This window comes from Panthera onca, chromosome B3 (assembly GCF_046562875.1).
Source record: "Panthera onca isolate mPanOnc1 chromosome B3, mPanOnc1 haplotype 2, whole genome shotgun sequence".
Taxonomy (NCBI): Eukaryota; Metazoa; Chordata; class Mammalia; order Carnivora; family Felidae; genus Panthera; species Panthera onca.
The window spans coordinates 22,586,063-22,658,151 of record NC_138344.1 but is presented as its reverse complement, the minus strand read 5'-3'; the positions used below and the strand labels follow the sequence as shown (position 1 = coordinate 22,658,151).

The window sequence follows — 72,089 nt, the reverse complement described above, 5'->3', positions numbered from 1 at the left end:
CATAGCAGGATGTCACAGCTGCTGTCAGCCTTAGTGCGATTCTGAAAGTAAGAAGCTCAGCCTTTTCCCAAGCCAGGTTTTCTTCTTATATAAGAGACAGGGAAGGCAGAGTGAGTTTTAAAGACAACTGAAATGATAAAAAGGCATGAAATAATACCAAAATTCTCAGAATTTCATGAAAAGTTTATCCCCACACTATTTCCATAATTATCCCCTGTACAAAGTCCACACTATGTCCACTCTGTCAGCAGTAAGAGGATAAAAATTAAATAATTACTTTTTCTTTTCCATAATTACTTTTCTGTTCCCAACTATCTTATTAACCTATATCTGTTTTGTTGATTAAGTCATATTTACTTTCTTACAAATTAGCACAATGATTTCCACAGGCATGATTTATTTAACAAAACATGTTAAAGCACCCTTGATCTTATATAATTTTTCTATTTAATCTCATAAAATAAAATAAGATACGTTATAACATATATCTTATGTTATAATGATATATTTTTTCCAGATCAAAATTACCCATTAAAACTCTTTGGTACTGTTTTTCTAAGAATAACCTAACATCACCACTCTCAGCCAACGGGACTTCCAACTAACAAATTCTAGGAATATTCCAGTCCAGTTGTAGATGGCTGTACAAAATGGACTTCTAACCTTACATCAAGAATGAAATGCATGATTTTAAGTAGATTTCTTATACAAAAATCAGTGGGGAAAAAGTGACTGTTTATGTATTGATCATCTCTCTCCTTGCACTAGAATGTTATCTTTATGAAAAGATTTTCTTTATTCACAGCTGAAACTCCTGTGCCATGCCTGGTGAAGGCTTTAAGTAAATACTTTTGGAATGAATTGATGTTACTTATTGCTGCATTAAAAAGTCACCCTAAAATTTAGTGACTTAAAATATTTTGTTATCACTTGTGGTTCTAAGAAGTTGGCTGGGCTATTGTAGAAGTGATTCTTACTCAAGGTCTGTCACATGTTTGCAGTGAGATGGTGGCTGCAGCTGAAGTCACCTTGAAGGCTTTCTCACTCATGTCTGGAAGTTGGTGTTGGCTGCCAGCAGAACAGTAGTGCTGTCATTCAAAACACTTGCATGAGGCCTGTCTGTGTGGCCTGCCCCACAGCATGGTGGCTAGATTCCAAGAGCTAACTTCTCCCAGAAAAAAAAGAGAAAGTATGTGCATTTTTTACATGTATTTATTTTGGAAAGAGTGCAAGTGGGAGAGGGACAGAGAGGAAGACAGAGGATCCAAAGCAGGCTCTGCACTGACAGGCTGATAGTACTGAGCCCCATGGAGGGCTCGAACTCACGAACTGCAAGATCATGACCTGAGCCAAAGTCAGACACTCAACGGACTGAGTCATCCAGGAACCCCCAAAGTATGTGTATTTTTATAAACTAGTTTTGGAAGTCACATAACATTGCTTCTATCATGTAGTTCCAAGCAGGTTAAAGGGGAGGGGTGATAGCTCCCATTGCTTGATGGAAGGTATGCTAATGCCATATTTTATGAGCATGGGGGATAAAATATATTGAGACAGCCATCTTTAGACAACTCAATCTTCCACAAAGGCTGATCAACAACAAACTATACTTGTTCATAAGCACATATGAGACATCCCCAGGTAGTATAAAAATAAGTTAGAAAAAAATAAGTTAGAGAAATTTTGAAGTCAGATGAAGATCCTCTAGTAGCACATAAGTTATGTGATTAAAATAGAAAACTATGTTATGGATGTTTTATACACCTTGTTATGGTTGTGCAGAGATACTGACTCTTTTAGTGCCTGGAGAGCTCATCCAGGGGGATGGGAGCAACCGGGATATGGAAAAAGCGAAGGTCTGCTTCTTCTCTTCTACTTCAATCAAAGCATCTCTATTTTAATTTGCTTTATGTAAACACAGAACTTTGGTTTTGTTTATTGATCAGTTGAAGAGAAATATCTTGCCAATGAAAAGTTTGGTAACCTGTAGAGATGTATAAAATTATAGACATGCAAATATGCTTGATTTCTGTTGATTCAGCTGCTGTCAATATTTCTTGTTTGTTTTTTGTCATTTTCAGAGATTTGATGGGAAATATTGAGAGAGAATTCAGAGGAAATGAATTGCAATTACATGGCATTCAAGCCGCCATTTACCCTTCCAGATATCAGATGTTGCTTAATCCCTCTAATTCTTCCTTCCGACATATCTTTCTAGCTGTCACTGTCAATTGGATTTAGTGCATTAAAAATAACTGCTTACATGGTTAAAAACTATCTTTGCTTATTAAAGTCTTTATCTTTCAGACAGACCACCATTCCTCCTTATCATCATGTGCCGTATTCCTGTTAGTTTCTCATTCATAAGAAGAAGAAGGCAAGATGAATTACATTTATTTTTCTTTTTGGAGACTCCTTTAGCAAAAGTTTATGGATATTTTCTTTACTATTTACCATAAAGGATTAATTAAAAAAAAAAGAGTTGTTACTAGCTAAAAGAAGAAACAATGTTGAATATGACCCTTGTATTAGTTAGGACAGACGCAATTTATGCCATGGTAATACAAAACTTATAAATATTAGTGATTTAGCACATAAATTATTTTTGCCCATGCAATGTTAGTGTATCTTGGACTAATCTCTACGTCTGTTATCTTCCACATGGTAACTCAACTGCACAGGCTTCTTTTATTTTGTGGCTCTACCATCTCAGTATACAGTCTCAATTAAGGAGGAAAGACACTAGAAGTTGAGTACGTTTTCACTGCCTTAGCCCAGAAGTGATTCTTCAGATCACTGTCCACTGGTTAGAACTAGTTCTGTGTCCCTGCTTAAGCATAAAGTGGCTGGGAATTGTGATCTTCCCTGTGACCAGGAAGGAGAGGAGAACCAAACACTGGAAGTGCCTGTCATGGTATCAAATGCTGTCAACATTTTTGCAATCATTTGGAAAGTACTGAGGATGCTCTTTGACCCAGTGATTCTACTCATGGAGAGTTGGAAAATTATTCTGAATAAACAATCTCTCCAAATGACAAAAAGTATCTCCTTTGATCTCTCATAACAACATGGACATTATCTACCATAGTTCACATTGCATTATTTTATCATTATGCATTTCTGTGCTTGATCTTCATGCTAGTCTGTTAAGATCTTTAAGGCATGGCCAAGATCTTATTTATTTTTGAATCCCAAGCCACAGAAATGCATAACGTTTACTAATAATGGAAGTTGTAGAATAAATGTCTACAGTGGGAATCATCTACAAGTACCAAAAACTCAGTCTGCACCTGCCATGCCTTAGCTATGTAAGCTGGTAGATGAGTCTCTGAAACATCATGTGAGAAGACATTTTATACTGGGATTTTATCTTCAACTGGGTTTGAAATATTAATAAAAGATATGGACTGAAAGGAAAGGTGATATTAGATGCCACCTCCACCTAGATCTTCTAATTCATAGCACTGACTGATTCAGTGAACCAACACTGATAGATATGTATCTGCAGATTCAGGTCCACCAGCAATGACGTCTAGAATTACTTTTTATCTTTGTCTGGTTTCTAGTGTATCCTTGATGAAATTGTATTGTTGTTCAAACAGGTATTAATGAATGGTATCTGTTATCCTTCCAACCACTCTCACCTTGGATTCTGATTTGCCTGTCAACTTACATACTCCATTTTGAACATACTCCCATCTTGGACTCATCAATCTGTGTCATCATTCTTGGTTCCCCATGGTTATGGTCTTGCCTTCCAACAGCCTGGATCTCATACTAACCCAGTTGGGCTACTGGGAATCAATGATGCCTCTTGTCTGATTCTAGGTTATATTATTTGCAGACACCTGCTCTTTTGCTGTTTCCTAGACAGTAGTGGATATTTCCTTTCATATAAACATTGATCTAGAATCATCCGGTGAGTCTGCAAGAACTAAATAGGCTTTAGGTTGTAAAAGACCAAGTGAGAAATTTGGCATGCAGATCAGAACCTGATTAAAATTCATTTTACAACCCCATTGGTCTGTATGCTCCAGCCCCTTTGGTCTAAATGTCCTCCTCTTCTGCACCAGTCTAGCACCAAGGTCCTAGCATGAGTCTAAAGGAACATACCTAAAATATAAGTATTATAATACCAAGTTGACAGATAATATGAGAGGGAACAAAGATGATAATGCATACAACATATATAGAAATGATAACTGAGTATAGAGAGTAAGGCAAATGGTTTCCACTGGAGATGGTCCAGGTTCAGGCTTAAAAGGAAGGTGGGATCTATGTCATATAACTCCTTTAATGCTAAGTTAATAGACTATGAATTTATTCTGTAGAGAAAAGTTCACTCTAGTGCAGTTTATAGAACCTGAGATGGTTATTAAACCAAAGCTGGGCCTTTTATTTATTTTTATTTATTTATTTATTTATTTATTTATTTATTTATTTATCTTTATTAGATGCCAATGCTTTATTTTTATATGAAATTTATTATCAAATTGGTTTCCATACAACACCCTGTGCTCATCCCAACAGGTGCCCTCCTCAATGCAAAGCTGGGCCTTTTAATCTCGTTATATTACTCATTTCCTATATGGTTAGACAAATGGTGCTAATTATATGAACTTAATTTCTACCTTCTGCAAATTAAGCATACCCGTTTTGCTGACTTGTGAACATTAGAATCAATAACTAAAACAATTAGCACAGTGCTGGCAGGAGCACATATTTATTTTTTTTATTTTTATTTTTTTTTCCAGGTTGTAAACAGTCATTTTATTTATTTATTTATTTTTTATTTTATTTTATTTTTTAATATATGAAATTTACTGTCAAATTGGTTTCCATACAACACCCAGTGCTCATCCCAAAAGGTGCCCTCCTCAATACCCATCACCCACCCTGCCCTCCCTCCCACCCTGTCCTCCCTCCCACCCCCCATCAACCCTCAGTTTGTTCTCAGTTTTTAACAGTCTCTTATGCTTTGGCTCTCTCCCACTCTAACCTCTTTTTTTTTTTTTTTTTTTTTTTTTTTTCCTTCCCCTCCCCCATGGGTTTCTGTTATGTTTCTCAGGATCCACATAAGAGTGAAACCATATGGTATCTGTCTTTCTCTGTATGGCTTATTTCACTTAGCATCACACTCTCCAGTTCCATCTTCCATCCATGTTGCTAGAAAAGGCCATATTTCATTTTTTCTCATTGCCACGTAGTATTCCATTGTGTATATAAACCACAATTTCTTTATCCATTCATCAGTTGATGGACATTTAGGCTCTTTCCATAATTTGGCTATTGTTGAGAGTGCCGCTATAAACATTGGGGTACAGGTGCCCCTATGCATCAGTACTCCTGTATCCCTTGGATAAATTCCTAGCAGTGCTATTGCTGGGTCATAGGGTAGGTCTATTTTTAATTTTCTGAGGAACCTCCACACTGCTTTCCAGAGCGGCTGCACCAATTTGCATTCCCACCAACAGTGCAAGAGGGTTCCTGTTTCTCCACATCCTCTCCAGCCTCTATAGTCTCCTGATTTCTTCATTTTGGCCACTCTGACTGGCGTGAGGTGGTATCTGAGTGTGGTTTTGATTTGTATTTCCCTGATAAGGAGCGACGTTGAACATCTTTTCATGTGCCTGTTGGCCATCCGGATGTCTTCTTTAGAGAAGTGTCTATTCATGTTTTCTGCCCATTTCTTCACTGGGTTATTTGTTTTTCGGGTGTGGAGTTTGATGAGCTCTTTATAGATTTTGGATACTAGCCCTTTGTCCGATGTGTCATTTGCAAATATCTTTTCCCATTCCGTTGGTTGCCTTTTAGTTTTGTTGGTTGTTTCCTTTGCTGAGGAGCACATATTTAAAATGGGCTGAATTATCAATGAAATTTGGGGAGAATGTATGTATAAGAGTGGTATTTTAGGAAGAATAACTTGACTGTTTACTGAATAGAATTGTAGCTGCAGCATGTTATGAAGGCAAGAAGAATCAACAAATGTATCTATATAATAATAAGGAACAAAGTTCTGTACTAAGACAAGATTTATTGGTAGAAAAAGAAAGAACAAAACAATGCTCTGTATATATGTCCCTCAAATATCAAGTAAGTAAGAAAATGTTGGGGCTGAGGAAAGAGGTTTATAGTGAATATGAGATTTGACTTTAAAAGTACTGATATTTACATCAAAGTGGCAAATCTACAAGTATATGTATGCTTGAGACATCACAAAATATTTGGATTTGGAAATGTTCTGCATATAAGTTGTATTGGGAAGGATGACAAGATTAAGACATGTTCCAAGCACAAAACAAACACTTTCTAAAGGTCAGGAGGAAAAAAAAAGAACCCAATGAATATATATATATATATATATATATACACATATATATATAATTATATATATATATCTACATATATATAATTATATCTAGATATATATATATAATTATATATATATCTACATATGTACATATGTATCTACATATGATATCTACATATCTTGAAGATGGAAAGTTGCTTCCTTGGCAACTGTGAACTCTTTGTTCCTGGATGCATACTTGTGGTTTTCTCATGTTACCACCAGGTGGAGCTCACACTTCACTATATCTAATGAACTAAGTTCAAGATACTTTGGGCCATTTACTGACTGCTTGACTGAAGATAATTTGCATGAGAATTTACATACAAAGGATTTGTAAAAAGATCTAAAAAAGGACTATAGGTCTCCCATATTTCCCTAGAACATGGGCCTGTTACCAGTTGTTAACAGCTATTTTGGAGTAATTAATTGGAAGAAATTAGTAACTAATTTCTGTTCTCTGAGGTCACTTTTATTTAGATGTGCTTCTTGTCCACAAACTCTTACTTTCTCCAAATCACACATTCATATATTAACTATTATTGTAATGCTGAACAGCATGAATCTCAGGAAAAATAGAATTTAGATATTTTTACAGCAAAATTAAATCATCCTCTACAAGCATTATTTTTTAAAGTTTTTATTTAAATTCCAGTTAGTACAGTGTACCATTAGTTTCAGGTGTACAATTTAGTGATTCAACACTTCCATACAACACCTGGTGCTTATCACAACAAGTGCACTCCTTAATCCCCATCACCTATTTAACCCATCCCCCAGCCACCTCCCCTCTGGTAACCATTAGTTTATTCTCTATAGTTAAGAGTCTTTCTTAATTTGCCTCTCTCTCTCTCTTTTGTTCCCTTAGGTCATTTGTTTTGCTTCGTAAATTCCACATATGAGTGAAATCATATGATATTTCTCTTTCACTCACTGACTTATTTTGCTTAGCGTAATACTCTTTAGTTCCCATTATGTCCTTGCAATTGCAAGAGTTCATTCTTTTTTTATGGCTAATATTCCACTGTAGGTATATAACACTTCTTTATCCACTCATCACTTGATGGACATTATTGTGGATAATGCTACTATAAACGTTAGATGCATATATCCCTTCAAATTTGTATTTTTGTAGCCTTTGGGTAAATACCTACTAGTGCAATTGCTGGATCATAGGGTACTTCTATTTTTCACTTTGTGAGGAACCTCCATACTATTTCCCACAGTCATTGCACCAATTTGCATTCCTACCAACAATACAGTTTTCCTCATTCCCCACAGCTTAGCTAACACTTGCTGTTTCCTGTGTTGTTGGTTTTAGCTATTCTGACAGGTATGAGGCAATACTGCATTGTAGTTTTGATTTTTATTTCCCTAATGATGTGTGATGTTGAGTGCCTTTTCATGGGTCTGTTGGTCATCTGTATGTCTTCCTTGGAAAAATGTCCAATCATGTCTTCTGCCCATTTTTTTCACTGGAGTTTTTTTTTTTAATTTATTTATTAAGTTTTTTTTAGGAAACGTTGAGTTTTATAAGTTCTTTATATATTTTAGATAACAACCCTTTATCAGATATGTCATTTGCAAATATCTTCTCCCATTCCATGGGTTGCCTTCTAGTTTTGTTGATTTCTTCCTTTGTTGAACAGAAGTTTTTATTTTGATGAAGTCCTAATAGTTTATTTTTGCTTTTGTTTTCCTTGCTTCAAGAGACCTATCTAATAAGAAGTGGCTATGTGGGGCACCTGGATGGTTCAGTTGGTTGAGCATCTGACTTCGGCTCAGGTCATGATCTCGCAGTTCATGGGTTTGAGGCCTGCGTCAGGCTCTGTGCTGACAGCTTAGCAGAGCCTGGAGCCTGCTTTGGATTCTGTGTCTCCCCTCTCTCTGCCCCTCCCCACTCACACTCTATCTCTCAAAAATAAATAAATGTTTAAAAAAATAAAAAAAAGAAGTTGCTACAGCCAATTTCAAAGAAATTACTAACTGTGTTCTCTGGGTTTTAAAAAAATGTTTATTTATTTATTTACTTGAGAGAGAGAAAGGGAGAGAGTGTGTGAGAGAGAGACACAAAGAGAGACACAGAGAAAGGGAGAGAGAGAATCTCCCACTGGCTCTGTGCACAGAGCCTGACATGGGGTTCAGTTTGATGAACTGTGAGATCATGACCTGAGCCCAAATCAAAAGTCAGACCCTTAAGTGACTGAGCCACCCAGGTGTTCCTCTCCTCCAGGATTTTAATGGTTTCCTGTCTCACATTTAGGTCTTTTATTCATTTATATTTATTTTTGTATATGGTGTAAGACAGTGGTCCAGTTTCATTCTTTTGCAGTTTGCTGTTCAGTTTTCCCAACACCATTTTTTGAAGAGACAAAAAGCTTACAATACCTAGGAATAAACCTTAACAAAGAGGGTAAAGACCTGTACTCTGAAAAGTATAAAACACTTATGAAAGAAATTGAAGAGAACATAAAGAAATGGAAAGACATTCTATGTTCATGGGTTGGGAGAACAAATATTGTTAAAATATCTACACTACCAAAGCAATCTACACATTTAATGTAATCCTTATCAAAATACCAATAGCATTTTCACAGATCTAGAACAAACAATTTTAAAATTTGTATGGAACTACAAAAGACCCTGAAAAGCCAAAGTAATGTTGAAAAAGAAAAGCAAAGCTGGAGGCATCACAATTCTAGATTTCAAATTATATTACAAACTGTAGTGATTGAAACAGTATGGTACTGGCACCAAAATAGACACTTAGATCAATAGAACAGAATGAAACACAGAAATAAAGCCACGACTATATGGTTGATTAATTTTTGCCAAAGCAGGAAAAGAATATCCAATGTGAAAAAGAAAGATTCACTTTGTCTTTTATTACAGTCTTTATTTTAAAGTCTATGTTGTCAGTTATGAATATAGCTATACTAGCTTTCTTTTTCTTTCTATATCAGCTTTTATTTTCTTTTTTATTTATTTATTTATTTATTTTTTTTATTTTTTTTTTTATTTTTTAATATATGAAATTTACTGTCAAATTGGTTTCCATACAACACCCAGTGCTCATCCCAAAAGGTGCCCTCCTCAATACCCATCACCCACCCTGCCCTCCCTCCCACCCTGCCCTCCCTCCCACCCTCCATCAACCCTCAGTTTGTTCTCAGTTTTTAACAGTCTCTTATGCTTTGGCTCTCTCCCACTCTAACCTCTTTTTTTTTTTTTTTTTTTCCTTCCCCTCCCCCATGGGTTTCTGTTATGTTTCTCAGGATCCACATAAGAGTGAAACCATATGGTATCTGTCTTTCTCTGTATGGCTTATTTCACTTAGCATCACACTCTCCAGTTCCATCTTCCATCCATGTTGCTAGAAAAGGCCATATTTCATTTTTTCTCATTGCCACGTAGTATTCCATTGTGTATATAAACCACAATTTCTTTATCCATTCATCAGTTGATGGACATTTAGGCTCTTTCCATAATTTGGCTATTGTTGAGAGTGCCGCTATAAACATTGGGGTACAGGTGCCCCTATGCATCAGTACTCCTGTATCCCTTGGATAAATTCCTAGCAGTACTATTGCTGGGTCATAGGGTAGGTCTATTTTTAATTTTCTGAGGAACCCCCACACTGCTTTCCAGAGCGGCTGCACCAATTTGCATTCCCACCAACAGTGCAAGAGGGTTCCTGTTTCTCCACATCCTCTCCAGCCTCTATAGTCTCCTGATTTCTTCATTTTGGCCACTCTGACTGGCGTGAGGTGGTATCTGAGTGTGGTTTTGATTTGTATTTCCCTGATAAGGAGCGACGTTGAACATCTTTTCATGTGCCTGTTGGCCATCCGGATGTCTTCTTTAGAGAAGTGTCTATTCATGTTTTCTGCCCATTTCTTCACTGGGTTATTTGTTTTTCGGGTGTGGAGTTTGATGAGCTCTTTATAGATTTTGGATACTAGCCCTTTGTCCGATGTGTCATTTACAAATATCTTTTCCCATTCCGTTGGTTGCCTGTTAGTTTTGTTGGTTGTTTCCTTTGCTGTGCAGAAGCTTTTTATCTTCATAAGGTCCCAGTAATTCACTTTTGCTTTTAATTCCCTTGCCTTTGGGGATGTGCCAAGTAAGAGATTGCTACGGCTGAGGTCAGAGAGGTCTTTTCCTGCTTTCTCCTCTAAGGTTTTGATGGTTTCCTGTCTCACATTCAGGTCCTTTATCCATTTTGAGTTTATTTTTGTGAATGGTGTGAGAAAGTGGTCTAGTTTCAACCTTCTGCATGTTGCTGTCCAGTTCTCCCAGCACCATTTGTTAAAGAGACTGTCTTTTTTCCATTGGATGTTCTTTCCTGCTTTGTCAAAGATGAGTTGGCCATACGTTTGTGGGTCTAGTTCTGGGGTTTCTATTCTATTCCATTGGTCTATGTGTCTGTTTTTATGCCAATACCATGCTGTCTTGATGATGACAGCTTTGTAGTAGAGGCTAAAGTCTGGGATTGTGATGCCTCCTGCTTTGGTCTTCTTCTTCAAAATTACTTTGGCTATTCGGGGCCTTTTGTGGTTCCATATGAATTTTAGGATTGCTTCTTCTAGTTTTGAGAAGAATGCTGGTGCAATTTTGATTGGGATTGCATTGAATGTGTAGATAGCTTTGGGTAGTATTGACATTTTGACAATATTTATTCTTCCAATCCATGAGCAGGGAATGTCTCTCCATTTCTTTATATCTTCTTCAATTACCTTCATAAGCTTTCTATAGTTTTCAGCATACAGATCTTTTACATCTTTGGTTAGATTTATTCCTAGGTATTTTATGCTTCTTGGTGCAATTGTGAATGGGATCAGTTTCTTCATTTGTCTTTCTGTTGCTTCATTGTTAGTGTATAAGAATGCAACTGATTTCTGCACATTGATTTTGTATCCTGCAACTTTGCTGAATTCATGTATCAGTTCTAGCAGACGTTTGGTGGAGTCTATCGGATTTTCCATGTATAATATCATGTCATCTCTAAAAGCGAAAGCTTGACTTCATCTTTGCCAATTTTGATGCCTTTGATTTCCTTTTGTTGTCTGATTGCTGATGCTAGAACTTCCAGCACTATATTAAACAACAGCGGTGACAGTGGGCATCCCTGTCGTGTTCCTGATCTCAGGGAAAAAACTCTCAGTTTTTCCCCGTTGAGGATGATGTTAGCTGTGGGCTTTTCATAAATGGCCTTTATGATCTTTAAGTATGTTCCTTCTATCCCGACTTTCTCAAGGGTTTTTATTAAGAAAGGGTGCTGGATTTTGTCAAAGGCCTTTTCTGCATCGATTGACAGGATCATATGGTTCTTCTCTTTTTTTTTGTTAATGTGATGTATCACGTTGATCGATTTGCGAATGTTGAACCAGCCCTGCATCCCAGGAATGAATCCCACTTGATCATGGTGAATAATTCTTTTTATATGCTGTTGAATTCGATTTGCTAGTATCTTATTAAGAATTTTTGCATCCATATTCATCAGGGATATTGGCCTGTAGTTCTCTTTTTTTACTGGGTCTCTGTCTGGTTTAGGAATCAAAGTAATACTGGCTTCATAGAATGAGTCTGGAAGTTTTCCTTCCCTTTCTATTTCTTGGAATAGCTTGAGAAGGATAGGTATTATCTCTGCTTTAAATGTCTGGTAGAACTCCCCTGGGAAGCCATCTGGTCCTGGACTCTTATTTGTTGGGAGATTTTTGATAACCGATTCAATTTCTTCCCTGGTTATGGGTCTGTTCAAGCTTTCTATTTCCTCCTGATTGAGTTTTGGAAGAGTGTGGGTGTTTAGAAATTTGTCCATTTCTTCCTGGTTGTCCAATTTGCTGGCATGTAATTTTTCATAGTATTCCCTGATAATTGTTTGTATCTCTGAGGGATTGGTTGTAATCATTCCATTTTCATTCATGATTTTATCTATTTGGGTCATCTCCCTTTTCTTTTTGAGAAGCCTGGCTAGAGGTTTGTCAATTTTGTTTATTTTTTCAAAAAACCAACTCTTGGTTTCATTGATCTGCTCTACAGTTTTTTTAGATTCTATATTGTTTATTTCTGCTCTGATCTTTATTATTTCTCTTCTTCTGCTGGGTTTAGGCTGCCTTTGCTGTTCTGCTTCGATTTCCTTTAGGTGTGCTGTTAGATTTTGTATTTGGGATTTTTCTTGTTTCTTGAGATAGGCCTGGATTGCAATGTATTTTCCTCTCAGGACTGCCTTCGCTGCATCCCAAAGCGTTTGGATTGTTGTATTTTCATTTTCGTTTGTTTCCATATATATTTTAATTTCTTCTCTAATTGCCTGGTTGACCCACTCATTCGTTAGTAGGGTGTTCTTTAACCTCCATGCTTTTGGAGGTTTTCCAGACTTTTTCCTGTGGTTGATTTCAAGCTTCATAGCATTGTGGTCTGAAAGTATGCATGGTATAATTTCAATTCTTGTAAACTTATGAAGGGCTGTTTTGTGACCCAGTATATGATCTATCTTGGAGAATGTTCCATGTGCACTCGAGAAGAAAGTATATTCTGTTGCTTTGGGATGCAGGGTTCTAAATATATCTGTCAAGTCCATCTGATCCAATGTATCATTCAGGGCCCTTGTTTCTTTATTGACTGTGTGTCTAGATGATCTATCCATTTCTGTAAGTGGGGTGTTAAAGTCCCCTGCAATGACCACATTCTTATCAATAAGGTTGCTTATGTTTATGAGTAATTGTTTTATATATCTGGGGGCTCGGGTATTTGGCGCATAGACATTTATAATAGTTAGCTCTTCCTGGTGGATAGACCCTGTGATTATTATATAATGCCCTTCTTCATCTCTTGTTACAGCCTTTAATTTAAAGTCTAGTTTGTCTGATATAAGTATGGCTACTCCAGCTTTCTTTTGGCTTCCAGGAGCATGATAAATAGTTCTCCATCCCCTCACTCTCAATCTAAAGGTGTCCTCAGATCTAAAATGAGTCTCTTGTAGACAGCAAATAGATGGGTCTTGTTTTTTTATCCATTCCGATACCCTATGTCTTTTAGTTGGCGCATTTAATCCATTTACATTCAGTGTTATTATAGAAAGATATGGGTTTAGAGTCATTGTGATATCTGTATGTTTTATGCTTGTAGTGATGTCTCTGGTACTTTGTCTCACAGGATCCCCCTTAGGATCTCTTGTAGGGCTGGTTTCGTGGTGACAAATTCCTTCAGTTTTTGTTTGTTTGGGAAGACCTTTATCTCTCCTTCTATTCTAAATGACAGACTTGCTGGATAAAGGATTCTCGGCTGCATATTTTTTCTGTTTAGCACACTGTAGATATCGTGCCAAGCCTTTCTGGCCTGCCAAGTTTCAAAGGAGAGATCAGTCACGAGTCTTATAGGTCTCCCTTTATATGTGAGGGCACGTTTATCCCTTGCTGCTTTCAGAATTTTCTCTTTATCCTTGTATTTTGCCAGTTTCACTATGATATGTCGTGCAGAAGATCGATTCAAGTTACGTCTGAAGGGAGTTCTCTGTGCCTCTTGGATTTCAATGCCTTTTTCCTTCCCCAGTTCAGGGAAGTTCTCAGCTATAATTTGTTCAAGTACCCCTTCAGCACCTTTCCCTCTCTCTTCCTCCTCTGGGATACCAATTATGCGTATATTATTTTTTTTTAGTGTATCACTTAGTTCTCTAATTTTCCCCTCATACTCCTGGATTTTTTTTATCTCTCTTTCTTTCAGCTTCCTCTTTCTCCATAACTTTATCTTCTAGTTCACCTATTCTCTCCTCTGCCTCTTCAAGCCGAGCCATCGTGGTTTCCATTTTGTTTTGCATTTCGTTTAAAGCGTTTTTCAACTCCTCGTGACTGTTCCTTAGTCCCTCGATCTTTGTGGCAAGAGATTCTCTGCTGTCCTGTATACTGTTTTCAAGCCCAGCGATTAATTTTATGACTATTATTCTAAATTCACTTTCTGTTATATTATTTAAATCCTTTTTGATCAGTTCATTAGCTGTTGTTATTTCCTGGAGATTCTTCTGAGGGGAATTCTTCCGTTTGGTCATTTTGGAGAGTCCCTTGCATGGTGAGGACCTGCAGTGCACTTCCCCTGTGCTGTGGTGTATAACTGGAGTTAGTGGGCGGGTCCGCAGTCCGACCCGATGTCTGCCCCCAGCCCACTGCTGGGGCCACAGTCAGACTGGTGTGTGCCTTCTCTTCCCCTCTCCTAGGGGCGGGATTCACTGTGGGGTGGCGTGTCCCGTCTGGGCTACTTGCACACTGCCAGGCTTGTGTTGCTGGGGATCTGGCGTATTAGCTGGGGTGGGTAGGCAAGGTGCACGGCGGGTGGAGGGGCAGGCTTAGCTCGCTTCTCCTTAGGTGATCCACTTCAGGAGGAGCCCTGTGGCAGCGGGAGGGAGTCAGATCCGCTGCCGGAGGTTTGGCTCCGCAGAAGCACAGAGTTGGGTGTTTGCGCGGAGGAGCGAGCAAGTTCCCTGGCAGGAACTGGTTCCCTTTGGGATTTTGGCTGGGGGATGGGCGGGGGAGATGGCGCTGGCGCCTTTGTTCCCCGCCAAGCTGAGCTCTGCCGTCCGGGGGCTCAGCAGCTCTCCCTCCCTTTGTCCTCCAGCCTTCCCGCTTTCTGAGCAGAGCTGTTAACTTATGACCTCCCAGACGCTAAGTCGCGCTTGCTGTCGGAACACAGTCTGTCCGGCCCCTCCGCTTTTGCCAGCCAGACTCGGGGGCTCTGCTTGGCCGGCGAGCCGCCTCTCCGCCCCGGCTCCCTCCCGCCAGTCCGTGGAGCACGCACCGCCTCGCCGCCCTTCCTACCCTCTTCCGTGGGCCTCTAGTCTGCGCTTGACTCCGGAGACTCCCTTCTGCTAATCCTCTGGCGGTTTTCTGGGTTCTTTAGGCAGGTGTAGGTGGAATCTAAGTGATCGGCAGGACGCGCTGTGAGCCCCGCATCCTCCTACGCCGCTATCTTCTGGAACCTTCTATTTTCTTTTTTAGATTCTTTAGAAAAAAAAGTATATATATATATATATATATATATAGATATATATACTTTTTATATATATATATATAAAAGTGTCATATATATATATATATATATATATATATATAATGGAATAGTACTCAGCCACAAAAATTAATGAAATTTTGCCATTTGCAATGATGTGAATAGAGCTGAAACAATGATGTGAATGTTTGCTTGGAATTACAGCAAAACAAGTAAGTCAGAGATGGTTATACTTTAAAAAATTAGTTAAGATATTTGTTTTCCTTTTCAAAAACTCTGAATGTCTTGCTTTATACTGTACACATCTGGAATCTATTATCTCCTTTTATATTGACTGTTGCATTATATACATTTTTTTTTTTAGTTTTGTAGTGTAATTTTTTAAAAATTTTATTTATTTTCAATTGGTTTCCATACAACACCCAGTGCTCATTCCAACAAGTGCCCTCCTCAATGCCCATCACCCACTTTCCCCTCTCCCCCACCACCCTCATCAACCCTCAGTTTGTTTTCAGTATTTAAGAGTCTCTTATGGTTTCCCTCCCTCCCTCTCTGTAACTTTTTTTCTCCCCCTTAGCCTCCCCCATAGTCTTCTGTTAAGTTTCTCAAGATCCACATATGAGTGAACACATATGGTATCTTTCTTTCTCTGACCTATTTCACTTAGCATGATACAATCCAGTTCCATCCACCTTGCTGCAAATAGATTTCATTCTTTCTCATTGCCAAGTAGTATTCCATGGTATATATAAATCACATCTTCTTTATCCATTCATCAGTCGATGGACATTTAGGCTCTTTTCATAATTTGGCTATTGTTGAAAGTGCTGCTATAAACATTGGGGTACACGTGCCCCTATGCATCAGCACTCCTGTATCCTTTGGGTAAGTTCCTAGCAGTGCTATTGCTGGGTTATAGGGCAGTTCTATTTTAAATTTTTTGAGGAACCTCCACACTGTTTTCCAGAGCGACTGCACCAGTTTCCATTACCATCAACAGTGCATGAGGGTTCCCGTTTCTCCACATCCTCGCCAGCATCTATAGTCTCCTGATTTGTTCATTTTAGCCACCCTGACTGGCGTGAGGTGGTATCTGAGTGTCGTTTTGATTTGTATTTCCCTGATGATGACTGATGTTGAGCATCTTTTCATGTGTCTGTTGGCCATCTGGATGTCTTCTTTGGAAAAGTGTCTATTCATGTCTTCTGCCCATTTCTTCACTGGATTATTATTTTTTTTTTTTGGGTGTGGAGTTTGGTGAGTTCTTTATAGATTTTAGATACTAACCCTTATCCGATATGCCATTGGAAAATATATTTTCCCATTTTTCATCGGTTGTTTTGTTGATTGTTTCCTTTGCCGTGCAGCAGGTTTTTATCTTGATGAGGCCCCAATAGTTCATTTTTGCTTTTAATTCCCTTTACTTTGGAGATATGCTGAGTAAGAAATTTCTGTGGCTGAGGTCAAAGAAGCTTTTTCCTGCTTTCTCCTCTAGGATATTTATGGTTTCCTGTCTCACATTCAGGTCCTCATTCATTTTTAGTTTATTTTTGTGTTTGGTGCAAGAAAGTGGTCTAGTTTCATTCTTCTTCATGTTGCTGTCCAGTTCTCCCAGCACCATTTGTAATTGCACCAAGAACCATAGAATACCTAGGAATAAACCTAACCAAAGATGTAAAAGATCTGTATGCTGAAAACTATAGAAAGCTTATGAAACAAATTGAAGAAGACACAAAGAAATGGAAAAACATTCCATGCTCATGGATTGGAAGAATAAATATTGTTAAAATGTCAATATTACCCAAAGCAATCTACACATTCAGTGAAATCCCAATCAAAATTTCACCAGAATTCTTCTCAAAGCTAGAACAAACAATCCTAAAATTTGTATGGAACCAAAAAAGACCCCGAATAGCCAAAGTAATATTGAAGAAGAAGACCAAAGTAGGAGGCATCACAGTCCCAGACTTTAGCCTCTACTACAAAGCTATAATCATCAAGACAGTATGGTATTGGCACAAAAACAGACATACAGACCAATAGAATAGAATAGAGACTCCAGAATTGGACCCACAGATGCATAACCAACTAATCTTTGACAAAGCAGCAGAGTATCCAATGGAAAAAAAGTTAGTCTCTTCACTGTTGCACTGTATTTTTTAATTGAGGTACATGAAGAAAACCTGGCCTTGTACAGACATATATTTGATAAAAGGAAATGTTTTATTGACCTTTATAGATTTTCTTCATATATTTCAGCCAAAACAACATAGTTCAACACACTGAATGTTGAAGTAGATATGTGAATATTTTTTGATAACCACTGTCTTAGTCCTTTTGGGCTGTTATAACAAAATGCCATAGACTAGGTAATAAACAACAGAAATTAGTTTCTCACAGTTTTGAAAGCTGGGAAGTCCAAGATCAAGGCACTGGCAAATTTGGTGTCTAATCAGACACCATTTCCTGCTTTATAAACAGTTATCTTTTCCTTGAGTCTTCTAATGGCATAAGGGACAAGAGGTCTTTCTGGGGTCTTTTTTATAAAGTTACAAATTTCATTCATGAGGGTTTTTTTCCTCATGAGTTGACAAACTCCCAGTGGCCCCACTTCCAAATATCACACATCAAAGATTAGGTTGAATATATAAATTTTGGGAGGACATAAACATTCAGCCTATGGCAATGATGAACACACTCAACAAGTGGTAGTTTGTTTGTTTTTTTTTAAATAAGCTGCACTATATCATCTGAAACCATGTCAGTGAGTCTTTTACGTTGGAATGCATTGTTTCATTTTGTATGAGATGAATGCATAGTTTCCTAATAGAACTTCCAACATAACTTTCTAAAATAATGAAAATGTTCTAATCTGTGCTATTCGTATGGTAGCCACTAGCCACATGTGGTTACTGAACTTATTGACTATGGGTAGTGAGACTGAAAAGCTAAATATTTATTATATTTTACCCCAATTAAAATTAAAATTTAAATAGCCACATGTGACTGGTGGCTCCCATATTGGACAGCATAGCTTTGTAATGTCATGTATTTGGAAAATAATTGTTCCCTGAGTCATACAGACGTTCCAAATGTAGATATACTTTATTATGAAATACATAAAAAAATATTTCATTAATTACCACGAATCTTATCAGAAAAGTCATTAAATGTTAAGAAAGCTGTCGGGGCGCCTGGGTGGCTCAGTCAGTTGGATGTCCGACTTCGGCTCAGGTCATGATCTCGTGGTCCGTGAATTTGAGCCCCGCGTCAGGCTCCGTGCTGACAGCTCAGAGCCTGGAGCCTTTTTTTTAGATTCTGTGTCTCCCTCTCTCTGACCCTCCCCCGTTCATGCTCTGTCTATCTCTGTCTCAAAAATAAATAAACGTTAAAAAAAATTAAAAAAAAAGAAAGCTGTCAAAAATTACTGTTTTTTTTCCTTGAAAGCTCACATTTTAGTTTTGGAAACTCATATTATTAGTTGTTTTGTTTGAAGTTACTTGCACTGTTTGTCATTTTGGAAAAAAAAAACTGACAAATATCTAAACATCTGACTAACTTCAGTTTATCTACCACTCAGTTTAAAATGATACTCTATGAACAAAAAGGCAGCTAGTTTAGCTTATAATTCAAATGATTACACAAGTGTTTTTCTACAAGTAAACCATCCCTTAAATTGCAATAGAAGTGTGCTTCATGTAGATTTCCAATATCTTCACACAAATTATTAAAAGGATGTGCATAGAATGGCTAACATTTAAAAATTAGAATTTTTTTATTGTTTTACCAATGGAATTATAAAGTGAGTTTCATTTTTTTTTTCTTGCAGAGCCATAATGGTGAAAAACACATTGCACTGCTACATTTTGACAACACAGTGTTAATTCATGCTAAGTCATCAGCAGCTTTACCATTGTTTCCCCCTATAATTACTAGTGTCAACAGTTAAAAGTAATATCTTAGCAATATTATGACATTATTTTGATCTCAGGATTCCTTAAAATATTGTCAAGGACCCCCAATAATCCATAGGAAAACTTATTATAAATGTTAATCTATAGTACTGTAGGATATCTCTTTGTGAGGTAAAGGACAAATGATTGAATGCATTAATGGTGCAATAGAAATCATATTATTAAGAATGAGATACAGCACTTGGTAGAGGACTTTAGATTTTGGAGATTTACACTTGGGAATACTGCTGTGACTTGTATGTTATGTACCTTGGAAGACTGAGAGTTTTAAGTGGGATTCATAGCAATAGAGGGCTTTGCAGAAGATCCAGACTGTGGTTCAAGTTACCCTGATGCATAGGCCATCAACTGACAAATTAAATGGTGCTAGATGTACTTATCGAAGATAGGATCTTTGTGTGGGTCCTTGGCACATTACATTAAGAGGGTCAGAGTGTAATCCCTTAGGGGTTTGGAGCATGGCTAGGTCTTTACACCATTTCATAAACGACTTCTAGACATTCTCTCCAAGAGAGAATGAACACTGACCTGAGGGTATTCTATCAGAACTGACTATAACACTAGGTATTATCATTTTTTTCCAAGTCATTAAGTGATGTAGACATATAGCAGACTAGGAGGGGTTCAATTATACCTAAAACTTTATCTGTTGCCTGGTCATGTTGGGGTCTTCATGGCAGAAGATAAACAAGGATGAGAGTAATTGCTATGATTATGATAACAAACTAGAGTTGCAGCTCCATACGGTGGGAAACTAGGGAGAGCTGAGAATTTTCTCTGGATCCTTTGAGATTTCATGCCTAGTGATAACAAATAAATAAGCAATTAAATTACCCAATATACCTAGGATAGAGTAAAACTTTTGGCAAGCCACATAGGAAGCTGAGGGGCAGGCCAGCGTGAAGGAATATAGGCCAGAAGTATTTATCTATAGTTCTCTTGACACCTTGAAGTGCCAGAGTATCAGAATGGATTTCCTACAGGTCTTTAATAAATCTGACAAGGACCCGGAGTGTATCAGACACTCTACTCCATCAGTCCTTGGCCCACTTGAGTTTGTTTACAGCTGCAATGGAAAATTATGGAACACAAGTACTAAATTCATTTTCAGCTTGAGGACTTTCTTTAGCACTGGTGAAGATTGATCAGCGTAGTCACTGGGCAGTTTAGATATGCCACAGTTTTAATATCTCCAGTATTCTGTGAAAAGGATATAAATTGATGGATAGTATCACAATTTATCAGTGTGATATCCTGAAATTCATTCTATATCGTTTCCTCCAATGAGTTTCTAGTGGAAATAAGCTTGTTTGCCCAGTTACCTGCTCATTAACACTTTTTTTCATTGCCTCCACCCCTTGTCCTATTTCTGGGTCTCTCACTTACACATCCTATGGTCATCTCCCAAATAAATTACCTGCAAGTAGGTCCTTGACACAATGTTTGCTTTTGTGAGAACTCAAAGCAACACAAGTGGTATCAGATAAATTAATGTTTGATAAATATATTTAATTTTAATGTTTGTTTTCTTTTCTGCTTCCCGAATATTAAGCAATGACTAGAACTTTCTTTTTGCCACTGCACTTTATTTAAAGCCATGAGGTCACTTTGTGGTTATTGCACTTTGCTGCTGCAAAGGCTTAACCTCAGTGGGAATATGGTCTAAGAATGAAGAATTACTGGTATGAGATTAAACATATTTTACCTCACAGATTACTAGTGTGTAACTTCAGGATAGGCAGCCTATCTATCTCTACTAATCAGTGATTCAAAATGTAGTCAAAATTTTGTTTGCAGACATCTGTTTTCTTGTGCAATTATTACTCCTGGGGAATACTTTATTCCTAACTAACATCAGCTGTTGTGAAAGAATGAGTGACTCAGGCTACCTCAAGACAAGAGGGAAATATATGGAAATATATGACCCATGGACAGTAAACAGGATGCTCCAATCTTCATGGAATGACAAGCTATTTCCATCTAAAAGCATCCTTTAGAATTACCTGTGTCTCATTCACCTTCTTTTTTAGAATATATGCTAATAATTTTGAGAAATTGACTTCCTCTGTTGCCTTATAATTTATTTTCTATCACTCCAGCTTACTTATGACTTTGGCTTCTATGGTATTACCCAGCCTCAACTCTATACGACTTTCAGATCAAGATACCCAGAGCTGATAAGTGTCTGGGTCTCAACCCTCAATTTTCAGTTGAGGTTTATGATTAACTACAATTGGGTCAGGTGTCCACCCCAGTCCATTTATTTGTGGCAGGAGGATGGTTGCACAGTACCTGGGTTTTCTCCTTTAGATCAGAAAAAGTTTTACATTCAGAATTTTATTCTTATGGTGGAAAATATTTTTCTAACAGAGAACAAGGGTATGCTGGACTGGGAAACTATACTAAATTATGCCCTGTGCTGATTTCCTTATCTTGCTACATTTCTCAGGGTCCTTGGAGTGAAGGAAACATTAGTAGACTTTAGTTTGACCTAATGACAGTTTTCAGCCTCCTTAGGGGCTGTAATAATTAATACATTCCTTTATATCAGACGTTTAACAATACTATCTATGAAAAATGGTGTTTGCTCATTATAGATCTATAAGGCATTGAGGACTGATAAAGATGCTCCCAAGTTAGCTTCATTCCTGAACTTTTAAATTCAATTATTTTTGGTTCTCATCATTTTGCCCCTGTCCCACCCCACAATACCAATAAGAAGGTGTCTATACCAAATGTATAGGCTGCTAGATTCTATAAAACCAAGATTTCTGGGAAATTAATAAATTGATTGTCAAAAATAAAGTGATTGTCAAAAATTCCAATTGAATTAACACAAAGTTAATAGACTACTCCATATGGCAGAATTCCAGAAGGAACTCAGGACACTCAGACATGAACAAAATCAAAACATAGAGAAAAAGTGACAACTGGTGGATAATCATCTAAAAAATTCCTTTGGTCATACCTGTTTAATCATTTATAAACTGCTTAGTTTGTAGAATTGGCATCATGTGGGAAAAGATTTCAATGAAGGACATAAAATAATCTTTAAACCTGAAATACTTATGTCTTAGGTGATAGCAAAGAAACATTATAATAATGAAGACAATATTCAGAAGAATTCCATAATAAAATGGAAATGGTTTATGCACTAATATGCTAAAAGGATAATTCAGAAAGGTACCTATCATATTCCCAGACAGGTAGACTTTGTTCCCCTAGGGCTAAGTTTGAAGCCACCTAAACAGCAGCCAGATTGTGGTGCCCTATAAGCTGCTCCTTATTGACCATAAAATAGATATTTAGTTTGTGGATAACAGTTCCAATATGGAGGGACAGTATCCTGTATGAAAGGCCACCACAAAATGACTCACTGACAGAAAAAGTCTGATTGAAGAAAGTAAGAAAAAAATCAGCCAAAGGATGAATTGCACACTATTTTCTTTACAGTGATGAAAGAATTGAGCCATTGTAAGCACCCTTATGTTTGGAGTTTTACAAACTCATGGGCAGTGGCCAATGGCCCGGCCAAATGGTCATTAGGGGCACTGGAAAACTGGACCATTAAAAAGATACCCACTTGGGTCATGTGAAGGAAAAAAAATGTTCAATGACATGTATTAGAGATGATACGGCATACTTTACTTAGAATCTTTGCAACAGGTATAGGGACCACTGCAATGGGATTCTACAGTAGGAGAGAGAGAGATTTGTCTCAACTTCAAATATGGCATGGCAAGTGGGATTTTATAGCCAAGTAGCAGGATGGGAGTTAGTGAATGGAAAATTACTAAGAGGAAACATTGGGGTAAGGGGAATTCTGGTTAAACCAACCTAATAGGATTCCTCGCTGAAAAAAGGCTAGCATTATCAGACATCACCCAGAGAGATGGTAGAGAATCAGAAACCCTATCAGATTTAAGAAGTGAGGGATTTGGGTTAACATGATTTAGCAGTGTTCTTGTTAAAACTAGATTTTAGAAGAAAGTGGATAAATGAGCCTGCAAAGAATTTCAGAGTCCTGTATATAGTTTGAATCTTTGTCATCCTACCTTTGTTCAAGGGAAGAAAAAACATTATTTTTCCTTTGTATGGTGTAAGTCCTTTTCTTATTTGTTCATCTTTTGTTTTTTAAGGACAAGCTGGATCATCTTTTGAGACTAGAGTGTAAAAAGTACATGCTAGCTATGATGCTGGCCATCAGTTTTTTAACTGGTGCTATTTCTATGAAAATAGAAGAAAAAACAAAGATTAGTAGTTGGAAGCCGGGTGAACTTTACAAGTGGCCCACACAGCAGCAGGTATGAAAGTTGCCCATATGTGATGTGCTGTGGTGATTTCTCCAAAGTTCGTAACAAGTCACCCATTTAACTTGCAAGGCTTCAGGAAAAAGGTCTGTTTTAGTTCTCAATGATTCCAAGTCAGAAGGGAGAAAACGGGAAACATTGGTTTGGGGAATTGTAACCAATACTGGAAGAAACAAGAATAATTCAGGATTTTGTCCAGTTACAAGTAGGTAACAAAACCTTAAATAAAATGAAAAAAAAAAACACTAGAAATTAATACCAACAAAAGTGTGCTATAGTTTTCCACTGAAATGTAATTTTTTCCTCTATAGTCACACCCATTTTTTCAATTAATTAATTAATTTTTAAATTTACATTCAATTTAGCATATAGTGCAACAATTATTTCAGGGGTAGATTACTTTTTTTTTTCAATATATGAAATTTATTGTCAAATTGGTTTCCATACAACACCCAGTGCTTATCCCAAAATGTGCCCTCCTCAATACCCATCACCCACCTTCCCCTCCCTGCCACCCCCATCAACCCTCAGTTTGTTCTCAGTTTTTAAGAGTCTCTTATGCTTTGGCTCTATCCCACTCTAACCTCTTTTTTTTTTTTCCCCTTCCCCTCCCCCATGGGTTTCTGTTAAGTTTCTCAGGATCCACATAAGAGTGAAACCATATGGTATCTGTCTTTCTCTGTATGGCTTATTTCACTTAGCATCACACTCTCCAGTTCCATCCACGTTGCTACAAAAGGCCATATTTCATTCTTTCTCATTGCCATGTAGTACTCAATTGTGTATATAAACCACAATTTCTTTATCCATTCGTCAGTTGATGGACATTTAGGCTCTTTCCATAATTTGGCTATTGTTGAAAGTGCTGCTATAAACATTGGGGTACAAGTGCCCCTATGTCTCAGTACTCCTGTATCCTTTGGGTAAATTCCTAGCAGTGTTATTGCTGGGTCATAGGGTAGGTCTATTTTTAATTTTCTGAGGAACCTCCACACTGTTTTCCAGAGTGGCTGCACCAATTTGCATTCCCATCAACAGTGCAAGAGGGTTCCCGTTTCTCCACATCCTCTCCAGCATCTATAGTCTCCTGATTGGTTCATTTTAGCCACTCTGACTGGCGTGAGGTGATATCTGAGTGTGGTTTTGATTTGTATTTCCCTGATGAGGAGCGACGTTGAGTATCTTTTCATGTGCCTGTTGGCCATCCGGATGTCTTCTTTAGAGAAGTGTCTATTCATGTTTTCTGCCCATTTCTTCACTGGGTTATTTGTTTTTCAAGTGTGGACTTTGGTGAGCTCTTTATAGATTTTGGATACTAGCCCTTTGTCTGATGTGTCATTTGCAAATATCTTTTCCCATTCCGTTGGTTGCCTGTTAGTTTTGTTGGTTGTTTCCTTTGCTGTGCAGAAGCTTTTTATCTTCATAAGGTCCCAGTAATTCATTTTTGCTTTTAATTCCCTTGCCTTTGGGGATGTGTCGAGTAAGAGATTGCTACAGCTGAGGTCAGAGAGGTCTTTTCCTGCTTTCTCCTCTAGGCTTTGGATGGTTTCCTGTCTCACATTCAGGTTCTTTATCCATTTTGAGTTTATTTTTGTGAATGGTGTGAGAAAGTGGTCTAGTTTCAACCTTCTGCATGTTGCTGTCCAGTTCTCCCAGCACCATTTGTTAAAGAGACTGTCTTTTTTCCATTGGATGTTCTTTCCTGCTTTGTCAAAGATGAGTTGGCCATACGTTTGTGGGTCTAGTTCTGGGGTTTCTATTCTATTCCATTGGTCTATGTGTCTGTTTTTATGCCAATACCATGCTGTGTTGATGATGACAGCTTTGTAGTAGAGGCTAAAGTCTGGGATTGTGATGCCTCCTGCTTTGGTCTTCTTCTTCAAAATTACTTTGGCTTTTCGGGGCCTTTTGTGGTTCCATATGAATTTTAGGATTGCTTGTTCTAGTTTCGAGAAGAATGCTGGTGCAATTTTGATTGGGATTGCATTGAATGTGTAGATAGCTTTGGGTAGGATTGACATTTAACAATATTTATTCTTCCAATCCATGAGCAGGGAATGTCTTTCCATTTCTTTATATCTTCTTCAATTACCTTCATAAGCTTTCTATAGTTTTCAGCATACAGTTCTTTTACATCTTTGGTTAGGTTTATTCCTAGGTATTTTATGCTTCTTGGTGCAATTATGAATGGGATCAGTTTCTTTATTTGTCTTTCTGTTGCTTCATTATTGGTGTATAAGAATGCAACTGATTCGTATACATTGATTTTGTATCTTGCAACTTTGCTAAATTCATATATCAGTTCTAGCAGACTTTTGGTGGAGTCTATCTGGTTTTCCATGTATAATATCATGTCATCTGCAAAAAGTGAAAGCTTGACTTCATCTTTGCCTATTTTGTGGCCTTTGATTTCCTTTTGTTGTCTGATTGCTGATGCTAGTACTTCCAACACTATGTTAAATAACAGCGGTGAGAGTGGGCATCCCTGTCCTGTTCCTGATCTCAGGGGAAAAGCTCTCAGTTTTTCCCCATTGAGGATGATGTTAGCTGTGGGCTTTTCATAAATGGCTTTTATGATGTTGAAGTATGTTCCTTCTATCCCGACTTTCTCAAGGGTTTTTATTAAGAAAGTGTGCTGAATTTTGTCAAAGACCTTTTCTGCATCGATTGACAGGATCATATGGTTCTTATCTTTTCTTTTATTCCTGTGATGTATCACGTTGATCGATTTGCGAATGTTGAACCAGCCCTGCATCCCAGGAATGAATCCCACTTGATCATGGTAAATAATTCTTTTTATATGCTGTTGAATTCGAATTGCTAGTATCTTATTGAGAATTTTTGCATCCATATTCATCAGAGATATTGGCCTGTAGTTCTCTTTTTTTACTGGGTCTCTGTCTGGTTTAGGAATCAAAGTAATACTGGCTTCATAGAATGAGTCTGGAAGTTTTCCTTCCCTTTCTATTTCTTGGAATAGCTTGAGAAGGATAGGTATTATTTCTGCTTTAAACGTCTGGTAGAACTCCCCTGGGAAGCCATCTGGTCCTGGACTCTTATTTGTTGGGAGATTTTTGATAACCGATTCAATTTCTTCGCTGGTTATGGGTCTGTTCAAGCTTTCTATTTCCTCCTGATTGAGTTTTGGAAGAGTGTGGGTGTTTAGGAATTTGTCCATTTCTTCCTGGTTGTCCAATTTGATGGCATATAATTTTTCATAGTATTCCCTGATAATTGTCTGTATCTCTGAGGAATTGGTTGTAATAATTCCATTTTCATTCATGATTTTATCTATTTGGGTCATCTCCCTTTTCTTTTTGAGAAGCCTGGCTAGAGGTTTGTCAATTTTGTTTATGTTTTCAAAAAACCAACTCTTGGTTTCGTTGATCTGCTCTACAGTGTTTTTAGATTCTATATTGTTTATTTCTGCTCTGATCTTTATTATTTCTCTTCTTCTGCTGGGTTTAGGCTGCCTTTGATGTTCTGCTTCTATTTCCTTTAGGTATGCTGTTAGATTTTGTATTTGGGAGTTTTCTTGTTTCTTGAGATAGGCCTGGATTGCAATATATTTTCCTCTCAGGACTGCCTTCGCTGCGTCCCAAAGCGTTTGGATTGCTGTATTTTCATTTTCATTTGTTTCCATATGTTTTTTTAATTTCTTCTCTAATTGCCTGGTTGACCCACTCATTCTTTGGTAGGGTGTTCTTTAACCTCCATGCTTTTGGAGGTTTTCCAGACTTTTTCCTGTAGTTGATGTCAAGCTCCACAGCATTGTGGTCTGAAAGTATGCATGGTATGATCTCAATTCTTGTATACTTATGAAGGGCTGTTTTGTGACCCAGTATGTGATCAATCTTGGAGAATGTTCCATGTGCACTCGAGAAGAAAGTATATTCTGTTGCTTTGGGATGCAGAGTTCTAAATATATCTGTCAAGTCCATCTGATCCAATGTATCATTCAGGGCCCTTGTTTCTTTATTGACCATGTGTCTAGATATCTATCCATTTCTGTAAATGGAGTGTTAAAGTCCCTGCAATTACCACATTCTTATCAATAAGGTTGCTTATGTTTATGAGTAATTGCTTTATATATTTGGGGGCTCCCATATTCGGCACATAGACAATTATAACTGTTAGCTCTTCCTGATGGATAGGCCCTGTAATTATTATATAATGCCATCTTCATCTCTTGTTACAGCCTTTAATTTAAAGTCTAGTTTGTCTGATATAAGTATGGCTACTCCAGCTTTCTTTTGGCCTCCAGTAGCATGATAAATAGTTCTCCATCCCCTCACTCTCAATCTAAAGGTGTCCTCAGGTCTAAAATGAGTCTCTTGTAGGCAGCAAATAGATGGGTCTTGTTTTTTTATCCATTCTGATACCCTATGTCTTTTGGTGGGCGCATTTAATCATTTACATCCAGTGTTATTATAGAAAGATATGGGTTTAGAGTCATTGTGATATCTGTATGTTTTATGCTTGTAGCGATGTCTCTGGTACTTTGTCTCACAGGATCGCCCTTAGGATCTCTTGTAGGGCTGGTTTAGTGGTGACAATTTCCTTCAGTTTTTGTTTGTTTGGGAAGACCTTTATCTCTCCTTCTATTCTAAATGACAGACTTGCTGGATAAAGGATTCTTGGCTGCATATTTTTTTTTCTGTTCAACACATTGAAGATCTCCTGCCAATCCTTTCTGGCCTGCCAAGTTTCAAAAGAGAGATCAGTCACGAGTCTTATAGGTCTCCCTTTATATGTGAGGGCACGTTTATCCCTTGCTGCTTTCAGAATTTTCTCTTTATCCTTGTATTTTGCCAGTTTCACTATGATATGTCGTGCAGAAGATCGATTCAAGTTACATCTGAAGGGAGTTCTCTGTGCCTCTTGGATTTCCATGCCTTTTTCCTTCCCCAGATCAGGGAAGTTCTCAGCTATTATTTCTTCAAGTATACCTTCAGCACCTTTCCCTCTCTCTTCCTCCTCTGGGATATCAGTTATGCGTATATTATTTCTTTTTAGTGTATCACTTAGTTCTCTAATTTTCCCCTCATACTCCTGGATTTTTTTATCTCTCTTTTTCTCATCTTCCTCTTTTTTCATAATTTTATCTTCTAGTTCACCTATTCTCTCCTCTGCCTCTTCAATCCGAGCCGTGGTCATTTCCATTTCAATTTGCATCTTGTTTAAAGCATTTTTCAGCTCCTCCTGACTGTTCCTTAGTCCCTTGATCTTGTAGCAAGAGATTCTCTGCTGTCCTCTATAGTGTTTTCAAGCCCAGCGATTAATTTTATGACTATTATTCTAAATTCACTTTCTGTTATATTATTTAAATCCTTTTTGATCAGGTCATTAGCTGTTGTTATTTCCTGGAGATTCTTCTGAGGGGAATTCTTCTGTTTGGTCATTTTGGATAGTCCCTGGAGTGGTTCGGACCTGCATGGCACTTCCCCTGTGCTGTGGTGTATAACTGGAGTTGGTGGGCGGGGCCACAGTCAGACCTGATGTCTGTCCACAGCCCACCGCTGGGGCCACAGTCAGACTGGTGTGTGCCTTCTCTTCCCCTCTCCTAGGGGCGGGATTCACTGTGGGGTGGCGTGTCCCGTCTGGGCTACTTGCACACTGCTAGGCTTGTGGTGCTGGGGATCTGGCATATTAGCTGGGGTGGGTAGGCAAGGTACACTGGGGGGCAGGAGGGGCAGGCTTAGCTCGCTTCTCCTTAGGTGATCCACTTCAGGAGGGGCCCTGTGGCAGCGGGAGGGAGTCAGACCTGCTGCTGGAGGGGTGGCTCCACAGAAGTACAGCATTGGGTGTTTGCGAGGAGCAAGCAAGTTCCCTGGCAGGAACTGGTTCCCTTTGGGATTTTGGCTGGGGGATGGGCGAGGGAGATGGCGCTGGCGAGCGCCTTTGTTCCCCGTCAAACTGAGCTCTGTCATCCTGGGGCTCAGCAACTCTCCCTCCCTTTGTCCTCCAGCCTTCCCGCTTTCCAAGCAGAGCTGTTAACTTATGACCTCCCAGATGCTAAGTCTCAGGGGTAGATTTCTTAATGCCCTCACCCATTTACCCCATTTCCCCTCCCACAATCCTTCCAGCAACCTTTTTTGTTGTCTATATTTAAGAGTCCCTTATGTTTTATCCCTTCCTTGTTTTTATATTATTTTTGCTTCCCTTCCCTTATGTTCACCTGTTTTGTATCTTAAAGTCCTCATGAGTGAAGTCATATGATATTAGTCTTTCTCTGACTAATTTCATTTAGCATAATACCCTCCAGTTCCATCCATGTAGTTGCAAATGGCAAGATTTCATTCTTTTTGATTGCCAAGTAATACTCCATCATATACGTATACCAATTTTCTTTATCCAATCATCCATAAATGAACATTTGGGCTCTTTCTATACTTTGGCTATTATTGATAGTGCTGCTATAAACATTGGGAGACATGTGCCCCTTCAAAACAGCACATCTGTATCCTTTGGATAAATACCTTGTAGTGCAATTTCTGGGTCATTGGGTGGTTCTATTTTTTAATTTTTTAAGGGATATCCATACTGTTTTCAAGGGTGGCTGTACCAGTTTGTATTCCCACAAGCAGCACAAAAAAGATCCTCTTTCTCTGCAACGTTGCCAACATCTGTTGATGCCTGAGTTATTAATGCTAGCCATTCTGACAGGTGTGAGGTGGTATCTCATTGTGGTTTTGATTTGTATTTCCCTGATGAGTGATGAGCATTTTTTCATGTGTCGGTCGGCCATGTAGATGTCTTCTTTGAAGTGTCTATTCATGTCGTCTGCCCATTTCTTCAATGGATTATTTGCTCTTTGATTGTTGAGTTTGATAAGTTCTTTATATATTTTGGATACTAACACTTTATCTGACATGTCATTTGCAGACATCTTCTCCCATTCTGTTGGTTGCATTTTAGTTTTGCTGATTGCTTCCTTCACTGTGCATGAGATTTTTATTTTTTTGAGGTCCCAATGGTTCATTTTTGCTTTTGTTTCCCTTGCTTCTGGAGATGTGTTGAGTAAGAAGTTGCTTCAGCCAAGGTCAACGTGGTTTTTGCCTGCTTTCTCCTTGAGGATTTTGATGGCTTCCTCTGTTACATTTAGGTCTTTCATCCATTTTGAGTTTATTTTTGTGTATGGTGTAAAAAGGGTCCAGGTTTATTTTTCTGCATGCCGCTGTCCAGTTTTTCCATCACAATTTGCTGAAGAGACTGTCATTTTTTATTGGATATTCTTTCCTGCTTTCTCAAAATTAATTGCCCACACCTTTGTGGTCCATTCCTGGGTTCTCTAGTCCATTCCATTAATCTGTGTGTCTGTTTTTGTGCCAGTACCATACTGTCGTGATTATTACAGCTTTGTAATACAACTTGAAGTCTGTGATTGTGATGACTCCAGCTTTGTTTTTTTGTTTTGTTTTGGTTTTGTTTTGTTTTGTTTTGTTTTTTTCAAGATTGCTTTGGCTATTCAGGGTCTTTTCTGGTTCCGTACAAATTTTAGGATTGTTTGTTCTAGCTATGTGAAGAATGCTAATGTCATTTTGATAGGGATTACATTGAATATGTAGATTGCTTTGGGTAGTATTGACATTTTAATAATATTTGTTTTTTCCAGTTCAGAAGCATGGAATCTTTTTCCATTTTTTAGTGTCTTCTTCAATTTATTTCATAAGCTTTCTATAGTTTTTCATGTATGGATATTTCACCTCTTTGGTTAGATTTGTTCTTGGCATTTTATGGTTTTTGGTGGAATTGCAAATGGGACCAATTCCTTGATTTCTCTTTCTGCTACTTCATTATTGGTGTATAGAAATGCAACTTATTTCTGTGCATTGATTTTATATCCTGCGACTTTGCTGAATTCATGGATCAGTTCTAGCAGTTTTTTGGTGTACTCCTCTGGGTTTTCCATATAGAGTATCATGTCATCTGTAAAGAGTGAAAGTTTGACTTCCTCCTGGTCAATTTGGATGCTTTTACTCCTTTATTTTGTCTGATTGCTGATGCTAAGACTTCCAACACTATGTTGAATAACAGTGGTGACAGTGGACATCCTGTCATGTTCCTGACCTTAGGGGGGAAGCTGTCAGTTTTTCCCCATTGAGGATGATATTAGCGGTGGGTCTTTCATATATGGCTTTTATGATCTTGAAGTATGATCCCTCCATCCCTACTTTCTTGAGGGTTTTTATCAAGAAAGCTTGCTGTATTTTGTCAAATGCTTTCTCTGCATCTATGGAGAGGATCCTGTGCTTCTTGTCCTTTCTTTTATTGATGTGATGTACCACACTGATTGTTTTGTGGATGTTGAACCAGCCCTGCATCCCAAGTATAAATCCCACTTGGTTATAGTAAATAATTCTTTTAATGTATTGTTGGATCCGGTTGGCTAGTATCTTGTTGAGGATTTTTGCAACCATGTTCATTGGGGAAATTGTTCTGTAGTTCTCCTTTTTAGTGGGATCTTTGTCTTGTTTTGGAATCAAGGTAATGCTAGCTTCATAGAAAGAGTTTGGAAGTCTTCCTTCCATTTATATTTTTTGGTACAGCTTCAAGATAATAGGTGTTAACTCTTCCTTAAATGTTTGGTAGAATTCCCTGGAAAGCCATATGACCCTGACTCTTGTTTTTTGGAAGATTTTTGATTACTAATTTGATTTCTTTAATGGTTATAAGTGTGTTCAAACTTTCTATTGTTTCCTGTTTCATTACTGGCAGTTTATATGTTTCTAGGAATTTGTCTATTTCTTCCAGATTGTCCATTTTATCGGCATATAATTGTCCATAAATTCTCTTATTATTGTTTGTATTTCTGTTGTGTTGGTTGTGATCTCTTCTTTCATTCTTGATTTTATTCATTTGGATATTTCCTTTTTGTTTTTGATCAAACTGGCTAGGGGTTTATCAATTTTGTTAATTCTTTCAAAGAACCAGCTCCTGGTTTCTTTGATCTGTATTACTGTTTTGTTTGTTTGTTTAGTTTGATTTGGTTTGATAGCATTGATTTCTGCTCTAAACTTTATTATTTCCTGTCTTCTGCTGGTTTGGGGTTTTATTTGCTCTTCTTTTCCAGCTCTTTAAGGTGTAAGGTTAAGTTGTGTATCTGAAACCTTTCTTCCTTTTTTAGGAAGGCCTGGATTGCTATATGCTTCCCTCTTATGACCGAGTTTGCTGCATTCCAGAAGTTATGGGCTGTGGTGTTATCATTTTCATTAGCTTCCATGTACTTTTTAATTTCCTCTTTAACTTCTTGGTTAGCCCATTCTCTCTTTAGCAGGATGTTCTTAACTCCAAGTATTTGTTATCTTTCTAAGTTTTTTTCCTGTGGATGGTTTCAAGTTTCATATCATTCTGGCCTGAAGTATGCAAGGTATGATCTCAATCTTTTTGTACTTGTTGGGGGCTGATTTGTGTCCCAGTATGTGGTCTATTCTAGAGAATGTTCCAAGTGCACTGGAGAAGAATGTATATTCTGCTGCTTTAGGATGATATGTTCTCACTATATCTGTTAAGTCCATTCAGCCCAGTGTGTCATTAAAAGCCACTGTTTCCTTGTTGATATTCTGTTTAGATGATCAGTCCATTGTTGTAAGTGGGGTGTTGAAGTCCCCTACTACTATGATATTATTATCAATGAGTTTCTTTATATTTGTGATTAAACCATTTATATATTTGGGTTCTCTCACGTTTGGAGCATAAATGTTTACAATTGTTAGATCTTCTTCGTGGATAGACCCCTTGGTTATGATATAATGTCCTTCTTCATCTCTTGGTACAGTCTTTAGTTTAAAATCTGGATTGTCTGATATAAGTATAGCTACTCCAGCTTTCTTTTGGCAACCGTTATTATGATAGATGGTTCTCCATCCCCTTACTTTCAATCTGAAGGTGTCTGTAGGTCTAAAATGGTTCTATTTTAAACAGCATATAGATGGATCTTGTTTTCTTATCCATTCTGTTACCCTATGTCTTTTGATTGGAGCATTTAGCCCATTGACATTTAGAATGAGTACCCAAAGATAGGAATTTATTGTCATTATGTTGCCTGTGGAGTTGGAGTTTCTGGAGGTGTTCTCTGGTCCTTTCTGATCTTTGTTGCTTTTGGCCTTTTTGTTTTGTTTTCATCTTTTCTCCCCTCAGAGAGTACCCCTTAAAATTTCTTGCAGGGCTGGTTTAGTGTCACAAACTCCTTTAATTTTTGTTTTTCAGGGAAACATTTTATCTCTCCTTCTATTTTGAATGACAGACTTGCTGAATATGACAGACTCTTGGCTGCCTATTTTTCTGACTCAGCACATTGAATATATCCTGCCACCCCTTTCTGTCTTGCCAAGTTTCTTTGGATAGGTTTCTCCTCCAAACCTGATCTCTCTTCCCTTATAGATTACAGACTTTTCCCCTTGCTGCTTTCATGATTCTTTCCTTGCCTGAGTATTTTGTGAATTTGACTATGATATGCCTTGTTGATGGTCTGGTTTGTTGAATATAATGGGAGTTCTCTGTGCTTCCTGGATTTTGATGTCTTTGTCTTTCCCAGGTTAGGAAAAATTTCCTCTATTATTTGCTCACCTAAACCTCCTACCCCTTTTTCTCTCTCTTTATCTTCTGGAACCTTTATGATTCTGATGTGTTTTTTTTTTCTTTTTCTTTTTTTTTTTTTCTTTTCAATGGGTCACTGAGTTCTCTAATTTTTATATCATGCCCTTTTACCTTAATCTCTTTTTTTTTCTTCATCATTTTTCTCCATAAGTTTGTCCTATATTTCACTGTTCACTGCCCTGCTTCAAAAATCCTTGCTGCCGTGGCATCCATTTGAGATTGCAGCTCGGTTATAGCATTTTTTTATTGCATGCTGACTAGGTTTTACTTCTTTCATCTCTGCAGAAGGGGATTATAATCTATTTTCGACCCAAGTTAGTGCTTTTATTATTGTGATTCTAAATTCTGTTTCAGACATCTTGTTGACTTTAAGTTATGTTTCAGACATCTGTGATGATTAAGTCCCTGGCTCTCATTTCTTTCTGTTCTTTCTCTTGGGGCAAATTCCTTACTTTTGTCATTTTGAAGGAAGAAAAGAAATTAACAAAGTAAATAAAAATTAAAAACAACACAAAAAAGTCAAATAAAGAATACTATATCCCAGGTGTATTTTGGTCTGGTTGTTGAAAGAAGTTGGATAGATTAGAGAAAAAAGGGAAATATAAGAAAAGAAAAAAGGAAGATGTTTGAAAATTTGAAAAAAAAATGAATACAACAAAATAGAATAAAATGAAGTGATGAAAGTAAAATAGAATTTTAAAAATTTACAAAAAATAAACAATATAGTAGAAAGAATTTAAAGATAAATCTTTTTAATAAAAATGGAAAATAAAAATATTTTTTCTCTATATGTATTCAAGAATAAGTTAAGAAAAAGAAAAAAAAGTTGAATAGATGGACCAGCAAACAGAATGAAATATGACTGAAATTACATCTGTTTTCCCCTACAAGTCAAACTATGAAGCACTTTATAGTTTATAAACTAAGAAGGCAGAGAGAATTGTGATTTTCCTCAAGAGCATGGTTGGCCCAGTTGGGCAGGGCTTAGTGTAATAGCTCAGTTCTTCACTACATGGTGCTGTTTAGCTTAGTGGGGTGGATTGTTGTGGCATGTGTAGGTGTGTATGTGCATGCACGGGAGCAGTGAAAATGGTGTCACCCAGCTACCCAGTCTCTAGTATCAGAACTCTGTGCTCTCCCCAACCAACAATCAAGTACCCCTCCTTTGTCTCTGGCTTCTGTCCACTCCCTGCTTCTACACTGTTAGTGACCATGCTGTCAGGTTGCCAGGCGGCACCTCCCTCCTGAGTTTTATCTCAGATGAGGCTGTATTTCCCAACCCCTCACTTCTAGAGGACTGTGGTTTTGACCTGTTCTGACACTCTGCGGGAAGGTCTCGCTGAGCAATGGCTGGGTGCTGGCCCACCCTCAGAAACTTTCATGAGACTGTGTTGCTGCCAATGCCCAGAGACTGTGGCTAGGTGCTAGCCCACCCCCAAAAATGTTCCTGCAATCATGTACATTCAGCAGCATTTCAGGATTATGGTAAATCACAGTACACATCTGGTGTCAGGCTTCACCCTTAATGTCTTTTTCCAACAATAGTAAACGTGGTTGTTCTCCGAGGTCCACTGTGACCTTTGCCTGTGGGGTGGCTGCACAGCCTCTACAAAATGTCCTTCCAGCAGGGGAACTGCCTCTTCCCATGTGGCCCGTGGACCCTTCAGACCTCACTTTCTGCTCCTGGGGATTCACCTTTCCCACCAGAGCACCACTAGGTATCAAGCTGAGAAGTTTTAGACTTTGCACTTCCCCTGTTTATAGAGTCTTAATGGAATTTAAACCCTCTCCTTTCTCCTTTCTCCCTTTTTTTTTCAGTCCCTTGCATCTGCTTCCACTCTTCCTCTTTCTCTCCAGCTGCTTTTGGGGGGAAGGTGTGGCTTTTCCATACTCTCCCCCCATCTCCATCCTCTCTCCACAAGCAAAAGCAGCTCCCTGCCCTCTGAAGCTTCTCTCTCCCCCCATTCACCTCCCCATGCTGTGTACCTGCTGAGCTCTGTGGTTCAGGTTGTGAGGATTATTGTGTTAATCCTGAAATCAGTTTTCTAGGTGTGCAAGATGGTTTAGTGTTGATCTGGCTGAAATTCAGGGGTGAAAGACACACAAAAAAAACAAAAAAACACAACTTCCATGCTGTTCTGCCAACTTGGCCCTTCCTCTGTTACTGCCATTTATATCAAAGGTAATCAAGTACAACTAATGTGTTTGGAGAGAGAGAGAGAGAGAGAGAGAGAGAGAACTAATTTGTTTGCAAAATGTCTCATTAAAGTTGACTGATTACTTACATAAGTAAGCAGCAAGAATAGTAATTGATCACATAGATCTCTTAAGTTTGCTTTGCTGGAACTTTTAAGAATCTCAGATTAAACTTTTCAAAGACTTTGAAACTAGAAAGCCAAGCCAATAATTTCACATCAGATTTTTATGGCAATACCTATAGTTTGGGTGAATTCCTCCCTTCTTGAAGTCCACAAAATATCTTCAGGTTCCTGAGCCTCTCATAAACTGACCTTCCCTTACCTTGTAAGGCCATCAGAAACCCTGTAAACAAGATACCAGTAGTTTTCCCAAGGTGAGCCTTTTAAGTGTTGTCTCCATAAAGTCAACCTTAGTTCCTTAAAGCTTTCTAGTCACCTGATTCCATGTACCATTCTCAAATATAGCATTCCAATCAAAGCCTTGGTACTATAATCAATACTTCCAATTGTATCCTGATACAAGAACAAATTCTTATTGAACTTATTCAAATGTCTATCTTGCCTTGAAAATAAAAATATTCACTGAGAGTTTCTGAATTCTGGAGGGAGCAAGTAATGAAAAAATATATTTATTTTCTTTGTTCACTAAGGGATACTTTACTAAATTTCTATGTTATAGAGAGCTTTATAGAAAAGAAAAAAAATATTTCCTTAGATATAAGAATGAAACATTAAAACACCAACAATGTTTCAAAGAATTGTAAAAATTTATAATCATCTTCATCAATTTACTCAGTTCCATTCAGTTAACTTTTGTTCTGCATGATCTTGAGTTAGCAGTTTCATAAATACATCAACTTCTTCATTAGTTCTATAAAGTCTTAGTCTAGATTCATGATCATGAAGTTTTTTTAAGTGATGCCATCATAGAGTATCCTCACTATAGCTAATTGTAAATGCTTGAAGAGAAGAATTAGAGTAAAATAACTGTCTGTGAATGATGAGACTTAAAGCGGCCAAGGTTAAAGAATGATAGAAATTCATTTGATAAGAAAAATTAGTTATTTATGTGGTGTCCAATATTTTAACGTAACAAGACAATGGAGGTATTGACACATTTCTATGAGTGTTTTACAACTTCTGGAATACTCACATTAGTAACATGTATCCATATACTTGTAACCTAAAAAGTTTTATCATTACTTTTATCATTACTTCTTATTTAACAATGTTTCCTACATAATTTAACATATAAAATAAACCAAATTATTTTAATATCTCTCTTTGACAAAGTGAGAGACCAATTTGAGATTTTTCAGGAGTGTTATGGGAGATTTCAAAGTTAGGTTAAGGTAAAAAATATTCCATTTAGAATTTGATTTGGCACAGCTTGACAAAGATATTAAAGATTCTGAACACTTTATTAACTAAAATTTTGATTATCTGTTCATAAAATATTTCAAAGGCAAATACAGAAGGTTATATAATAGTGAACATAACATATCTTTTACAATTGAGAAAACTTGATTTTCTTAAGTGATCATAGGGTTGATAAAAATAACATAAAGCACAGAAAATTACTCTAAAACACAAAATCTTTGTTTTCCAGGCAGGTTAATAAAAAAAGTAAAGAAAAAAAAACTTTTAAAATAATTTCTTATTAAGAGCAGACTAATAATCTATGAAAACTATTGTTTTTTTACAGAGAAACCCAAATTCTAGTTTTACTCCAATGTGCTTTTGACATAAAAGCTCATTTTTTTTTTAAATTTTAAGTAAATTCAGTCTTAGTAGCTCTGACTACTAAGATAGCATTTTTTCCCCAAGATTTCTTTTACAATACATTTAAATATCTACTTACTTTTTGTCCTACTCTTTTTATCTTTCTCATTTTGAAAAAAAAATACAGTCATTCTACTCTAGGACAAAATTACTTCTTTTCCCCTTAACAAAGACATGTCTTTCTTTCCTTTTCTTATAAAAAGTATCAAATTTCTCTAGCAAATTTATAAATACATTATTTAATAATTTTCTAGTGTCATATGACTTGTTCGCAGTACAATTTCTCATGTTTACTAACAGAGATAAATATACTTTCCTTATTTTTACCATATAAGAACAAGATTCCAAAAGTAGATAAATTTATGTTCATCATGTTTCAACATTTAAACGATCTAGATATTCAATGAATATCCATCGTTTAACTTAGCATAGCTTTAAGTATCAAGTTATCATAAATATTTTAACCTATTTTTAAGTAGACATATAAAACATAATTACTGTTAAAAAGTTTATTTATAAAATTCTACTCCACTTACATCTATTTAATTAGCTTGTTCTGAACAATTATGCATGAATTGATTAAAAAAAAACTCATGGGACATTAAATAAAGCAAACCTTTATATATTTTTTCTTGTTGACAAATTAAGCAATTTCCAAAGAGAAATCCCAATGGGAACAGAGTATTTCCCTCCCCATTCTTATTGTCATAATTGACATGAATCAATAAACTATGTTTTATTATACTTTTTGCTTTTTGATTGGATTGACACTTTATAATTATAAACCTCTACTAGAGATAACATAAACTTGTTTCACTAGTAAATCTAGGTAGAATAAATTGTTTCTTCATTATGTTGAATACTGACAACTCTGAAAACATGCCTATTGGGAATTTATCGATAGTTTTGAAACTATCTTTATTTTCCAAAGATTACTCCAGGTCATGTTAACTTACAAACAAAACAAATATTTAGAATAGTTTCCCTACTTCCAAGAGTTTAAAGAATTATTATTTTTCTTTTTTGTTCTTTACAAAATTTATTTTATTATTATATTTATTTATTTATTTAAATTCAAGTTTGTTAACATACAGTCTAGTATTGGTTTCAGTCTAGTAATGCTTAATTTATATTATCACTCATTTGTGTCTAAATCATACTGAAAAGGATCCATACTGAATGTCTTTAAGGTGTTTTATAAATTAATTTGATAACACTATCCAGAAATAGAAAAATATCACATAAACAGAACATACATGCATGTATACATAAACACACAGACCCAAACAGAGATTTATGGCATTCTAAAATTTTAGCCATGAGTCAGTAAAACAGTAATATAGAACTCACTGGTTTATACCCACATTATTTTTCTTTCAATTTTTTATTTAAATACAAGTTAGCTAACATACAGTGCAATATTGATTTCAGGAGTAGAAATCAGTGATTCATCACTTACTTAAAACAGTACTCATCATAGCAAGTGGCCTCCTTTATACCCATCACCTTTCTATCCCATCTCCCATTTACCTCCCTCCATCAATCCTCAGTTTGTCCTCTATCTTTAAGAATCTCTCATGGTTTGGGGCACCTGGGTGGCTCAGTAACTTGATCATCCAACTTCAACTTAGGTCATGATCACATGATTTGTGAGTTCAAGCCCCACATAGGGCTCGCTGCTGTCAACACAGAGCTTGCTTTAGATCCTCTGCAATCCTCTGTCCCTCCCCAGCTCCACTTTCTCTTGAAAATAAATATAACATTAAAAAAATAGACTCTCTCATGGTTTGTTTCCCTCTCTTCTTGCCCTCCCTCTATATGCTCATCTGTTAATTTCTTAAACTCTAGATATGAGCCAAATCATATGGTATTTGTCTCTGACTGACTTACTTTGCTTAGCATTGTACATGCTTGCTCCATCCATGTTGTTGCAAATGCCAAGATTTCATTCTTTTTGATGGCAGAGTAATATTCCATTAAAATACATATATCACATCTTTATTCATTAATCAGTCTATGGACATTTGGTCTGTCTCCATACCTTGGCTATTATTGATAATGCTGCTATAAATGCATGCTTTGGTGTGTATGTGCCCCTTTGAATATGTATTTTTGTATCCTTTGGGTAAATACCTACTAGTGCAATTACTCGATCCAACAATAGTTCTATTTTTTTATTTTTTGAGGAAACTCCATACTGTTTTCCACAGTGGCTGCACCAGTTTGCATTCCCCTCAGTAGTGCAAGAGGATTGCCCTTTCTCTGCATCTTCACCAAAACTTAGTGTTTCTTGTGTTGCTAATTTTAGCCATTCTAACGGGTTTGAGGTGGTATCTCATCATGGTTTTGATATTTACTTGATGATAAGTGTGTTGACATATTTTCATGTGTCTCTTGGTCGCCTGGATGTCTTCTTTAGAAAAGTGTCTAATCATGAATTCTGCCCATTCCTTAACTGGATTTTTTGTTTTTTGGGGGTTGAGGTTGCTAAACTCGATATAGATTTTGGAAAGTAACCCTTTATCAGATATGTCATTTGCAAATGTCTTCTCCCATTCCATCGGCTGCCTTTTAGTTTTGTTGACTGTTTCCTTCACTGTGTGGGGGTTTCTTATCCTGATGAAGTCTCAATAGTTCATTTTTGCTTTTGTTTCCCTTGCCTCCAGAGAAATGTTTAGTAAGAAAATGCTATGGCTGAGGTCAAAGAGATTGCTGCCTGTGTTTTTCGGTAGGATTTTTGTGGTTTCCTATCTCACATTTAGGTCTTTCATTACTTTTGAATTTATTTTTGTGTATGGTGTGAGAAAGTCGTCCAGTTTCATTCCTTTGCATGTCACTGTCCAGTTTTCCCAGCACCATTTGCTGAAGAGACTTTTTTCTTTTTCTTTTTTTCTTTTTTTGATTATTTTTAAATATTTATTTATTTATTTATTTATTTTTAAGTATTTTTTTAATCTTCATTTATTTTTGAGAGAGAGAGAGAGAGACAGAGTGTGAATGGGGGAAGAACAGAGAGAGAGGGAGACACAGAATCTGTAGCAGACTCCAGACTCCGAGATATTGGCACAGAGCCCGATGCGGTGCTTGAACTCACAAATTGCAAGTTCATGACCTGAGCCGAAGTCAGATGCTGAACTGACTGAGCCACCCAGGCACCCCTAAACATTTATTTATTTTTGAGAGAGAAACAGTTTGTGAGCATGGGAGGGGCAGAGAGAGAGGGAGACACAGAATCCAAAGCAAGCTCCAGGCTCTGAGCTGTCAGAGCAGAGCCCAATGTGGGACTCAAACTCATGAACCATGAGATCATGACCTGAGCTGAAGTTGGACACTTAACAGACCGAGCCACCCAGGTGCCCTGAGACTGTCTTTTTTCATTTGATTATCTTCCTTGATATGTCGAAGATTAGTTGGCCATACATTTGTGGGTCCATTTCTGGATTCCCTATTCTCTTCCAATGATCTATGTATCTGTTTTTGTTGTTAAGGATGATATTAGCTGTGGATCTTTCATATATGGACTTTATGATGTTGAGATATGTTATTTCTATCCCTATTTTGTTGAGGTTTTTTTACAAGAAGTTATGCTGTGTTTTGTCAAATGCTTTTTCTGAATCTATTGAGAGAATAATATGGTTCTTATTCTTTAATTAATGTGGTGTATACATTGATTTATTTGTGAATATTTGTTTTTAATTTTTAATGTTATTTTTGAGTGAGAGAGACAGATCATGAGTGGGGGAAGTGCAGAGAGAGGAGGAGACACAGAATCTGAAGCAGGCTTCCAGCCTGTATGCTCCATATTCAATGGAAAGACAGTCTCTTCAACAAATGGCGCTGAGAAAACCAGATATCCACATGCAGAAGAATAAAAGTGTACCACTTTATCACACCATACACAAAAACTAAATTCAAAATGGATGAAAGACCTAAGTGTGAGACCATAAAAATCCTAGAAGAGAAAACAGGCAGCTACCTCAATGAGCTAGGCTTCAGCAACTTCTTACTAAGCACGTCTCCAGAGGCAAGGGAAGACATACAGGTGAGCAACAGACACAAAAAACGATGCTCAATATCACTTATCATCAGGGAAATAGAAATCAAAACCACGATGAGACACTAGTTCACCCCTGTCAGAATGAACAAAATTAACAATTCAGGAAACAACAGAAGTTGGTGAGGATGTGGAGGAAGGTAAACACTTTTGCAGTGTTGGTGGAAGTGTAAGCTGGTGCAGTCACTCTGGAAAACAATATGGAGGTTCCTCAAAAACTTAAAAGTAGAAATACCATAGGATCCAGCAATTGCAGTAGTAGGTATTCACCTAAAGGATACAAAAATACTGATTTGATGGGGCACATGCACCCCAATGTTTATAGTAGTACTATCAGCAATAGCCAAATTATGGAAAAAGCCCAAATGATGTCCATTGACTGATGAACAGATAAAGAAGATGTGATATATATATATATATATATATATATATATATATATATATGAATAACATATATTGTTCAATATTATTCAATAAATATATAACATATATATATGAATATTACTCAGCAATCAAAAAGAATGTAATATTGCCATTTGCAACAACATGGATAGAAGTAGAGTGTATAATGTTAAGCAAAATAAGTCAGAGAAAGACAAATATATGATTTCACTCATATGTGGAATTTAAGAAGCTCAACAGATGAACACAGGAGAATGGAGAAAAAATAAGAAAAACAGAGACGGAGGTAAACCATGAGACTCTTAAATATGGAGAACAAACTGAGGGTTGCTGGAGGGGAGATGAGTGTGGGATGGGCTAAAATGTGATGGGTATTAAGAAGGGCACTTGTTGGGATGAACATTGGGTTTTACATGTCTGTGATGAATCACTAAATTCTACTGAAACCAATACTACACTATGTATGTTAACTAACTTGAATTTATACAGATAGATGATAGATAGATAGATGATAGATTAGAAAGATAAATAGAGAGGTGATAGATAAAAATAAAGGTTATTAACTTCTTTAAATGTCTGTTAGAATTCTCCTGGGAAGTTGTCTGGCTCTGGACTTTGGTTTGTTGGGAGATTTTTGTTACTGATTTGATTTCTTTGCTAGTTATGGGTCTGTTCAATTTTTTCATTTGTTCCTGTTTCAGTTTTGGTAGTCTGTATGTTTTTAGTAATTTATCCTTTCCTTCCAGGGTGCCCAGTTTGTTGGCATATAATTTTTGTAATACTCTCTTATGATATGTATATATATATATATATATATATATATTTTTTTTTTTTTTAATTTCTATGTTGTTAGTTGTGATCCCTCCTCTTTCATTTGTGACTTTTTTTTAATTTGGGTCCTTTCTTTTTTGTTTTTGAGAATTCTGGATAGGGGATTTATCAATTTTATTACTTGTTTGGAAGAACCATCTCTTAGTTTTGTTGGTCTGTTCTACTATTCTACCAATTTCATAGGTAAAGTGTTTTCACTCTTTCTTTCTCTCTCTCCTTCTCTCTTACTACTTTTGGGGGGAGTGCTTTTCTTGCACAAACCTGATTCACTGCTCAATCTCCCCCTCTCTGTCTCCTCTTCGTGAAAAGAGCTCCCACTCCTCAGCAACACTACCACTTTTCTCTCCCTAATTCATCTCTCCACACCACATACTTGCTGTGTTCTCTCTCAAATTAAGCATATTATTTTGTTTATTCTCAGATCAATTTCCAAGGTGTTCAAAAATAGTTTGAGGTTGATCTAGCTGTGTTCAAGGGAGGAGACAAGCCCCAGTCCTCCTACTACTCCACCATCTTAACTCCTCCACCACAAACACATGTAACTTACTCTCTATATTGTTATCCAAATTGTGTTTTTTTTACATAAATGAAACAAGTTGAGGTTTCCCAATGCAATCAGGGATATATTTTTTTTTACTAATATTCAGGAAATTTAAGATTTTCTTTTGCCCTGGCATGTAATCTGATGCAGGCTCTGGAGTAAATTTTAGGCAAGTGACTGTTGAAATTCTAGCAGCTCTCCGAATGTCTCCATAACCCATCTGAGCGAAGAAACATCCAGTTTTGTTTCCAAATAGCTTTTTCCTTCCTTTTTAACCTCAATTTGTTGTTTTTGGAAGTCCTCTTTATCCCTTGAAAGCCTGAGAGGAGGGGGGCTAAATTCCATGTGATTTAGGGAGATGGGGGGCTGAAGAGGGAAAGGAAAAGTTTGACATGGGCGGACAGAACAATGAAGGAAATAAGGGTGTGAAGGGGGACATCATAAAAGATTCACAGCATGTTGCTGTCCAGTTCTCCCAGCACCATTTGTTAAAGAGACTGCCTTTTTTCCACTGGATATTCTTTCCTGCTTTGTCAAAGATTAGTTGGCCATACATATGTGGGTCCAATTCTGGAGTCTCTATTTTATTCCATTGGTCTATGTGTCTGTTTTTGTGCCAATACCATGCTGTCTTGATGGTTACAGCTTTGTAGTAGAGGCTAGAGTTTGGGATTGTGATGTCTTCTGCTTTGGTTTCTTCTTCAATATTACTTTGGGTATTCAGGGTCTTTTGTGGTTCCATACAAATTTAAGGATTGTTGAGATAAGCACTGGTTGTTATATGTAAGAGATGTATCACTGTGTTCTACTCCTGAAACCAATACTACACTGTATGTTAACTAACTTGAATTTAAATAAATAAATTTTTAAAAAGAATAAAAGTCATATCTAAATAAATGCAAAAAAGCATTTGACAAAATTCAACATTCAGCATGAGAGCTTTTTCTATAAGACAACAAGACAAGGATTCCCCTCTTGCCAATTTTACTCAACATGGTATTGGAAGTCCTAACCACAGCAATTAGGAAATAAAATGAAATAAGGAACATCCATATTGGTAAAAATGATGTTAAACTGTCACTATTTGCAGATGACATGACACCATGCATAGAAAACTTCAAAGGCTCCACCAAAGAACTATTAGAAGTAATAAATTAATTCAGTAATGTTGCAGGATATAAATCTAATACTCAGAAATTGGTAGAATTTCTATACATGAATAACAAAATAACAGAAAGATCAATTAAGAAAACAATTCAATTTACGATTTCACCAAAATAGAATAAAATGCCTCCTTAACTATGGAGGTGAAATATTTTCTCTGGGAATTATAAAACATTAATGAAATAAATTGAAGATGATATATCTACATTTATTTAAGTGGAAGGATATTTCATGCTCATGGATCAGGAGAATTAATATTGTTAGAATGTCCATACTCTCCAAAGCAATCTACAAATTCAATGCAATACCTATCAAAATATCAACAGTATTTTTCACACATCTAGAACAAATAATGCTAAATTTGTATGGAACCACACACACACACACCCACAGACACACACACACACACACACACACAAAACATGAATAGGCAAAGCAATCTTGAGAAATAGGAACCAAGCTGGAAGTATTACATACTGAAGATACACTACAATGCTGTGCTAATCAAAGCAATATGGTACTGGCAGAAAAATAGAGACATAGATCAATGGAACTAAGTAGAGATGTCATATATAAGCCCATGATTATATGGTCATGTAATCTGTTACAAAGAAGGCAAGAATACAATGGATAAAAGACAATTTCTTTAGTAAATGATGTTGGGAAATTGTGGGCAGCTACATGCAAAAGAATAAGACTGGACCACTTTCAGACATCATACATAAAAATAAAACTCAAATGGATTAAAAACCTAATTAGGGTTTAATACACAAAATATAAGGGGTTAATGTGAAAAATATATAAATAACTTATACAACTCAATATCCAAAAAAAGAAATAATTCCACTAAAAATGGGTAGAAGATCATAAGGGTGCATGTATCCCTTTGAATTAGTGTTTTTTGTTTGTTTGTTTGTTTGTTTGTTTGTTGCTTTATTTTTGGGGTTTGTTTGTTTGTTTTGGTAAATACCCAGTAGTGTGATTGCTGGATCATAGGGTAGATTTATTTTTAACTTTTTGAGGGACATCCATAATGTTTTCCCCAGTAGCTGCACCAGTTTGCGTTCTCACCAACAGCATCTTTCCATGCCATAAAAAAAGAATGAAATCTTACCATTTGCAACAACATAGATAGAGATTATAATGTTAAGTGAAATAAGTCAAAGAAAGACAAATACCATATAATCTCACTCATATGTGAAATTTAAGAAACAAAACAAACAAGCAAAAGGTAAAAAAAATGACAGACAAACCAAGAAATAGTCTCTTACCTATAGAGAACAAATTGATGGTTACCCATAGGGGGTGGGGGGAAAGTGGGAGAATGGCTTAAATAGGTGATGGGGATTAAAGAGTACACTTATCATGATGATAAAAAAAATTTAAAAAAAACTATGAAAAAAACTATGAAAAACACTAACCTAAACAGCCATTTTTCCAGAGATGTACAGATGACCAACAGACAAATGAAAAAGTTCTTGACATCACTAGTCATCAAGGAAATGTAAATCAAAATTACAATGATATATCACCTTACACCTGTCAGAATAACTAAAATAAAAAAGATAAAAATAAGTATGGCAAGGATGTGGGGAAAAGGAATTCTCATATACTGTTAGTGGGAATCCAAATTTATGCAGCCACTGTGGAAAAGAATATAAAGATCCATCAAAATGTTAATAATGGGAATACCATATGATCCAATAATTCCACTATTTACCCAAATAAAACAGAAACATTAAATCAAAAGACATACACAAGCCTATGTTTATCACAGCACTATTTACAATAGTCAAGATACAGAAGCAATCCATGTGTCCATTGATAGATGAATGGATAAAGACAATGTGAGATAGATAGATAGATAGACAGATAGATAATATGGTGGAATATTACACAGTCATTAAAAAGGAATGGATTTTGCCACTTATGAAACCATGGATGGACCTAGAGGGAATTATGCTAAGTAAAATAAATCAAATAGATAAAGACAAATACTATATACTTTTGCTTATATATGGAATCTAAATAACAGAACAAATGAATGAACAAACAAACAAAAAGCAGAATCAGACCTAAAAATAAAGAGAACAAACTGATGGCTGCCAGAGGAGAGGGGATGTGGGAATGAGCAAAATGGATGAAGGAAAGTGGGAGATACAGGCTTCCAGTTATGGAATGAATAAGTCATGGGAATAGAAGACACAGCATAATGATAATGTAATAGAGATGTTTTGGGACATATGGTAGCATAGACAGATGGTGAATATAGCGTAATAGTATGATGTATAAACTTACCAAATCAGTTTGTTGTTCACCTGAAATTAATGGAACACTGTGTGTTAACTATATTCAAATAAAAATATTTTAAAATAAATAGAGTCTCTTGTAAAAATATATTCTAGAGGTGGGCTGGGAAGGTCTGGATGGAGGAGTTGTTCCCCACCCCGCCCCTTCCTCTGTGAAGTGGTCTCCATTGGTGGCCAGTCCTTGGGAAGGCTTTGGGGAACTACTATTCCCAGAGCATCCCAGGCACCCAATCTCTGCCTTCCTGGCTTTTTGCATGGAGCACTACTACTCTGGAAATGCAGTGAACTTGATGGCCCAGTCTCTGGTGTCCCCCACCATGCATAGAATGTGGAGGATTCAGTGCCCCCAGGCTGTAGCAAGCACACCTGGAGAAGCTGACCCTGGGAATCACCTGCATACTACAATCTTCCCCAGGTGGGACAGAGGGTGACTGTCATAGAAAAAAAAACCTGCTGAATGTCATAAGATTTCTTCATGGGAATAAAAAATAACTGTGTGTTACCTGAGGATGTGAAGAACTTTTACCTGATGACCACTGGCTTCCACAGGACATGGAATGTGAAACTGGATGAGCATATCATTCTACTGGGCATCATGGCAATTAACAGAATCTCAAAACTGACTCAATTCAACCAGTTTTCTGTGTATTCACTCCCTAATCCACCAACCCTGGTAAACCTGGAGGATGACGGTCTTGAAGCCAGTGAGAACCAGCCAGAGAAGACTCACTTTGATTCTCCAAGTGTGATATTTGAGCTGGATCCTTGCAACGGGAATAGGAAGTTTTCCTTGTCTACAAAGAGGGAAAGCAGTGTTAGTGTGACACTGAAATCTGGTTCCTGGACAGAGTGTTATACTGGCATTTTCTTACAGATACCTTTACCACTTACTATCTCCTGCTCATCATGCACATGGGTCTGCCGCAGTGGCAGTAGGACTTCATCAGCTATGGAATTAGCCCACAAGACAAAAAAAAAATGGTTCAACATGTATCAATCCATCACCTACAGCACAAACCTGCTTGCAGAAGGGACCAACTCCTTTGTGAACAAAGCTGGATCCCAGCAAAGTGTTCAAAAGCAAGAATAAGGCATTAATCCCTCAAAAGAAAATTCCTGTCCAGTCTGCATAGGCAGGATGCAAGGAAAGGACTCTGGGGGAGATCTGAGCCCTTCAAGTGCTGGCTAATACCAAAAGGAGTATAAGGCCTAGGATTTGGCCAGAAGGGGCCCTCAGGTCCTCCCTCCACCTCTAAATCCTTTTCTAGCCCTGGAAACCCTGTCCATAAATGAGCACCCCCACCTTCCCACCAGCCCCATCAGATGATGCACAGATGACCCAAGGCTCAGATTCTGTGTGTGGACCATAAGCATCTTCCCATCTGAGTGAGTCAAACCCTAGGCTTTCTATGTGCCTTGGTATTCGCCAGGAGTTCAATGGTGTACTCAGGTCTCCCCCAGAGTCTTTTCTTCATGCCCTGCCTCTGAAAGATGTGGAGAGTTTCAGAACTTGTTTAAGTAGCTAAATAAATCTGTTAAGGGCTTTCCTCTATTTCCATCCCCAACCCTCTGCACCCCTCAGCAGTGATTAGAGAAGTCTCACAAATAAACCACTGTTTTGACCCATGAGAGATTAGAGCTGTGCTGTTCAACTGGTAACCACTAGCCACATGTGGTTGTTTAAACTATATTAAAAATTCAGTTCCTCAGTCTCAAACCATAAGGGACTAATATATAGAGACCAAACTTAAGGTTTCTGACAGGGTTCTGGGTGGGGGAGATGGGCTAACTGGGTTACGGGCATTAAGGAGGGCACTTGGGATAAGCACTGGGTGGTATATGTAAGTGATGAATCACTGAATTCTATACATGAAACCATGATTACACTATATGTTAACTGACTTGTATTTAAATTAAAAAAAATCAGTTCTTCAATCACATTACCCACATTGTTAGTATCCATGTGGCTGGCAGATTCTGTATTAGACAACATAGAGATAATACAACATTTCCATCATCACAGAAAGTTCTCTTGGGCAGTACTGCATTAGAATATTTTCATGCTGCCCTTGCTTAGATCAGTTCATTTTTGTTAGACAATGTGAATACCTTAATCTGATAGGTCATAATGTTTCATGAAAACTCTTGAAGATACAATTATGTGTTTTTATTTTTCATGAGTAATTCTCACTCTGCTCCTTTTTCAGTTTCCTATAAAGTTTATTGCTTCCAAAAAAATATTCTAGGGATTTCAGTGAGGATGTTTTGTATGGGAATAAGATTTAAATAAGAAGACTGGGAACCTGGGTGGCCGAGTTGGTTGAGAGTCTGACTCTTGATTTCGGCTCAGGTCATGATCCCAGGGTTGTGGTGTCATGCCCCATGTCAGGCTCCAGGCTTAGTGTGCTTAAGATTCTCTCTCTCTCCCTCTGCCCCTCTGCCCCTGCTCATGAACTCTTTTTTTTCCCTTCTCTCTCTTAAAAAATGAACTTAAAAATTAAAAATAAGGGGCACCTGGGTGGCTCTGTCAGTTAAATGTCAGGCTATTGCTCAGGTCATGATTTCGTGGTTCATGGGTTCAAGCCCTGCATCGGGCTAACTGCTGTCAGCACAGAGCGTACTTTGGATCCTCTGTCACTCTCTCTCTGCCCCTTCCACACTTGAACTCTCTCTTTCAAAAATAAACATTTTAAAACTTATTTTAAAAATTAAAAATAAATAAATAAATAAATAAATCAGGAAACTGAGTGATTTGGAGACTGAGTGATATGGACTATCCTCCATAATGTGGTCTCCCACATCAGTCAGTTGAATGCCTCAGGGGAATAAAAAGGCTGACCCTAAGTAAGAGAAGTTTTATTGCCAGGTAGTCTTTGATCTGGTGTCAGCTGTTTTCCTGCCTTCAGACTTGAACTGAACCATTGGTTCTTCCTGGGGTTCAACCGTGCTGGTCTTCAGACTTCAAGTTTCCAGCTTGACATCTCATCCTGCAGAACTTAGAATTTGCCAGCCTCCATAATAGTGTGAATCAATTCCTTATAATAAACGTGTGTGTGTGTGTGTGTGTGTGTGTGTGTGTGTGTGTATAAATCCTATTTGCTATATTTCTCTGGAAAGCCCAGACTAATACAGATGGATTAGTTGTTTCTTTAAATCTATCCCTAAACCACCCTAGCTTCTCCAAACGTTAAGCATATTCATGTTGATACTATTTGAGTATATTTTATATAAATGCTATCCTATATGTAGATGCTCAAACAAATATGATGTTTTTTTCTATAAGAGAGCTAAGTCCCTACACCAAGGGATGGGGGGACGACCTGTACAGTAAAGGTTAATGGTAGATTTGAGGTGTTCAATCCCTTTACATTCCAAAGAAACTGACCCTTGAACCTACCCTTGGGAGGTAACCTCTAAGGACTGGTCAGATCCTGCCGAAGAGTCTTTGTATACCTGAGGACTTGGGCTATACCAGAGAGGTTATGCTAGTGTAATTTATGGTGGAAACATTAGGCCATATTGTATCTGTTTTGACCTCTGGAGTAGAAGGGGATTGAGTGACTCATGGACATTTTATGCCTACATGACCAACTCCAATAAAATCTCTGTCTTGGGATTGTGTTGTGTTTCTGGGTTACAATAATACATATGTGTTGTTATGCATTAATCTAAGAGAAATAAGCATTGTTATACAATTCCACTGACAGGGAAAACCAAAAGCTCATACCTTGTCCCCCCTGGACTCTTCTTTATGTGCCTTTTACTTTTACTTTACTTTGTAATAAATTAGAATCATGATTATAACAGCTTTTCTTAGTTATGTTTCTTTATAGTGAATCATTTAACCTAAGGATTGTTTGGGTCCCTGACACAACATTAGCCCCCCAAAAATGTATTATTGGTAGTTTTTAAATATGTATATGTATACAAATACACACACCACACACACACATGCATTATGCTTATATGTGTACATGTGGGGTGTGAGTGTGTGTGTGTTTGCTTAAAAGATCAGTTCAGTCCCACAGTGGATTAAGTCATTCTCAACTAATGGTTTTTGTTAGTATAAAGTTCCAAAGTAATAAAATAATAACTAATATTTATTTAGTTATAATTATGATCCAGATCAGGTGTTATATACCCTTTACTGCATTTCCCAAACTAACTCTGAAGTAAAGTTTATTCACTCTATTTTGGACATAAGTAACGAAGCTAAGATGGATTACCCAATGTGCCCAGTGTCTCACAGCTAATGCACTCAATCTCAGTTCTGTCTGGTTCTATTCTTTCTGGGAGGTGGGTCCACCTCCCTATTTCCAATGATATTTTGCTGTCCAGATGCTTCAGCAATTTTAAATTGGTTTTTATTTAAATTACAGTTAGTTAACATACAGTGTTAATCTTAGTTTCAGTTGTGCAATATAGTGATTTAACACTTCCATACATCACCCAGGGCTCACCACAATAAGTACACTCCTTAATCCCCATCTCCTATTTAACCCATCCCCCATCACCTCCCCTCTGGTAACCAACAATTTGTTCTCTATAGTTGAGTCTGTTTCTTGGTTTGCCACTCTTTCTCTTCTTTTTCCTTTTACTCATTTCTTCTGTTTCTTAAATTCCACACATGGCTGAAATTATATGGTATTTGTCTTTCTCTGACTGACTTAACTTAGCATAATAGTGTCTAGCTCCATCCACATTGTTGCAAATGACAAGATATTCTTTTTCATGGCTGAGTGATAGATGATAGGTAGATAGATAGATTGATATTAGATAGATAGATAGATAGATGATAGTTAGATGATAGAAAGACCACATCTTCTTTATCCATTCATCAGTCATGCAATTTTGTAAACTTGAACACTTTTTGTAGAGATTAACCTGTCTTTACTTTCTTTGTATATTACACATTATATTTTACAGTAGACTTTTGCACTAGATTTTCTAGAGTGCCTACATTTCATGCATGAGGAAACTTGGAGCCTCAGAGAAGTCATCTGACCTTCTAAAGTCTACATAGCCAGCTTGAAGACTTAAACTAAAACTTCTGATTCCAAAGTACACACATGGAAAGAAAAAAAATTCTTTCATGGAAAGAAAAAAAATTAAGTTTTTGTTCTTCCTGAGTCATGGAAGATAAAATGACTACTGGGGTAAAACCTCCTGCCTGCTATTAAAGTTTAATAAGGTCTACAATCTCAAAAACTCTGCAAAAACACTTCAGTATATTTACTTTCTGAATTTTCTAAGTTGTTGAGCTTCACTTGGAGATGACTAAATAAGAATGGTTGGCCTTGACTTTGCCTCTCTTTTTCATTTAGCTTGTGTTTGTCACATTTAATCCAGAATGAAATTGAATCCTCTGTTAAAACATTTGGTTTGCAAAAACCCTGAGGCAATGTTGACTTTACCTGAAAATATCCTTCTGTGCTCTTCCATAATGAATCAACATTTCATTCCTAATGTGTGTGAACTCTAGGACAAGATGTCTGAAGGGTAGATAGAGTTGCTTGATTCTAGTGTGTTGTTGTTGCTACTGTTATTTTTCTTTTAATGTTAAAACACTACACAAGGAAGACACTAAATATTTATTGTCATATACTGGAAAGAGATAAGATTAAAATGTTTGTTTATGTATATATAAGTTTATTGAAGAAAAGTTTATTATATTTTTATACAGCAGCATATGAGGTGGGCTGAGCACAGGCTATAATATTAGAAAAGAGAGTTAAAACTTCATCCCATGAAGTGATATCATGGGCAAGTCACTTCATCTGCAGTGGGATGAATGTACTGAGATGGGATGTCTCATTTGTAGAGTGAGGAGATTGGCCAAGGAGTGATTAAGTATTCTAATTTTTTATCTATCTCCTTAATGTATTATAAGGAATTAATTTTCCTAACAGCTTTGTTGAGGAAAAATGTAAATACCATGAAATTCTCCCATTTTACGTGTACATAGTTAGATGAGTTTTAGTACATTTACGGAGCTACACAACCATCAACACAATCCAGTTTTAAATATTTCTATCATCCCTCAAAGTTTCCTCAATCTGTTGTTTCCCTTTCAACCCCACGCAGCTACAGATCCACTTCTTGTTCTAATAGATTTGCTTCCAACACCTCCCCAGCTTTATTGTGGGTATATTTGACATATATGACACTGTGCAAGTTTAAGGTGTAAAATGTGATATTTTGATACACATATATAATTGTGAAATAATTGCCATAGTAAGTTTAGTTAACACATTTATCACCTCACATTATTAGCATCCCCCCCCCCCATGGTGAGAACATTTAAAATTTGTTCATTTTGCAACTTTCAGGTATTTAATACAATATTGTTAACTATAGTCATCATGCTTCCCATTATATCCCCAGAACATAACTGGAAGTTTGTGTCATTTGATCAACATCTCTTATTCCCTCCACCTTCCAGCCCCTGGCATCCACCAATCTATTTTTTCTTTCTATTAGTTTTTTTTTTTTATTCTACATACAAGTGATACCGTATACTGTTTGTCTTTGCTTGATTTATTTCACTTCATGTAATGCTTTCAAGGTTTATCCAAGTTATTGTAAATGGCAGCATTTCCTTCTGTTTATGGCTTAATTGTATTCTATTATATGTATGTGTGTTTCACCTTACCCATTTATCCATCAATGGACACTTAGATTATATCTATGTCTTGGCCATTATAAATAAAGCTGCAGTGAACATGCAGACATTTCTTCAAAATACTGATTATATATATATATATATATATATATATATATATATATATTATATGGTATAAATAAAATCATACATTCTGTGTTTGGCTTCTTTCACTTAGGGTGATGGTATTGAGATTCATTTATGGTGTAGTGTGTAGTTTGTTTCTTTTGGTTTCTGGGTTGCATTTCTTTGTCAACTTTTAAAAACTATAACACATGCTCCTCTCCGAGGGGATATGACTTTATAAAAATATTATAAATCTGGGTTTATAATTTCCCATTACACAATGCTTTGAGGTCCTCACTTTTCTCAGAGCTCTGAAGTAAAATGCATCAAATAATTATGTACTTAAAATGTACTGTGTAGGGCACAATAGGTTTTGTAGTACCAAATGTTCTTTAAGATATTATTGCCCTCTTTATCCTAGGGAATTATCTGTATTCCGTACCTGTGAAGCCATAATGGAGGACAATATGTTCCTAGTAAAACTAGCTCCAGGTGTTCAAATTCATAAATGATTTGTTCTGGATAAATAACCTTAAATTTCCTCTTTGTCAAGGCTTGTTATTCATTTTTAAGTTCTCTTATTATTATATTGCTTTCCCACTAGTGATTTTTTTTTGGTGAAAATATGATTTGAAGGTATTCCTGAATATGTGCAATCATATCCTCAGTTTAAGTACAATGATAATCCTTTCCAAAAGGACTAAGTTTACTTTCCTCTTCTCTCAACTTCCACATAAATTACCCTAAAGAAGTTTAAATGTTGAAAAAACCTGACCACGATAGGAACAGCAGTCAGGGTAGTGGTGGTGGTATCATCATTGGGAGGACACTGGTGAGTTTTCAAGAAATTTCTGGGAAATGGAAAAGAGTGGGCATGTAATGGGAAGGTGTTGTAACTAGAAGATAAATAACTTCTGGACAACTAATGCTGAGCATAGTGATTATAATAGACAAAACTGTGTTACATACTTCAAAGTTACTAAAAGACTAGGTATTAAATGTTCTCACCACACACAAGAAAAGAAATGATAATTATGTGACTTGATAGAGGTGTTAGCTAATGATATGGTGATTATCATATTGCAATCTATAATTGTATCAAATCAACACATCATATACCACAAACTTATAAGTGTTATATTTTAGTTATAATCTCATTTTTAAAAAAAGGATGGGAACGTACTAATGAACCATATAAAACAGGAAGGCATATCTCAGAAGGTATGCAGAATAGGCTTGGTGAAGGCAGGCTAAAGGCATGAAAGGAAGAATGGGGCAGAAAATGCAGAGTAGCTTAACATCTCTTAGAACATTTGCCTCACTATTTTCTTCCTCACCTTCTCTGTATATTCAACTTGCACAGTTATCAGCATTCTGGACTTTCCCTTGGGTAAAACACAGATAAAATGATACACCGATAAAAGAATAATGACAACAAAACTTCTCAGCTATTCTCTAGTTAAAAATAGAGTTATTTGAGGAGTTATGGGTAGTTTGAACCTCCAGAAGAATACCTCAAAATTCGGATGCATTTGAGCTAGGGAGCAAGAAATCCACCATTTTCCTTCCATACAGCACCCTAAAGCTCACTTCCCACTTCTGCAGGGCTGCAGCTGAACCTCCAAGATTCCTAGTAATTAATCAACATACTCCTTTATTTTTAAATACAAGTAGCAACCAAGAATCAAAATATTTATGAAGAAAATCAACAGGCTAAAAAAAAAAGACAAAAAACAAGGAGGTAACAAACAACTGATATCCCAAGGAACAGAAATATTTTAATATGTTCCATAATTCAGTAGAATAATTCAAATTAAAAAAAACAAAGAAGTAAATAACTTCAAAGAAACTCAGAAAAATATTTGACACAGTCATAACATGATGTTATGAAAAAAGAGGTCATCAGTGAAGAATACAAGCCTTTCAGAAATTCAAAATCTAATTGCTGAAGTAAAAAATCAATTAAAACTCAGAGGAAAATACAGAAAAGAAAATGATAAAAATAAAATTAAATAATCAATGCATAAATTATGACTTTTAACTATTAGAAGTTCATGAAAAAGAGACAATGGAGATAAATAAATTACCAAACAAATAAAATAACATTTTCCAGAGCTAAAAATTAAATTTCCCAGAACTGACTATCTGGCAAGGTAAATGCAACAAAGATTGCACTTTGCCATGTCATGGAAGATTTTTGCATATCCAAATTATTAAAAATAATTCCAAAGAGAAAACAAGATTACCAATAGCCGAACAGGAATCAGATTGAATTCTAAGAATGTTCAAAGGAAGCACTTGATGCTAAAAATTTTGAATAATGTCAAAAATTGCAAAATATCTTGGTATTTTGGCTATAGTGTTCTAGATCCAGAGAATATATCAGTCAAGAGAGTATTAAAACAAACAAACAAACTAAAACTAAGAAAATCCACCTCTCATATGCCCTGAAGTAAAGTTACTTATGATGTATCCACCAAAATGAGAGGAATACAAAACAACAAAAAATAAGGCTAAATAATAATGGCCCTCTCAAAGATATCCATATTCTAATCCCTGAAGTCTGTGAATGTTACTTTATATGGCAAATATGAATTTTTAAGTGTGATCAAATTGAGGATCTGGAGATGGGGAGATTATCTTGTATTATTTGGCTGGATCCAATATAAACAAAAGGAACTTATAAAATAGATGATGATAGATAGATCAATAGGTAGGTAGCTGCCATATGATACATATACACATATATATCATATATATACATATACATACACACACATAGATGGATAGATACATAGATGAATAGGATATGTTGAAAATGTGAGATCTAGCCTTGGTTTTGTCAATTGAACATGTCTTCCTGGATGTTCTTTGTTATTTCAAATTCAACATGTATGAAACTAATTTTTCAAAATTATCTCTTGCCACAAACTAGTTTCTCCTCTTGAGTTTCATTAGATAATTGACTATTATTCCTTTCTTTTCCTACATCCAGTGATTGATCTTCTATCAATTACATTTTTAGTCTGTTTCCTAAGACATTATATTTTGATATTATCAAAATATTTTACTGTATTATTGCCAGTCATGATAAGAGAGTAGAGATAGAGATAGAGATGAGACAGAGAAATCCTCAAGAGTGGCAACTAACGCTCTCTCATTGCCTCAAGCCAACAAGTTTTTAAACATATTTTTGTAAGAATAAATATTATGTTCTAAATTTTTTTTAATGTTTATTTATTTTTGACAAAGAGAGAGACAGAGCATGAGCTGGGGAGGGGCAGAGAGAGAGGGAGACACAGAATCTGAAGCAGGCTCCAGGCTCGGAGCTCCGAGCTGTCAGCACAGAGCCCAAAGCGGGGCTCAAACTCACAAACCGTGAGATCATGACCTGAGCCAAAGTCAGGACGCTCAACCGACTGAGCCACCCAGGCGCCCCTAGATATTATGTTTCTAAACCATAGATTTAATTGTCATTTCTCTGCCTCAAATTGAACATGCTACTTCAACTTGCCTTTTACACTTTTTCTCTGACACTACTAATACTCTGTACTTTCTGTGTACAAACAAAAAATCCAAATTTATTTATACTAGGGAATTTCTATCAGGATTTTGGATAGCTTATAGAATTGATGATATCTCCAGTAAATTTAAGAAAACGGGCATACACCAAAGGAATCAGCTAGAACTACAGTCAAAATCATGCCACAGAAAAAGCCAGCTGCTGTAGGACACTGGACTCTTCCCTTTTATATAATGGGCTCTGCAGCTGTGATCCACTTGAATAATCCAGTGTCCCCATTGCTTGGCATGACTACTTTCAGATCCAAAATATTGGACAGAAACATCTGTTGGTTGGATTATGATTCAGGCACAAGCAGCAGATAGCATAGAGGTCATATCTGGACATTTTTGCTACTTGTAATGACACCCACTGAAGTTAAACAGCAAGAATTTCTGCCACTTGAAGAATTCCCAGACATTTTGAAGTTAAAAAAAATTACAATGTCCAAATATTCCACTCCTTTGGCTGTTCAACACCCATACATACATTTCTTCTAAAACATCCCACCTAAATTAAAATTTCCTTCATAAAATGGAAAATGTGCACTAAGCCTCTCCCCCAAAAGCAACTGCATCCAGAAACAAATCCACATATGTGGTAGCTATTCCATTCTAGTCTCATCAAAATCTTTTTTTAATAACTCTCATACAACATATGCAGAGTTAATGGCAGAAGCAGACTTTTAATTTTAGCAATGATTAAGTAGGTTTCATCAGACTAAGCTTCCTGCCAAGAAAGCTGTTATTTATTTATTTATTTATTTATTCATTTATTTATTTATCTATTTATTTAAAAACAATCACAATAACTGTCACCAACTGTTTGAAGACACTGTAGAGCAACCAACTTATCCAGGACATGATGATTATCTTGGGGAGATAATCCAGGACAAGCTATTATCTTGAGGAGAATGAAAACATAATGATGGAAGTTAGATATTCCCCTCCATGTTTTCCTCTTGAGGCATTTGTTGATTTTCAGCAGTGGGCATTGAGGCTGTCTCAGGGTCATCTCTTCAGTCAGATCTTAATGGGCCAAGACCCCAAAGAAAAGAAACCACAAACAAGGAATTTCTGCATTCTGTGTGGCTTTTTCAGTCTGGTCAATTCCTAACTGTCTAAGTAAAGTTTAGCTAGGCATTGATGAGCAAAGTTCATGGTGTTGGGGAGAAAAAAATCGAGTTCAGTGTTCACCAAGGATGAGGGATATTTGCTGAGCATGCTAAAACTTGGGTTGAAGCCTCTAAAATGCTATTATTTCCTAGAAACAAAGACAATACATAAATAGGCCAGTCCTCAGACTGAAATCCAGACTCAAAACTACTTGCTCTTGGTTGAATTGGTTTGCCCTTCTCCTGGTGTATATGTCTGACAGAACATTAAATCTTATATGGAGTAAAATGATATTTCACAGAGCCTCTACAAATTTCCAAACACCATTTAAAGTTCTTAATATAAAATTATAAGGTACATCAGGATACAGAACCAAATCACTAAATCTAAGAAACGAGATAATGGAAACAGATTAACTTGTTATTACGTTATACATTAGAATGATCAAACATGGTCTTTAAAGTATTTGTAATTAACATATTCAAAAACTGAGGGCACAATGAATAATTTTTACAGAGAACTGTATAAGCATCAAATGAAAATTCTTACAAAGAAAAATATTACTAACATTAATAACTCATATGAGAATAGCAATAGACATGTTAGTAGAAAATGTCTAGATGGAAACTCAAAGAAAGTAAAGAATAAGAAATACAGAAATAACTTCCAGAGGTACATGGAGCAGGGTAAAAAACTCCGATACAGTTATAATCATAGACGGAGAGAAAAGAGATAATAGATGCAATAAATGAAATACTACTGGCCACTACTTTTCTAAAAATAGATAAAATATATCAAGTCATTGCTAACCTTAAAAATAAAACTGCTAGAGAATGTCTGGGTGGCAGAGACGGTTAAGGGTTCAACTCTTGATTTCAGCTCCAGCCCCATGCTAGGCTCTGAGTGGAGCCTGCGTGGGATTCTCTCACTACTGCTCTCTCTACCTCTCCTCCCACTTGTGCACATGGTCACTCTTTCTCTCAAAATAAATAAATAATAAGCATTGAAAAAAATTTAATGTTTTATTTATTTTTCAGAGAGAGAGAGACAAAGAGAGAGACAGAGTAAGAGCAGGGGAAGGGCAGAGAGAGAGGGAGACAGAATCCATGAAGCACGCTTCAGTCTCTGAGCTGTTAGCCCTGTCAACCAGGAGATTGACCTGAGCTAAAGTCAGATGCTTAGCCACGGAACCACCCAGGCATCCCTATGCATTTTTAAAAATAAAACTGCTAGTTATTTTACCAGAAAAAAAAAAGCGGGATTTATTCAGGAATAGCAGAGAATTACATTCTGGGACAAGTTATGACAAAACCATACGCAAGTGGGGGTGGGGGTGGGAAACAGAGGGATGCTCCTTTACAGAGGAAAAGGGGAAGTTGGGAGTGCTGATATAAACAAATCAGCATTGGAGTAAATTAAGAGCTCAAAATATGGTGGCTTTTTATTGGCTGAGTTGTCACAGTCTCTCATTGGCTGGGCTGTTGTCAGGGTAGGGAAAACTTTTTTCCTTCTGCTGAGAGAGTAAAGTGATATCCACTTGCAGGCTGTCTCATCCTGTCGGGTTTGCAATTGTGGACTAGTGGTAGGGTGTAGAGGGCTCCCCCTCCTGGCCTTCCAAATTCATTGTAAATGATATTTTTTTCCCACTAATTTTCAAATCAAGAAACTCTGAGTCCCATGCAAGATTAAAAACAAAACAAAACAAACAAACAAACAAACAAAAACAAACACTAAATCACATTATGGTAAAACGCCTGAAAATCAAAGACAAGAAAAAATCCTTGAAAACAGCCAGAGGGAAAAAGATGCATCAATTTCATCAGAGCAACAATCAAAAGAAAATACTACATAAACAAGTATACATTTTAAAAAATCAATTAGATTATCCGTTACATTTACAGAATAAAGAAGATACAAATAATTATCTAATAGATAAAGAAAATATAATTTCATAAATCAACAAGTGTTTATTAAATAAATCCTTAAGTAAACTACTGTCTTAGTGCATTCAGGCTGCTATAACAAAATACCACAGATTACTGATTTATATGTAGCAAATATTTATTTCCCACGGTTCTGGAGGCCAGAAGTTTGAGATTATCAGTTTGTGTTCTGGTGAAGATCCTTTTCTGGGTTGCAATCTGTTGGCTTTTTGCTGTGTCTTCACATGGTGGAGAGGGCTATGGAGTACTGTAGAATTTCTTATATAACAACACTAATCCCACTTATTTTATACTATAGGTTATAATCCAATATGTACTATGTATATTGCTCAAATTCTTCCAGCTTTGACCAGAGGGAAATTTTTTGGTTGGTTCCTGCATCACTTTGACATTCCACCATCATTGTGATCTTCTTTTTATCTTATTTATTTAGTTTCTGCCACTATAAGATATTCTATGATTGTCTTGTATATTTTCTATGTTAATTCTAGAATTGGTTATTTCTCTAAGGACTCTGCTTCCTTTTGTTGGAGAATGATTTTAATACCCAAAAAAAGGTGTATTTGTAGCTACTTGGATATCTTAGTCTGCTTTGGCTTCTGTGATAAAATACCACAGACTGGGTGATTTACAAAGGACATAAATTTATTTCCTATAGTTCTGGAGGCTACAAGTCTGCCAGAAAGATGTAATGCCCTTTTTTGGGGGGTTGCTGTCTACCAATTTCTCACTGTGCCTTTACATAGTGGAAGGTGTTAGGTAACTCTCTGGGGTCTCATTCATAATAACACTAATTCCATTCATAAGGACCCCATTCTCACAATCTGAACACTCTAAATTTCCCATTTGCTAACACCATCACATTGGGCATTAGGATTTCAACAAACAGCTTCTTGTGGAACACAAACATTCAGTCCATAGCAACTAGAAATAGAAAGCTTAAAATATCATTAAGGGTATATATGAAGAAAATTACAGTTTGTGGTATAAATAATGACAAATTTTGGATGTTTCTTCTTGAAGTGAGGAGCAAGACAAAGACATACATTCCACCACCCTTATTCAATACCATGCTGGAGGTTGTATACTGTGTTAAAAGACAAGGAAGAGAAATAAAAGCCAAGAATAGCAAAGATTAAAATGGCAAATATCTACTATTTTCAGATTGTTTACATAGAAGACCGAAATAATCTACAAATGATTTTGATTTTAGCAAGCCTTCTAATATAAAGGTCAAAATAACATGCCAATTTCATTTCTACACTACTAGAAAATGATTAAAAAACAACGTTTAAGAGGTAACTTAAAATAAAAAATAATTTTTATAACAGTACCAATAATATGAAATTGCCTACGAATAAATCTAACTAAAAATTAAAACATTACTGAGAAAAAAATTAAAGACTTAACTAAATGGAGCTGTATACTCTTAAATATATTGGACAATTCAATGCTGCTAAGATGTCAATCTCCTTTGCCTCAAAAATTGATCTATAGATTCAGTGCAATACAATAAAAATGCATCTTGCCTACCTTACACCCAACACAAAAATTAATTTGGATTGACTCATTGGCCTGAAAATAAAAGGTTAAAAAACAATAGGATTTTTAGAAGAAAACACTGGGAAATATAGTTTTCAGTCAGGATTCTAAAATTTATGTAAAATAGGGGTGAAGATGGTGGTATAGGTGGATGCTGGGCTCACCATGTCCTGCTGACCACATAGATTCCACCCACATCTGCCTAAATAACCCAGAATACCGCTAGAAGCCTAGCAGAATAGAGCCAAGCATAGACGAGAGGCCCACAGAAGAGGGTAGGAAGGGCAGAGAGGCAGTGTGTGCTACACAGACTGGCGGAAGGAGATGGGCAGTGGAGGGGCAGCCAGCCCACCCGGCAAGGCAGAGCCCCTGAGTCTGGCTTGCAAAAGCAGAGGGGCCAGATGGAGTGTGTTCTGACAGCCAGTGGGACTTATCATCTGGAATGTTGTAAGTCAACAGCTCTGCCTCTAGAGCGGGAGGGCTAGAGGACAACGGGAGGGAGAGTTGTTGAGCCCCAGAGGACAGAGCTCAGCTTGGCGGGGCACAAAGGTGCTGGCCAGAGCCATCTCCCTCACCCATCCCCAGCCGAAATCCCTAAGGGAACCAGTTCCCATCAAGGAACTTGCTTGCACTGCACAAACACCCAATGCTGTGCTGCTATGGATCCATCCCTCTGATGGGTCTGCCTCCCTCCTGGTGCCATAGGGCCCTTCCCAAAGCAGACCACCGAAGGCAAAGCGAGCTGAGTCTACCCTTCCTGCCCCTATGCACCTTGCGGATCCACCCTGGCTAATACACCAGATCCCATCAAAGCAGCACCACAAGCCTGGCAGTGTGCAAATAGCCCAGACAGGGACCACACTGCTCCACAGTGAGTCCTGCCTCTGGGAAAGAGGAAGATAAGGTACACACCAGTCTGACTGTGGCCCCAGCGGTGGGCTGGGGGCAGACATCAGGTCGGACTTCGGCCCTGCCCACCAACGCAAGTTACTCCAGACAGCACAGGGGAAGAGCCCTGCAGTTCCGCGCCACTCCAGGGACTATGCAAAATGACGAAATGGAAGAATTCTCCTCAAATGAAACTCCAGGAAGTAGTGACAGCTAACGAACTGATCAAAAACGATTTAAGCAATGTAACAGAAAATGAATTTAAAATAATAGTCATAAAATTAATCACTGGACTTGAAAAAAGTATAGAGGACAGCAGAGAATCTATTACTACAGAGATCAAGGGACTAAGAAACACTCAGGAGTTTCTAAAAAATGCTATAAATGAGCTGCAAAATAAAAGGGAGGTGACCACAGCTCGGATTGAAGAGGCAGAGGAGAGAATAGGAGAATTAGAAGACAAAATTATGGAAAAAGAGGAAGCTGAGAAAAAGAGAGATAAAAAAGAATCCAGGAGTATGAGGGGAGAATTAGAGAACTAAGTGACACAATTAAAGGTAATATACGCATAATTGGGATTCCAGAGGAGGAAGAGAGAGGGAAAGGTGTTGAAGGTGTACTTGAAGAAATCATAGCTGAGAACTTCCCTGATCTGGGGAAGGAAAAAGTATGGAAATCCAAGAGGCACAGAGAACTCCCTTCAGATGTAACTTGAATCGATCTTTTGCATGACATATCATAGTGAAACTGGCAAAATACAAGCATAAAGAGAAAATTCCGAAAGCAGCAAGGGATAAACATGCTCTAATATATAAAGGGAGACCAATAAGATTAATGACAGATCTATCTACTGAAACTTGGCAGGCCAGAAAAGAATGGCAGGAAATCTTCAATGTAATAAACAGAAAAAATATGCAGCCAAGAATCCTTTATCCAGCAAGTCTGTCATTTAGAATAGGAGAGATAAAGGTCTTCCCAAACAAACAAAAAATGAAGGAATTTGTCACCACTAAACCAGCCCTACAAGAGATCCTAAGGGGGATCCTGTGAGAAAAGTACCAGAGACATCACTACAAGCATGAAACCTACAGACATCACGGTGACTCTAAACCCATATCTTTCAATAATAACACTGAATGTAAATGGACTAAATGCTCCAACCAAAAGACATAGCATATCAGAATGGATAAAAAAAACAAGACCCATCTATTTACTCTCTACAAGAGACTCATTTTAGACCTGAGGACACCTTTAGATTGAAAGTGAGGGGATGGAGAACTATCCATCATGCTACTGGAAGTCAAAAGAAAGCTGGAGTAGCCATACTTATATCAGACAAGCTAGACTTTAAATTAAAGGCTGTAACAAGAGATGAAGAAGGGCATTATATAATAATTACAGGGTCTATCCATCAGGAAGAGCTAACAATTATAAATGTCTATGCACCAAATATGGAAGCCCCCAAATATATAAAACAATTAATCACAAACATAAGCAACCTTATTAATAAGAATGTGGTAATTGCAGGGGACTTTAATACTCCACTTACAACAATAGATAGATCATCTAGACACATGGTCAATAAAGAAACAAGGGCCCTGAATGATACATTGGATCAGATGGACTTGACAGATATATTTAGAACTCTGCATTCCAAAACAACAGAATATACTTTCTTCTTGAGTGCACATGGAACATTCTCCAAGATTGATCACATACTGGGTCACAAAACAGCCCTTAGTATAAAGGAATTGAGATCATACCATGCATACTTTCGGACCACAATGCTATGAAGCTTGAAATCAACCACAGGAAAAAGTCTGGAAAACCTCCAAAAGCATGGAGGTTAAAGAACACCCTACCAAAGAATGAATGGGTCAACCAGGCAATTAGAGAAGAAGTTGAGAAATATATGGAAACAAATGAAAACAAAAATACAACAATCCAAATGCTCTGGGATGCTGCAAAGGCAGTCCTGAGAGGAAAATACATTGCAATCCAGGCCTATCTCAAGAAACAAGAAAAATCCCAAAGACAAAATCTAACAGCACACCTAAAGGAAATAGAAGCAGAACAGCAAAGACACCCAAAACCCAGCAGAAGAAGAGAAATAATAAAAATCAGAGCAGAAATACGCAATATAGAATCCAAAAAAACTGTAGAGCAGATCAACGAAACCAAGAGTTGTTTTTTTGAAAAAAAATAAACAAAATTGATGAAGCTCTAGCTAGGCTTCTCAAAAAGAAAAGGGAGAAGACTCAAATAGATAAAATCCTGAATGAAAATGGAATCATTACAACCAATCCCTCAGAAATACAAGCAATTATCTGGGAATACTATGAAAATTATATGCCAACAAACTGGACAACCTGGAAGAAATGGACAAATTCCCAAACACCTCAAACAGAAAGAAATAGAAATCTTGAACAGACCCATAATCAGTGAATAAATGGAATCAGTTTTCAAAAATCTCCCAACAAATCATTCAAAGCAGAAATAATACATATCCTTCTCAAGCTATTCCAAAAAATAGAAAGGGAAAGAAACCTTCCAGACTCATTCTATGAAGCCAGCATTACTTTGATTTCCAAACCAGAAAGAGACCCAGTAAAAAAAGAGAACTACAGGCCAATATCCCTGATGAATATGGATGCAAAAATTCTCAATAAAATACTAACAAATCCAATTCAACAGCATATGAAAAGAATTATTCACCATGATCAAGTGGTATTCATTCCTGGGCTGCAGGGCTGGTTCAACATTCGCAAATCAATCAATGTGATACATCACATTAATAAAAGCAAAGATAAGAACCATATGATCCTGTCAATCGATGCAGAAAAAGCATTTGACAAAATTCAGCATCCTTTCTGGATAAAAACCCTCGAGAAAGTCAGGATAGAAGGAACATACTTCAACATCATAAAAGCCATTTATGAAAAGCCCACAGCTAACATCATCCTCAATGGGGAAAAACTGAGAGCTTTTTCCCTGAGATCAGGAACATGACAGGGATGTCCACTCTCACCACTGTTATTTAACATAGTGTTGGAAGTTCTAGCATCAGCAGTTAGGCAACAAAAGGAAATCAAAGGCATCAATATTGGCAAAGATGAAGTCAAGCTTTCACTTTTTGCAGATGACATGATATTATACATGGAAAATCTGATAGACTCCACGAAAAGTCTGCTAGAACTGATAGATGAATTCAGCAAAGTCGCAGGATACAAAATCAATGTACAGAAATCAGTTGCATTCTTATACACTAATAGTGAAGCAACAGAAAGACAAAAAAAGAAACCGATCCCTTTCACAATTGCACCAAGAAGCATAAAATACCTAGCAATAAACCTAACCAAAGATGTAAAAGATCTGTATGCTGAAAACTATAGAAAGCTTATGAAGGAAATTGAAGAAGATATAAAGAAATGGAAAAACATTCCATGCTCATGGATTGGAAGAATAAATATTGTTAAATGTCAATCCTACCCAAAGCTATCTACACATTCAATGCAATCCCAATCAAAATTGCACCACCATTCCTCTCGAAGCTAGAACAAGCAATCCTAAGATTCATATGGAACCACAAAAGGCCCCGAATAGCCAAAGTAATTTTGAAGAAGAAGACCAAAGCAGGAGGCATCACAGTCCCAGACTTTAGCCTCTACTACAAAGCTGTAATCATCAAGACAGCATGGTATTGGCACAAAAACAGATACATAGACCAATGGAATAGAATAGAAACCCCAGAACTAGACCCACAAAAGTATGGCCAACTAATCTTTGACAAAGCAGGGAAGAATATCCAATGGAAAAATGACAGTCTCTTTAACAAATGGTGCTGGGAGAACTGGACAGCAACATGCAGAAGAATGAAACTAGACCACTTTCTTACACCGTTCACAAAAATAAACTCAAAATGGATAAAGGACCTGAATGCGAGACAGGAAACCATCAAAACCCTAGAGGAGAAAGCAGGAAGAAACTTCTCTGACCTCAGCCACAGCAATTTCTTACTTGACACATCCCCAAAGGCAAGGGAATTAAAAGCAAAAATGAACTATTGGAGCCTCATGAAGATAAAAATCTTCTGCACAGCAAAGGAAACAACCAACAAAACTAAAAGGCAACCAACGGAATGGGAAAAGATATTTGCAAATGACATATCGGACAAAGGGCTAGTATCCAAAATCTATTTTTTTTTTTAATTTTTTTTTTTCAACGTTTTTTATTTATTTTTGGGACAGAGAGAGACAGAGCATGAACGGGGGAGGGGCAGAGAGAGAGGGAAACACAGAATCGGAAACAGGCTCCAGGCTCCGAGCCATCAGCCCAGAGCCTGACGCGGGGCTCGAACTCACGCACCGCGAGATCATGACCTGGCTGAAGTCGGATGCTTAACCGACTGCGCCACCCAGGCGCCCCAAAATCTATAAAGAGCTCACCAAAGTCCACACTTGAAAAACAAACAATCCCATGAAGAAATGGGCAGAAAACATGAATAGACACTTCTCTAAAGAAGACATCCGGATGGCCAACAGGCACATGAAAAGATGCTCAACGTCACTCCTCATCAGGGAAATACAAATCAAAACCACACTCAGATATCATCTCACGCCAGAGTGGCTAAAATGAACAAATCAGGAGACTATAGGTGCTGGAGAGGATGTGGAGAAATGGGAGCCCTCTTGCACTGTTGGTGGGAATGCAAACTGGTGCAGCCGCTCTGGAAAACAGTGTGGAGGTTCCTCAAAAAATTAAAAATAGACCTACCCTATGACCCAGCAATAACACTGCTAGGAATTTACCCAAGGGATACAGGAGTGCTGATGCATAGGGGCACTTGTACCCCAATGTTTATAGCAGCACTCTCAACGATAGCCAAATTATGGGAATAGCCTAAATGTCCATCACTGATGAATGGATAAAGAAATTGTGGTTTATATACACAACAGAATACTACGTGGCAATGAGAAAGAATGAAATCTGGCTATTTTTAGCAACATGGATGGAATTGGAGAGTATTTTGTTAAATGTAATAAGTCATACAGAGAAAAACAGATACCATATGTTTTCACTCTTATGTGGATCCTGAGAAATTTAACAGAAGTCCATGGGGGGGGGGGAAAGAGGATAGAGAGGGAGTGAGCCAAAGCATAAGAGACTCTTAAAAACTGAGAACAATCTGAGGGTAGATTGGGGGTGGGAGGGAGAGGAGGGTGGGTGATGGGTATTGAGGAGGGCACCTGTTGGGATGAGCACTGGGTGTTGTATGGAAACCAATCTGACAATAAACTTGATATTAAAAAAATAAAATTTATATAAAACAGGAAGAATGAAAAAGCCAGAGCATTCTTGATTAAATAACAACCACATAACAAAGTTGGAGGATTTACACTACTATATAGCAGTAACTATTATAAAACATTAATTAAGTGTGGTTACTGGAATAAGGAAAACAGCAGGACATTAGAATAGAAAAACATAAACAACCCATAAATCAGCCACATGATTTACAACAATAGCAAAAAAAAAAAATAAGTGGAATTAAGTGGGAGAAAATGATAGCCATTTCAATAAATAATGCTGTATCAACTGTTTAACTGTATGTAATAAAAAATACATCTTGCCTACCTCACACCCAACACAAAAATTCATTTGGAATGGGTCATTGACCTGAAAGTAAAAGGTTAAAAAACAGTAAGATTTTTAGAAGAAAACACTGGTAAGTATCTTTATGACTTTAGAGCAGGAAGATTTCTCAGACAAGACACACACACACACACACACACACACACACACACAAACGCACAAACTATGAAAACAAGAAGATAAATTTGACTTTATCAAAATCAAGAACCTCTATTTAGCAAAGTACAATGATATGAGAATGAAAAAGGCAAGACACATACAGGGAGAAGATATTTACCATAAAACATTCAGCAAAGTACTCAAATCTAAATCATTTAAAGAACTTTGACAAATGATTATGAACAATATTAATAATTCAATATAAAACAAGTAAAATATAAAATGAGCAAAATACTTTAACAGATACTTCACTACCCATTCACCATAATAACTAAGTTCATATATTGCTGGTGGGAGTGTAAATGGGCACATACCAACTATATATACACACTTATAGTAGGCAGTACCAGATAGATGGTAGATAGATAGATAGATAGATAGATATATAGATAGATAGATGATAGATAGATAATACGGCCCCAGCAATTTTTGGGTTATACCTAAGAGTGAAAAGTGCTTATGTTCACTGAAAGGCAAATAATGTTTACAGCAGCATTACTTATAACAGTATGCATTAATAGAACAGTTAAAAAGGTATATAAACAACATTAAATGCAACACAATAATAAGAAGTAGTAAACTTTGCAACACACAGCAGTGTGAATGAATAATACCAATATAAAGTTGATTGAAAAAGGTCATTCTTAAAGGTTATATCCTATCCTGTGTGCTTCAGTTTGTATGAAATTCGAAAACAATGTTCTCTGCTCACATAAATCAGACTAGTGGTCACGTTTTGGGTGGTATCAACTAGGAAGGAGCACAAAGGTGTCTGCTGGCATGCTGAAGATATTCTATAGTTCATTCTAAATGATGACTACATTCATATATGTGCATATAAAATAATCAACTTGTGCACTTCAGATTTAAGAGCTCTAGATTTGTTATGCTTTAATAAAATAGAAATGAAAAGAAAAGATAGATGTGCAAGAAAACTACAAGCTCAAAATTATTACTGAAAAAAAAATTAAAGAAGACCTAAATTCTTAGAGGAATAGACCATAGCCTGGAATTAGATGACATAATATTGTAAAGATGTCAACTCTCTCTAAATTGATCTATAGATTCAATTAAACCGTCAAAATTGTAGCAGGCCCTTTGTGGAAATTTATAAACTGAATCATGTAAAGACATAAGTAAAACCAAGAACATCTTCAACAAATTTGGAGAACTTACCCCAGTGGATATCAAGTCTTATTTTAAAACCACTGTAATTTTAAAAGTCTCAAAAAAATAAATAAAAAATAAAAAGTCTGAGATTGGCTCATGGAGAGACAAAAAGACTGAAGTAACAAAAAAAAATTAACAAAAAACACACCACAAATCTATATTTATCTATCATTTATCTATATCTATCTATCACCCATCAATCTATGTCTATCATTCTACCATCTCTGTCACTATAGTATAATGGGGAAAGATGGTATTTCCAATGTACTGAACTAGATCTACATGGGAAAAATAAATCATTAACCTAACCACATGTTAAACACAGAAATAAATTCCAGATGGATTATCTAGCTAAACATGTAAGATAAATAAATAGCTCCTATAAAGTAACTTAGAATAACATCATCACACACAAAAAGCAGTACATAAAAAGCCTGAAACCAAAAGCAAAAAAATTGATGATGTAAATTCATAAAAATGAAGAATTTCTGTAGTAAAAAACAGCATTAGAAAGTTGAAAGAGCAAGTCAAGATTGGTAGAAAATATTTGAAATAAAAATATCCAGCCATATCTAAAGCAGGTTTCCATTCTACTTGGTTACATAGTAACAAAAATAATTACAGTAATGATAATACGAGTAAAGGGATTAATAAGTGACATTTATTAAATACAGATTTCAGAATCTAATCTAAATATCTTAATGGTTTATTTCTTTTAACTCTGCTAAAAGCCTTATAAAGTGATCTTGTTTTTATTTAAAATTTTCCAGCTAGGAAACCATAGCAGGGTGCATTAAGATACTTTTCTAAGATCACATGAAATGATGGCTTTTGAATGTGAGTGAAGTCCTCCTCTTGTTTCTCACTGGAGATCCCTCTTCTGCTCTGAGATGCACTTACATGTGTATATGTGTAGACCACTTAGTAAAAGGATCAGCACAGTATATTCAGTAGTGTTTTGTGTTTCCTCTAAAATTCAAAGATGTTCACAAATGAGTTGCTTATTTCTTAGAAACTGGGAGTTTAAGGCACAAAAATTGTCTTACATTTTGGGAGATTTACCCTAATGTAACTCATTCTACTGCACATTAAGAACTTCCAAAACTGTAGGCTGCTGAATTTTATTAGGATGTACCTTAATCCTATAAGCATATATCCAACATACCTGAAGGGCATACCATGAGGGAAATTCAAGTCAAACTGTCCTATCACCTGGTTCCCAAGAGAGTTTAACTCTATCTGTTGGAGCCAACTGGTACTCAGAGACCCCAGGAAATAGCATTAACTCAGAGTCACTGTCTAATCATTGTAAGTAAATTTGGGTATTCCTATCCCAGTGTATCAACTACAGTATGTAACTTCTTTGAAGATTGACAGGAGGAACATTCACAGGAAGAAGTTATGAAGCCACAAGTTTATTCCTTTAATATACTTGGATTCTCCTTCATTATATAATCTCAGATCTGTGGGAGTCAGATATCTATTTTCCAGGCCCAGAGATTTTATTGTTCTTTATTATTATTGAAATATAATTGACATACAATGTTACATTATTTCAGGTGTACAACATATTGATTTAACAAATCTATATGTTACTCAATGCTTACCACTATAAGTGTAGTCACCATACAGTTTGTTACAATATTATTGACAATATTCCCTATGTTATGCTTTTTATTTCCATGACTTATTTGTTTTATAACTGGAAGTTTGTACTGTTAGTCTTTATCTATTTGGCTCATTCCCCTACCCACCTCCCCTCTGGCAGCCATCGGTTTGTTATGTGCATTTACAAGTATGTTTTGCTTTGTTTGTTTG

General features: G+C 36.8%; 1 pseudogene; it reads left to right on the top strand.

Moving 5' to 3' along the window:
- Positions 1-23,053: 23,053 nt before the first annotated feature.
- On the top strand, positions 23,054-48,646 carry LOC132669607 (tubulin polyglutamylase complex subunit 2-like; annotated as a pseudogene).
- The last annotated feature ends 23,443 nt before the right edge of the window (positions 48,647-72,089 follow it).